This window comes from Fistularia commersonii, chromosome 9 (genome assembly GCF_037954325.1).
Source record: "Fistularia commersonii isolate RoL2024-O1a breed Wild chromosome 9, RoL_Fcom_v1.0, whole genome shotgun sequence".
In the NCBI taxonomy this organism is placed as follows: Eukaryota; Metazoa; Chordata; class Actinopteri; order Syngnathiformes; family Fistulariidae; genus Fistularia; species Fistularia commersonii.
The window spans coordinates 11,503,007-11,574,935 of NC_141292.1; the positions used below are offsets into that span (position 1 = coordinate 11,503,007).

Here is a 71,929-nt window from a genome sequence, read left to right on the forward strand (position 1 = left end):
AAAGGGAAAAAAACCTGTACACATGACAATAAATACTTTGAGTCTAGACTAATCTTGAATCCTGACTTAAATAATGAAGCAATAACAAAACATTGGTAGATGCCAAAAAGAAAATAAAAAGAAAAAAATGCCTACAAAATATTTCCTAATAGGCAATTACAAATAAAAAGTTAAAAAAAAAACCTGAAATGCTAAATGATAAATACTCTAGTGTGTAATTTCTGTAAGACTTCTTTAACATTTTGACTTGTTAAATGATTCAATATTTATTGAATATAATATCCATATTTCACTTAAAAACCACTAGGGCTAGTGGTTCCAGAGGAGATTGAAAGAGAATCAATTTCTGAAAAAATTAACAAAAAACATAGACGTAAAGTGCATCTGTTTCTATAGTTGAAACTTTTAGAAATAAAACTGAAAATGCTGTCATCTGTCTGATCTCATAGTCTTGTGTGTTTGTAAACGCAGCAGCAGGCACAATTATTTAGGCAATAATTTAAGCACAATTTTTTCAAATGGAATGTTTCCTCACATGTATCAATAGTAGCAAATGCAATCAGATTCTCAAACTGCTATCAATGGGTCCTAAAAAATATTGTAACTAAACCCCCTCGGTAATCTCACACCTGCCATGCGGATTGTCATCTCCACAGATTGATTGGAAATTCCCTGTCAGTCACGGCAATGGAAATGCAACAATCTCACGTCTAAAAAAATAAATAAATACAAATATTGGAAAATATATAAATCAGTCACACACACACCTGCAGGATGAATGCAGCTATAGTGAATCAGTCTTGCCTGTCATTAATCCACAAGACTGTGAATTTACAGTTGCATATTTCAATTATGGAACATTTTAGGGCACGGTACAAGTTGCAAAAACCACTGGACCGGACTTTAGCTGATTATTAAAACACAGATGCACATTCACCAATGGAAAAACACAATTCACTCCCCCGACTCGCCACACACAACGATGGCGATGTTAATATATCGTATCACATTGTGTCTGTCTTGTAAATGGGATAAACTGGACAGCGAGCTGGTGAATTATTAATTACTTCAAGTGATTAAAACTTTTCTTCGTTGGGCTAAAACACTTTACTGCAGGAATCTTGACTTACTGTTAATAAACATCACAAGGCCGGTTCAACGTTCCTGTTATATTATTGGTTGGGAGATTCGAGGTAGGTGAGTCTGTTATAAAATACTTATACATAATACCCCACATGAACAAATGCCAACCTGTATTCAAGAACTTTTTTAAAGGGATGTTATTCTATATAACATTAATATACAGTTTAAAAAAAATGTCCTAATGATAAGGAATAAGAAATTAAAATTAATAAGGAAGCCCGCCAACTGTTTTAATATTTGACACAATCTCCGCAGACTGTGTCCAGTCGATAACATCCACGGTCTATTTCAGTACATCTTAAGACAGATACTAATAGTTGGCTTGGAATAATTAAAAATCATTCTGATCAGTCTTCAAGAAGAAATATTCAAAGACGTAAAAAGATTTGGACAGGAGAAGATAATCTTTGTTTGATTTGCATGTGTGGGGAGCAGGGATAATACAGCGAGTGTGACAAGTGCTTGTTATGGTTTTCAATGGATTTTCTAAAGAAGGTGCTGCTGATTTCAACAAAATATTGTAGCGTTTTAGTCAGGGAAACAACGGCGTGACAGTCAAACGTCTGTTTAATGAAAAATAGCTGTTGGCCACAGCCAGGCCACACAAGCCTGCAATACAACTAACAGTTCCTGCTAAATTCCAGGAAAAAAAAAAAAAAAAAGAATTCCTTGCACCCCCAACCATCTCCATGAAAATTCCCAGCAACCCCCAACAGAAATCACACAGAAAACAAGCATCAATATGAACCCCAACATTTGTGACTCGCTACAATATGAAAATGCTGTGTGTTGTGGGCGGATGGAAGGATCTGGTTAAGTTCAGTTTGTGGAGTATAACTTCTAGCGTTAGGATCTGGGCCGGGGCCCCCATAATGAGAGGAATTAAATGAAATGTCCGATCAATTTTAACTGTGTGTGTGTGGGGGGGGGGGGGGGGGGGGGTGAATGTGTTGGAACACAGTATCTATTAATGGATCAACAAGACCATGTCACCCATGGGACAGAGAGAATAGTGCTGGGCCTGTGCAGGTGTAAACACAACGGTATCTCAGTATCTGAGTATCCTCAGCCTTTGCAGTGGTGTCAAACTTCAGTTAACCATTACACCCCCCCACCCCCCCCCCACCCCCGCTAAGTGTGTTAGACAGGAACAGATTGCCCTGCAGCTCATCCACCTGCAACACTAAAAGGCCTCTGTGATCCGCTGATGGCTGAAACCCCGCTGCACAAATCAGGGATGCACTTAGAAAACTCCAATCAATTATATTTACAATTGCTTTGCAGGCGACTAAATATAATCCCGGATATCATGCCAAGTGCTTTGATTTGCGTGCCTGCGATGGATGAAAATACTCTGCGTGAAACAGTATCAAGCTGTGAAATAGTTTTTTTGGCATTAGGTCTTGTTTTGCTCTTTTGACTGAACACATCTGGGAAAATATCTCCATTAGAGGGCATGTACCTCCTTTCATACAGCTGCACTTGACAGGAAATTACCTTTAGATTTGTGGTATTGTGTTTTTCTATCTTTTATTGACAACTTCAAGAGGAGCCTAGGACAAATTAAAGGCTGGAGACACCGGTTGTAAATGACCATATACATTATTGACTAACAGCACATTTACTCACGGGCCTACTTATGTCAGAGTTGTCCGTGTTGTTTTCCTTTTATTTGCGACCGCCAATTCTTATCTCATGGTTTGGAAACCTGATACCATGGTTTTATACGTGGCACCAAATCCATGTATTAGTGATGGCTTTTCTTAGTTGGAGTGTTTTCCTGTGTTTTCAACTGTGGAGAAAAATCACTTTTTGAATGGAGGCACAAAACTCCTTCACAGAAAGAGAAGCCGAACTGATACGTAGCCAAATATATTATATTATTAGATTATAATATGTGGAAGGTGCCCTGCAAAAGCAGTTACCAACCATTCACCGGATGTCAAGGTAGCATATGAATACAGTATTATCGGAATAAACTCAAGTGGGCAAAGTGGCTAATAAAGAAGAGATCGGTGAGCTGTTCAACTGCAGGACCAGCATGTTTGTAATGGAAGTAGGACAGGGTGCACTGCAGTAGCATAAAGTAATAAGATCTCTATTGCACATTAAAGTCTGGGGTGTTTTACGGAGGGTAATAAAGCCACTGGCTAATCACATTTGCCAGGAGCTCACTATCGTTGAACAAATGATTACATAAAATCATGGAGGTTTGCCTTCGTTAACAGCCTACATGTTTTCTCTTGGTGAGAAAAGAGGAAATGAACAGTATATTTGGAATAGATTCTAACTTTATGTTCCCTCAAACAACATAGATGTGTGTGCCAACGGACTTTGAAACAGATATATTCAACCCGAAAATGTGATTATGGCATTGTCGGAATAACAACAAGCGTTAAATATAGCAGTTACCATCATTTAAGTTTCATTTCATTAATTGTCTTTTTTTTTTTTTTTTTTTTGATACCACGAGTTTTTAGAGCACAGTGACCCAACACCGCTCTTAAGAGCCTTTAAAAATCCAATGATCGTCCTGTTTCTACTTCAGCCCGGATAACTAGCAGCTTAACTCCCCATCCCTCTCCATCCTCCCTGGAAAAGCAGGCTGGCTAAATTCTCCTCCCGTGTTCCGATGAAGCACTTGTCAACTCATTAGCTGTCAAGTTACCGTGCAACCGCTCACAAGATCTCTGACGTAAATTCACCCGAGTCGGTCTATTGTTCAGTCGGCACGGCGGTGACAAGATCGCGCATATGGGCGCAGTTTATGATTCATTTGGTGCATGAGAATTCAGGGCAATTAATTAATTCATTACCCGCAGCATCCTGCTGAAAAGAAAATAGAGGCTCTTGGGGAGGAAAGATGAAATAGGCTTCTGGCTTCAGACTAACAAACACAAGCAAAAGATTTAATCAGACGGTTAATTCAGCGATCCTAAACAATTTTCCTTACCAGGTGTACCTATTACATAAGCTTGTGTTATTTAAGGACGTACCTACCCCGCGCGCTAAATCTGAAATACAAAGTCGGATATTACTGGCTCGATAAAACATTAACCGGTTTAAGTTGGTTTATAAATGCGGGAGTGAAAGGCATATTAAACATAATTGCATTTACTACTTACATTCATTACGCCTCATACGCTCGCCAGCCGCTTCATTGGGAACATGTATAAAATTAAATGTGACCCATTAAAACTGCTCTGACATAAATCCCGCTTTTGAAAAAAAAAAAAAATAGTCATACTCGGTTTTTGACTGTCACTTTCTTAAAGGCGCCGACCGACTGAGCTAAATTTTGAAACAACTCTGTCCTCAGATGCCATTTCAAACCGGTCACCAAGATCTCGAACATAAAGTTAACGAAAATATAACATTGTTTTTTATTTTCATTCAATTTGACTCCAAGGACGTCGGAATGCAGATTATAGTGTGGCGGGATTTTAGAGCCTGATACGTTTATTTATTATTACAACCTTTCACACATCAGACATCAATATGCTGCACAGGTACTGCTCTCCTAAGCAAATAATCTTTATTCAAGTCTACGTAATATTTTTTTCTCCAGAAACTTATTGTGTTCCCTCGCTCAATGGGCTACCATTAGCGGGGAGCTCTGCAGGGAAAAATATATGTATATGTGACGGCCCCTTGTTCAAATCACCCACAGTATTATATAGTCTGTAAAGAGAAAGTTCTCCTATCTGTGGATGTCAGCAGGCAGATACGTGATCTGGCCGCTGATACGGGCCCATCTCTGACCCGTCGCCTGTCTTTCTCTGTTTACAGCCCCACGTTATGCACTAATAATGAGGTTGTTTGTAGTTTTTTTGTTTTGTTTTGTTTTTTTTTTCCAGGGAAAACCATTTAGTCTTCAAATTAACGATCGCCGTCATCCTGCATGAAGATCTTTTGCACACATAGGGGGGCCATCCCTGGCATCCCAGCGTGCCACTCGGGAAATGAAGAACAATCAAACGTGGGGGGGGGGGGGGGAATCCTAAAATTGTCAGTGATAGAATTATAGATTTGGTTAAATGCTTTCAGAAACGGGCTTTATCTGGCTTTTCCTAGCTTTTCCAACCGGGGGAGGGGGAGGGGAAGCAGAAGATTCACTGGAAAACAATCTCGTAGCCCTTCCATTCACACATATATTTCGTTTTCTTCCTTGTCATTGCTCCTTTGGTTCCTGCTTGCTCTTCCTCTGCCATTGAAACATCCCTAACATGGACACACACACACACACAAACATTTCTCAGAAATGTTCACCCCACGGTTATGCAGCAGTACACTTTTTTTTGTTTTTTTAGGGCAAAACCGAGAAAACAAGCAGTTGGTCCCACGCTTATTAAGATGCTTGCATAAAATCGGTGGTAATCCTCACAGGAACTACTTAATTTGTTTTATTTTCAGTGTTCATTTTCATGTCAGCCGCTGTCATGAGAATACTTTTTTTTTCCAGTTCTAATTGAATCCTGTGAATCCTTGCGACTTGAAATCAACCCGAGCCTGTCTCAGTACATGGGCACCACGACACAATGGAAAATATCCCATTCGCACATTCATTAGGGAACCAAGGCCAGTTTAAGGTGGAAAAAAGCTAAAATTAAGAGTTCAACATTCCACCCAGCAAGGTGCATGACATTAAATCCCAAACGGGACCATGTATTTATGGTTTCTGAAAAAAGTGGATGACCTTTGAATGTAAATCAACCTAAATGTTGCATTGAAGCCCACGGTAAACTTTGTCTACATGCTAAGTTAAGTTAAGTGAAAATAATCTTCTTATATCCACCCCTTGGTAACAGAGAGACTCATCTCTAAATATAATTGAAAAACAAGTCGCGCTGTTTTGGAAAAGACAGTTTGACAGCTTAAATGACAAGTGGCTACGATAGATCAGGCAGAAGACAGATTGAGTTACAGAGGCATAATTGAGGACATAGACATGTCAGAGATTGCTGATGAGTTAGAGCCTTTTTTCGGAACCAGGTTCTTATGGACAAGACTTGTCATTCGTGGCGTTTTGCTCGGCAATGCGGCTGATCACGCAACGCAGCCAGACAAACAATCAGAAGCGTGATTTAAAGTGGTGCACCTATTATGAGCTACATGAAATGCCATAAATCCATTAACGGGGGTTTGACTTCCATGTCAGCGTGTGACAGATGACATGTTACTGCCTTAAATTAATAAAAAAGAAATCAGAACTGACAATACCTTGGGCATAAAATGTCACTTTAGTTGGTTTGTACATGTTGTTCATAGCAAAAGTCATATTTTGAGGTGGCCACCATAAAAATCTGAATCATTAAAATTTAGTCCCATAAAGCAGGATTTGATCAGTTAGCCACAACAACTTTGTAATGCCATTTACTTGGGGTTAACAAAATAATTCACAGGATTATAACTGAATCACTTGAGCTGTTAGTATAAGACCTTGGGTTTAGCCTGATTCCGTGCGTGTGTGTGTGTGTGTGTGTATCTTTGGGCTTCTGCGTTGTTCCGTTGTCCACGAGTGCTGCAGGGTGGCTACCTGCTTCTCCTCCTTGTGTGTATATATTTACCATAACATTAAGACAGATTAAAGAGGCAGCACTGAATTTAAACTACTGAATAAATCATGTCTATAACATAAACATTAAATCAATGACTAAACAATCATAACATTTGTGATTTACCCACTGCTATTCCTACACGAATGTTAATTCACGGTTTATCGGTTGTCAAAAATTCAGCAGAAAATTGCGTCACCTCACAAATAAGTCCAAATTATAGGTTTACTGGTTTGTGTTGCAACTGAACAACAAAAAAGTCACAAAGTTTCTTTTGAAATATTAAAGAGGGCGGTTTCTGGCTTTGTGGCCCTTGACCTTCAAGGGATAGATTCCTTTAGACATATAAAAAGAAGCACAATTCTATAGCATTCTATAGTCTTTGGGCAGAATAGTAATTTATAGTATTGTATACTTTACTTTGCACTGCTATGCTTCTTTTGAATCAAACAAAGAAATACATCGAGAACATAAGAACTGCAAATTTACTCAAATGATATTTCACAATAAATCTTCTAATGAATGTGTTAATGAGAGATTGATTCTGGCAGTCAAAATTTTCATGTATTTAGTTTCTCTAATTTCCTGGATATATTGCAAATCCGATCATTACGTTTTTGTTCATTTAAAATGATATCCATTTGGTCTTTTCCCGGTTATTTGTTCATCTGTATTCATTTCATGTATTACATTGTTTGTTGACTGGAATATTCTTTATTGTTTTCTGTTTAGCAACTCAGCCTTGTATCATTGTGGTTATTTTGTTCATTTCTGTTAATTGTGTATTGTTCGGGCTATTTTATTTATTTACATAACATTGTATGGTTTCTCTGTCCGTCCATCCGTCTATTTATTTGACCAACAGACCGACCGACCAATATAAGTAAGAGGCTGGAATTATTCTAGCGTCAGCGCTTTTATCTCCACACAAAACCACATTAAGCCACCAGAGGGCCCAAAGAGCACCGTGTGGCTCGGAGGCCTCGGACTGAACTGATCGCACGATAGGATGAGCGGAAAACTAAGTAAAGCTAATATGTTTACTCTAATAAAACCAATTCAACTTTAATAAGTCCCCTTCACATTAATGGAATAGTTCTTTTTTAGCAAGCGCTGCCATCCATATCCGCAATAGCCACACGATGTATTAGCATTACCGATTTCTGTTTCGATGAGGAAACGATGGCGGACATGGAGGAGTTTAGTATTTTAGTATAGAAACACCAACAAACAACAACAATCTTGAACATCCCGGATCACCCGTGTATTTACGGTTTAACCCCGCCTTCCCAGCCACACCCTTTAGTGTCCACCGCACAGCCCCCCCCGCGGAAGTGCTGCATTGCCAGATGCAGGGCCAACAACTCCCTATCAAACCGTTGTATTTCAATTCACTGACCCGCAAAAGAACGCAAGAGGCTGCCAGGAATTTGGCACTCGCTGTTCAACCGCAGCCCCCATGGCAACGTCAGACGCATCAGTCGTCAACTCTATGGGAGCTATGGGCGTGGGCTAGGCGAGGAGGGTTATGTTAGCTAGGGCACGCTTGGCCCCATCAAAAGCCAAAACCCGCTCCAGAGCCAGACAACCACATTCTTAGCCAATCGGGATTGCAAAGCCCGGTAAAGAGGCAGAAGGAGGTGGGCAGCGTGAGGGAGGAACCACGCCCAAGAACTCCTGCAATGCTTTGACCGATGCCGGGCGAGGGAAATCAGTCACCTGCACTTTCGACTGCTACAGAACTGCGCCCTGCGGCGAAATGCGGTGCCCCAAGAAATCAATCGCCGACAGACCAAACTGGGACTTAGCCGGGTTGGCAATGAGGCCATGCTCATCCAGACAATGGAAACCTGAATTAGTTGCTCTAGGTACACATGGAAAAAAACAGATGCCATTCCTACGTCCCCGAGGGGTGGACACTTCAGCCACCACGGCTACATCCGTGTCTCCTGGCGCTGTCCACTACCGCACTCTGGACGACCAACAACCTGGTTGTCAAAAAGATGAGGTCGGCCTCCTCAGCCACCAGCAGCCAAACACTGGGAGTTTGCCAGGATTGCTCGTACAGGGGCCGAGAGCTGACGCAGAAAAACGCGTTGAAAAAAGGAACCCGCCATTGTTAGACCCTAGCAGTGAGAACATGGTTTCCATAAGACCCGAGGCAGACCCGTCTCCCAGACTGGACATGGAAAGCAGCCTGTTCGCCGGCTCTATGGCGGACCGACTGTACCTCCTGAGCAGGAAATTCCTTCTGACCAAGAAGTACCTGGTATCCTCTGGCAAAATTCCACACAGGTGGAAAACTGACGTGTCTGAGGTGGAGTCGCACATTTCTCTGAGTCGGACATCCTCAAGTTAAGGTCACCAACGTGGTGTTTTGACAAGGAAACAATGGTGGAGAGGTGGAGTAGTTTAGTATTTTAATGTAAAAACACCAACAAAAAACAACCTTGAACATCCGGGCCCTTATTCCCGTGGGTTGAGAGGCCACACCCTTTAGTGTCCACCATATTGTCATAGTACAATTCATTTATAAAGAAGTCTTAATTTATGCTAAACATTGAACTTACCCGACCACCACATACGCACATAGTGAAATAAATAAATAAACTTACATCTGCTAACGTGTGAGCCTTGCCTGTGCTTTTTCTTCATTTCTTCCCTAGATGGATATTGAATATCCTTTTGATGCGAAATTTGACAAAGTGATTCACAGCGCTATTGATCTTAGCTGTGGAGTTCAACGCGGTCGGATTCATCACTTTACACTGTCGTATGTTTATAAAGTTTCTTTATAAATAAAAAGTCCGACTCATCACTCCATCTTACCCCTGAGTGGCGCCCCCTGTGGCGAGGAGGCTTATTGCATTTGAACAGTCTGCTCGAAGAAACTTGAGTGCCAAAAAAATGGACTTGAGAAAAATTTGAAATACATGAATTTGATGTCGTAAGATGTCACGCAGTCATTGTATGTGCCGGTAATGTTGATCAAGTTAACTTTGTCATCATCTAGATTTCCCATGTTGCAGGAGACAACTAACATCTTCAAACCAGCATGAAATCAACATCACTTGTCTAGAGATGAATTCCTCGTACGCCAGAGAAGACGTGGTCAGACATTCATTTATACAAAAGAACTCCACTTATTATTTCTTGTACTTCCAGCAACAGAAACACTCTCCCACCGCCTTCCAACCACGACCGGCCCGTCAGACCCTTCACATCTCAGCTGGAGCCACAAAACCAATCATCATTCTCGAGTCCGGCCGCTCAGGCTGTCTGATCAATGATACCACTAATAATAACTGCCACGATGTCACCTCTGTCTCATCAACCCGGCTGACAAAGCCAGGGGCGGCTCTCTGCCGATTGCCTCCAAAGATTAGGACTCCATTAGACAGGCTATTTACCCACATCTCCTCCCCTTAGGCTTCCCATCATTTTGTTTGCCCACCGAAAGATCCAACGGAGGACGGAATAACCTTTTTTTTTTTAAATTGAGAAATAACTGCTTCATGTATATTTCTCCTCAGGGCGTCCAATAAAAGTGGACCCGGGGGTTTTGCTTTGAGACGTTGCCACAGTGAGAATCAACTTGAATGTTTAACTTTGGGACTTAAGCTGAGGACACTGCATTTAGCTTTTCTTTCTGCTTCCACGGTTCTCAATACAAAACATCATGGATTCAATGACTCGGTTAAAAGGCTTTTATTCTGTGGGAAAAAAAAAACAAAAAAAAAAAACACGTTTATGTGTGAATTATATAAACATATGCATACCTATATTATCTTGTGTGAAAGTATTTTCAATGAAAACCTAGTGTTTTTACTCTCCACACCAGGCCATGTCAGTGGACACAGGGAACACACCCCATTGATCACCCGCCCTGGCAGTCCTCACTTAAACCAATCATTAAAAAAGAAGACTCATTTCACCCCTGCTCTCCACTGCCATTACCACTTCTACATTAATGATGAACCTCTCTGGAAAAAGGAGGTAAAAAAAGGAGGACTCTTTATGAGGCAGTAGGTAGAAACATACAAACTCTGAAATACACAGTAATCTCTGGCAATGTAAGTAAACTTTTAGGGAACGTTAAACACATTCTTACACAGGGTCCCCTATCAGGAGCACAAACCTAGATTCAATTGTATAGACAGAGGGATTTACAGATGAATACAATGTATTACACGTGAAAAAAATCCATGCTGATTTAAATAAGATCATATTATAATATTGATGATAGTATTCTCCTTTTACTCAAAAGTCTCAAAAAGGGGGTGGAAGATTGAATTTTTAAGAGCAATCTGTCCATACATGGCAGTACTAGAATGAATCTCGCTGCAGGCAGGGTGCTATTGGACCTGCTCCTCTCAAGGAGATTTCCCTGGCAAGCGAATGGTCCCGATAGACAGAATGGAAAAGGAAAATGTCATATTTCCTCCACCACTCTTTAATTCATGAGTCCTCTGCCTTATCAGACCTCTGGAGCCCTGACCTGTATTACTTTCCCCCGCAAATGTTCATTGTGTGTGGGTGTCCTGCCACTGAAGACATCTGTTTTTTTTCCCCCTTCCCAAGACTGCCGGGGCAACGGTTCCTTCAGTTCCCAAAGAGACTGATAGCACGTAACACATGGCAAATAAAGTGGATGGGTCAGGAAAGGGTTTTCAGAATTTGGAATTGTTTTTTCTGAACTTGATTAGCATTTTAGGGTGTTCCATTTTTTTGTCCTGGGCCAAGTGCGTGCAGTGGGATTATGTGATCCATTTAACAGAAGCCCAATGTGCCTAAAAATAATGCAAAAAAATAATTATTTAGCTTGTGTTTATATCTAGCTGGGGCAGCTTGACATTAGATGGAAAACATAAGAAGTAACAACAGCATACTTACTGGGTAATTATAATGTATTTCAAAAATTGCACCAACCACCCCAATAAAAGAAATATAAATTGGAAGAAACAAGATATAAGAAAAGGATAAGAATAAAGCAATTAAAACCAGTTGTGTGTTTATCTGACAGATAAAAAGCACTACCAATGCCAGTTGCATTGAAGAAAAGGTTCATAATAATTAAATCCCCACATTATGTGATGTAAACAAACTATTTGTTTTACATATTTACTCGTACAATGTGCACTGGATATGTACACACAGGTACAGTGAGGAACATGTGAATTTTTGGGTGCAAACGGTGAGCTCAACTCGCAAATCAATTGACAAATAATTTCCCTTGGCCGGCTCATTGCTTTAAATACCTTTATTTTCACAACTGCTGTGAGTTCCTAAATTCCATTTAAAATAATAACTCAGGTAAAACAACAACATGAAGCATTCATTGAAAAATTCTCATATAATGTTTCATCCTGTGATACCATGATACTTTCCAATAAGACCCGTGATGCGAACCAGACTGTGTAATCAGGACTTAATAATAACCCTATGTGATTGTCTCTTAATGTCTCTTAATGGCACTGTGATTAAATTGCATTAAATGAACGCTACACAGTGTGGTTATAATTACGAAAAGGAGTGAAGATTTGGGCGTGGATCCCTGTCTAATCCCAACTGTGATGGAATTGATTAGAAATAAAGAGCAAAGATGACACCTTCCTAGAAAAGGTGCCCCTGGATGATGGATGATAGGCAGCAACGATCACTCTATCACTGTCTTGTGAATTTCTGCATTCAAAACATATCAAATGGAAATTGCATAATGTGTCTTTTAGTAAATTGATATCAGGGATAGCGAAGCGTGGGGTTAAAGTTGTCGAAACTGACGGCAACATGCTGGAGGATCAGTCCGGACTGTCAACGCGCCTTCCTATTGCTGACAGAAGCTTGTAAGGTGTACGGTGAGTGTCCATCCATCAGAGAAAACCGAGGAATATTTAAAACTGGGGGAAACAGAACTGACAGTAGAGCATCAATTCGTCTCGCCCTTCATTATTGTCTTCCCCAGTTTGCATTGATTGGCTACAGAAAATTAATGTAAGCAGGGAGGAAAGAGTTTGGGTTAAAAGGTTTGTAAATGCTTTCAGTGTGCAGGTATGTGTGTGTTGGGGGAAAAGGGAAGGAGGACCATCGTTGTGGATCAAGAATATTGGACCTGACACCACAAGTTTAATTCTTTCTGTCTTTAGGGTTGTCATGATTAGGTACTATGGACCATATCAAACTTGACCATGTGTTCTTGTTTTTTTTTTTGTTTTTTTTTTTGCATGCAAACAGCTATTGGAATTATCTTCTCGCTGACCGCACTGTGACTGACAGCAAGAAAATTGCCTGTGTCAAAGGAAAAAAAAATTAGCAAGCAAAAAAAAAAAAAAAACATAGAAAGGCGTAGTATGTCATTTCATGGGTCAGTTTCCCAGGCACAGATAAACTGTGGCTTGATTTTATTTCATAACACAATTTCCATAATATTGACATTTTGTCCAAGACCAGGCTGCATCACCGGATAGTAAACTGGACCTACTGGGTATTTCATGGCTTTGGCTATAACCAAAGTTTAGGGCTTATATATGACTGTGAGGGCGCACATCAATGGGTTCCTAAAGCTGCTGCAATATATTTCTTTGCACCTTTTTGCACCAAAACAATGTCAGCAGCACTTTTCTTTTAACAAGTCGTGCATTTCTCAATCAGAGGTTAAGCAGCAGTTTTCATCACGAGGGTCCGCAGATTCAATGCGCCAAGTTCTCTGCAAAACAGACAACACCTATCGGTGGCTTCCGATGAATGCTACATGTCAAAATGCATCGAAATTGACACTAACATGTCTTCATATTTATGGATTTTCTCAATTGGTCTTTGCAGTGCCACCTGGAGACCGTTCTGTTTATCTCCCCGGCTACCCTAGCTGATATTAATCAGAATTTCATTGGAAAGATATGTGGTGTATAAGCTCTGGTTTTTACTCCGCTCACCGCGTTAATTGCCACCGAGCAGCACCGAGCTAATGCTGCTTTATATGTGTCATCCGCAGCATCTGACCCTTAATAAAGTCTTATTGTAGAGAGTTAATGGGCTTTGCCAAATGCTGATCTAGCGTTGCTGTCTCTATTTAACATTATGGTAATAATGGTATGGGTAATAGGTATGGGTACGGTATGGAAAATCCATTTTGACTCACTGGCAAATGTGTGTTTGTGATTATATGTGAGAATATATGAAAGACAGACACCCAAGATTAGGGGTTTAAAGAAATTGCAACAGGTAGTAAATGTAGAACAAATGGGTGACCAACAGACTGCAAAGGGCTGTCCAGATAATGGAAAACGAAATGTTAGACGAGGAAAGCGAAACGTCTAACCAGAATACGCCATCAGCCGTTGATCAAGGTTGACCACGGGTTTGGTTCTCATCCAGTTGATTCTGGTCACAAACGGGCCAAACGGGCCACATGCATCGGCACATGATGCAAGATAGACTCTTAAATGGCCTCTTTCCTCCCCTTGCAGCCACTACAGAGTAATGACGGCCTTGTCTGAGATAAAGGCCAACCCATTGGTCTGATTTGTGGCCAGTGCCGCAATTTCAATACATGTCTTTGGCTTGATAGATGAGGCCCCTGTTTGATAAAGGGCCAATTTGCCAGGGGGCCAATAGTGGTGAAATTGCAGCAGTTGCCTTTATTTGGCCCTCTTCTCAATTCCCAGCAAAATAAGACTGAAGGGGGAGAACCAATTTATGCAAAGTAGGCACAGTAAACACAGAGCTAGTAGTGGCAAGGACTGCGACTCTCTTTGATCACGAGCCTGCATCCTGTTTCTTTAAACAGCAACAGCTAAATTTTAACATATGAATGTCAGAAAACAAAATAAAAATAGCCCTGGGTGAAGACAAGACAGCTCCGTGACAGACATGGAATATCAAACGTCGCAATCGATACGCTGGATTCAACTGCAGCGAATATGAGACAAACAACACTTTCTTCACTGACCTGACAATCCTCACAGAGCCTTATTGTCGATGACAAGAGGTAGAAGGGTTAATCTAAAAATCAATAGTCAGAGAGAATTTTGGCGGCGTCAGTTCTAACCATGCAAATGTATTCACACCCAACGCTAAACTACCTGGATCAAGCTCGGGGACTTTAAATCGCTAGCACGCAAGCAACATCCTCCGGAGGAATGTACGGTGAACAGACTGCATATGTATCTTTTCCATTTCAAAAGGTCAAGCACAAGGAATTGCCAAAAAGCCTCTGGGAGGCTGGGTATATTTCCAGGGCGGCTCCAATGTAATTAAGACAAACCACACCTTACCTAGCAGGACCAAGCTACAGAGCAGCATGGCAGGACATATAAATATTATGTGTCTTGCCTGGCTGCCAGGCATTAGATAAAATAAATCGAAATGAAATCCACTTGAAAGAGTTTTAGAGATGTCACCACTGCGATTATGCATCACTAAATGTACAAATATCAGCCAGGGATCTTCCTCTTGAGAACACAGAGGTCAGCTGAAGAGGCTCTGACTGTTCATGACATGAATCTATGTCAGCGGGGTTTGCGAACGTACGCGGAGAAAAAAAAAATTGTAAGGAATTATAGATGTTCATACAGCCCTTGGAAAAAGAGGGAAGCAAAATACCGTAATTTCCGGACGATAAGCCACGACTTTTTTCACGTAAACAAAGCTGCGGCTAATATATGGACCTTTTTTGGGGGGGGGGGGGGGCTAACTTCACGGCGCTAAAACATTTATCCTCGTCACATCGGACCGATGAAATGACCGGGAAACTCTGAGTCTGTTCAACTCCAACACCGAAGAAGACGACTTTGACGGTTTTAGTGCGCAGGAGGAAGACCGAGATAGCGATCGGCTAGCCGGTGCGGCTTATATTGAGGTGCGCTCAATAGTCCGGAAATTGCGGTGCATTAATCTATTGATTCTTCCATGATTTGAACCAACCACACAAGGCTATGGATACCTTTGAAGAAAAAAAAACATTTTAAATAAAGTATGCATATATACAGAGCTGCGGAACGAGTGTTAAATGTCAAAACTGAGCAAACTGTACACAAATAAAAACAAGAAAATGAATGATTCTCAACACATTCATACAAGCCTTAATGATATGGTGAGAGCAAAATCGATAGTCTGAGTGATAAATGACAGTGGCATAGATGATCAGAAACTGGGACTCATGGGCCAGATCAATAATAGAAGACATTTGAACCCTATTTATTTATAAATATAGATATATGCGTTTATGAAACAAAAAAAAGTATATATAAATATATATATACATATTTATATATAATATATATAAACACAAGGGAAGAAAAGAGGAAACTGTGTTCTATCCAAAAACAATTTGACTCCAGACAGTTAAATGCCACTAGTTAAATGGCACTTCCAAAAACAAAATCCACTTCCTGTTCAACTTCTCTTGTACACCCGGCATCTCTTTTTCGACTCGATACTGTACGGAGCAGTCGATTTTGTTTTCCTCCTATAATCTTGTTAATTAATGTTGTTTTCCTACCACATGAATGCTCTCATTCATGGCCACCAACTGAGAGGACAACCAGGACAGCTATTCCTGGTCTCTAGCCGGGAGGGTGGTGATGGGGGGGTATTATGCTTATATTTTATTACAGTGTTCAGAACAAAAACAAGGTAGGTAATTAGCTTGACCAAAGTAGAAAACACCAAGTATTGATATCCCTATATTCATACATTTAGAGTACGCATACAGTGTATTTTGTTTATACTGGTATAATGATGTTCATAATGTGTCACGAAAATCTGGGATATTTTCTCAAAACCCCTTTATCAAAGGTTTTTCCAGTAATGTGGATGTGTTTAGTATGGAAATAAAGGGATTTAAGTCTTGAGGAGAGGATAATGCACTTTAAAAAAAGATAAAAATATAAACAAGCTCCAAGGAATGTGCGCCTGACTGAAGGCTGAGAAACCATCAACCCATATTTAACAATTAGGCACCAATAAGAGAAGTAATAAGTGATTGTGTGTTTGCTGGGGTTGGCAGTTCTGCTCTGTGAAAACACTAGATTTATTTACCAACTATTTATTCATTATTTTGACCTGCCCACTAATTTCCGGGCAGAACAGGGAACTCCAAGGATGTTTGTGAGGGGGATGAGTGAATTTAAATCAAAGCAGGATGTAATCAGCCATGCAGGGTGTTGAGCTGTCCCTAGGGGATTTAGTGCTCCATTATTTAAAGCAGGGCATATCAATGTGAAAATAAAGCTCACACTGAAAAGAGATGCGCATCAATCAAGCACTAAACTATCAACATTTACCAGATTCTTGATTTCACAACCCATCTCACCATCTTTGTGTAATTATAGTCATTGTTCCGTTGAAAATAAGCGTATACTATTTGTTTTTGTTCTCGTTGACATCCTTTAACATTGTAATTGTACAGTTAACATATAAAACCATCCTCAAATTCATATTGAGTACTCAATGCTCCTCCATCCATTAATACCATGCTGTTCCGTGAGACCGCTGTTCTGAATATTTATTGTCTATTATTGGATAATGAGCCATCAAGCCCTGACCTTTTGCAAATCCATCAAAACTTAGCCCAAACTGAAAGTCTGACTCCTTGAAGTTTGGAATGAAGTCCCTTGTGGTTTCTGTCACAATAATGGACCTTAGAGCGATGCTAATCTTGCACACTTAGTATAGAGGAATCAAAAACGGTGCCATCAAGTTGTCCTTTTTTGGCTTTTGTCCCACAGGATTGTATGGTGGGGAACTGCACGCTCAGCAGCATTGTCTAGATAGAAAACACAGACAAATAGCTCGACTATCAAGCAATTCAAAACCAATAAATTGCTGGATGTAATCTTGAGCACATCCATGTGTTAAAGAAGTAGCTTTCCCTTGAAAAGGTGGGACACACTGCCCTCTAGTGAACGGCGACATCCACCCTGCAGCCGCACTGGACACCTTCAGAAATAACAGCCAAGGACTTTGAAGTTTTCTTCCTTCACTTCCTTCAACTTTCCCATTTCCCATGTAAGTGAAATCGATTTTGCCTTATGTAAAACAGCAAAAAATGACAAATTAGTCATTTTGATGTTGTTGAGGAAATACAGGTTTTTTTTTTGGAAAGATGACAGCACTTGCTTGGACAAGTAAAAGAGGGTCAAGCTGCAACATACCACATCTTTAAGTCTCTAAAATGTATATGAGAATTCAGTGCTAGTAGCAATGCTGTCATGTGGCAATGCTGGACAATGAAATGTGTATTTTGCATTAACTGTTGGATTTACTCTTACGTGACTCATTTCCCCAAATTTAGAGACCAAAATAATATTTCCTAAGTGGGTTTTACTTTGTTTGACTGAAGCAGTGGAAAGGACTACTTCAACAACCATCCTCCACAGTACGGATACATTAAAATGTTATGTGCGGAGTTCTACATCACCCTCGGTGAACTTTGCAGTGATGAAATTTGTTGCTTTCTGTTCATGAAAGCGAATCAAGACATCTGCTGAATCTGAATTTAAGTCGTCTTTACACCCAACCAAAGGGAGGACTTTCTTTCACAGAGAGGAAAAAAAAGCAGCAAAATGTGGATCATCTCAAGCAATCAATTAAACCCCAAAACAGATTAAATATGTCAACATTAAAAAAGCAAATAAAAGACTGCAGATAAACATTAATCACATGTATTTAAAGGTCATTTGTTTTTGATGACCCAGGGTTCAATATAGATACACGGTATTTTTAAAATAGACACATTACCACAAAAAAAAAAAAAAAATCAAAGTTTAAATCTATGTGACTATAAATAAATTAAATGAATCAACAAACATAAATAAATGTCCACTGTGCCTGCAAGAGGCCATACCCACCACACACAGACGATCATTTTGTAATTTTATATTTTCTGATTGCTGTGCAGGAAAACTTGCGGCACATCTCGGGCATGGAGACAGAGTGACTTGTTTCTATAACTAACTTTGAGAAAAATTACAATCTAAATGTCACAGCAATAAAACAAACTCCATACACAACAGAATTCGAAACAACTAATGGAAATGAGCACAAAGGCTGTGAATTTGATTAATAGTGCTGGTTTCTGTTTCCTATCTCCTAATTTCCTGAATACTGAGGCGTATAAAGTTAAATCACTGTTGCAACCAGAGAGGTGAGTTCCAGTTTGCAATAAATCACTTTCACACTTTCACACTTGCCTGCTTTTTTGTTGTCGTTTTCTTTTTTTTTTCTTTTTGTCTTTCGCCATTTTTTCTCCAGCTTTAGAAAAATGAGTGAGCCCTCAGTACAAAAGTGCAGGCTGTACACAACAAACAAAAACTTAAAAAAAAAAAAAAAAAAAAACTTGTTGATGCTGCAAATACAGGCTTTGCTTTACAATATGACAATGATAAATCCACGTTGCTTTTTGTGTTATTTTGTTTTTGTCAGTCTCCCCCCCTGATAATAATATGGGAGATTGACAACTGGTTTGAGCTGCACCCACAAGAGTCCAACCTTTAACACCCAAAGAGCCATTTGGATCCGGTTTCCACGGAAACGAAAACACTGGGAGCCGCAATTACTTTCAGACGTCTAGAATAAAAGTACCACCGTATATATTTTGCTTTTTCTTACATTTACACTTTGTAAAAACAACTATATTTATGCCTACCTGGGGTTGGAAGTCTCGACAAATTGACGGCGTTTCGGCAGGTATTTCCGGCTTCCGCGAGTGTGACGTTTATTTTACGCGTGGAAAAATAATAATTTTATTTTAATATTTCAAGATCACAATAATCTTCGAATTTACAATTAATTTAAAAAAAAAAACAGGAACCAATACAAATAAAATACACTTCAATTAAATCCTTTTAGTAAATTAAATTTATTTCCCAAGCCACAGTGTAAGGATGAAAGAGCTCCCTGCAATGAACGCACACGCAATTAAAAGGACTGGGAAAGGTGAGGTTTTGCAGATGATCTGCCTTTTCTGGGGCATGAGACAGTCCTGGAAACTCCATCCTCCCACGTTTTCCACCTGCCTTGCTTCGGGCGACATTTTTTATGTGTATCCCCAACAACGCTCATTCCTTTTTTGTGGTAATTGTTAAAATTTAACCGCGGGACCGCATTACGTGACGTCAAGGAATGCACTACTCTGTACTTTTCCACTGACATCCTGTGTAATCGATCACGCGAACCCCCGGCTTTGTCCGGGGTGCGAGACTGACAACGCACTCCAAGAGTGTGTGGAAGTAAACCAGACCTTCGGGTCACAGGTATAAAATGAGCCTGACCCTTCGGCTCGGGGCAAGAACTTCTTTGTCTACACTTTCGAGCGGACGCGTCTCAGCGAGTGTTTAGAGAAGCTGAACGATCCTCATGGGGTGACATTCATTCTGGCCCGGGATATCTCATAAGTGAATTTTCCTGACTTTGATTTAACCATTCTTGCTTGATTAGTCCCTGGCTGTTGTGACGTTTTTCCCTGAATGATAATCTGAACACACCGGGACAATAAAGTCCGGTCCCGAAGCAGGAGACACAAAAATGGACACAATGGTGGCTAGTGAGCTCCATAGTCTGTGCTGCTTTCCACTTTTATCTTGTATGAACCTGGGTTTTTAATACCATTAAGTCCACTGAGTCTCTTGGTTCAAATACAAGGTACACCTCTTTTCCAGATATTGATCTGCTGACTTCAGAGTGAGTTTCAAGGTTTTTATCCAAAACGATGCCATGTTGAGACCAATAATAGTAGCTTCTTAAGCCTTCCCAGGATTCTAGTGGGGCATGTAGCTGTCTAAGGGACAACAGTGGCATCATCACTTCTATCATCAGTATTATCATCAAAAGGTTTGGAGTTTCTGACCAGATTGGAACCTGACAACTCAAAGCATTTGTCCACTAAAAATGTTGCCACAATGCGGCTCTGAATTAACTGTAGTTAACTGCATTCAGCTGAGATCCCTTGGGTTGCATGGCAACAACAGAAGGTGTTAGAATACCTTGTTACAAAGGCATGGATGCAGGATGGAACGTGGAAGAAGTTGGATGCGATCGAAGTCCGATGGTGGGAACAAATCTATAGGCATTTGTAAGATCGAGCTATACGATGGGGGATTCAGATTTTATCGAATGGGTTTCTGAATTTATTCCCAACCAAGTGTTCCAGGCAGCCAAAGAATACCTGAAGTCCTTGGTAGTGGGCAGTAATGTCAGTGTGGTTGTTTCCCTGGAGGTAACTGGTCAAGCTTTTGACTAAACTGAGAGGAAGATCTTATTCTCTATGTACAGAAGTCCTAAAACCTCTAAACTCATTGGTACTCTGGGACTTCTTCAGCATAAAGATAGTGATCATTCTGCTCCAATCAGCTGGGATGGATCTTATCAGGCCAATCCCATAAATCCACACAAGAGCTTCAGGAGCCTGAGGCAGTTCTTTTATACCCAGTAGTACCTGGGGAATCTCTCCAAACATTTCTCAGCCTTCCTTATGGATGAGATGGCAAAAGATATACAGTTTGTTGAAGGCGCTGCCTCCTCTGGAGGGAAGACAGTAGGCTTATTTGGGAATGGGACCTTTCGGACATTTGACTTTGGTTTGGAGAGACGGTTTTCCGGTCAGGAGTGAACTGTTGGTATTGATGTGAAAGCCGCTATTCCACTTTCTCACGAGCTGCACTGATGAAATCAGTAGCACGGTGGTTCCCAACCTAGCCATGATTCCTCTTTGTCTGGTTTGCAACACTAGTAAAGCTAGCATCAGGTTGCTCCCACCACATTTCGCCTTCCCTTGGTGGAAGTAAAGTTGAAAGTAAGCTGTGACCTTGGATTTCACACAGCCACATTCTCTCAGGATCCGTTGGTCGTTAGTTGTTGCCATGCCAATCGATACCATGTTGTGAACCCTAAATTGTCCGGCTTCATTTCCACCTCACCATGTACACTGCCTTTTCTCTCGCATTTGTACTGAAAGCCCGCAGGCAGAAAACAAACAAGTCAGAAAAAGATGTGAGGTGAAGGAAGAGCATGATAAAACAGCAACGAAAGATCCCAGAGGAGATTATGAAGAAGAAGTCTCAATAATTATATGGGTGTCGGTTACTAGGCGAATCATTTTCTCAACGTTTCGAGGATAAACTCCTACTGCCGTCTGTTTTCCATATTGTATTGAGCATTGGAACTTGGCATAGTGTCAAGATCAAGCCTAAATTCCTAATGAGCTGTGAAAATAAATAACAACGGGTGGCCAAGAGCGCCGGCCCGAAAACTATAAAGAAATCAGTAAAATGATTGTTGGTACGCAACAGGCACAACTCGAATTAAATGAATATAAATGAACAAACAAGCACCGCACACATTTGTTTACCGGACAAGCTATAGTAATAATAATTTAATGTGATGCTCTACAAATGTGGAGATAAGAGAAGGATGCGAATGAAATAAAAATCACACATTCATTCATCTCTTCTGGCCATCCTGTAGTGAAGGATGCAGTGCGGCCAGAGGCTGCCAATTAACCTGCTGCATGTTTTTGCACTGTGAGAGAAAACCGGGGTACCCGGAGGAAACCGACGCAGACACGGGGATTACGTGCAAACTCCACACTGAAACGTTGGCTGTCAGGATCGAAACAGGAACCGTCATGCTATGAGGTGTCAGTGCGAACCACACCGCCGCCCAAACAAAAAAAAAAATGTGTATGGCAACTAGCGGGTTTTTGGATGTTCTTAAACGACAGAGCAGGCCTGCCAAAAAAACAGTAATGTGTTCAAATTTACTTGCTCTGCTCAGAACATAGGCTTCCACATACGGAATAATTTGCAGGCCTTGGACACTCTTCCCGGGGAACCCAGATAAAAAGACATTACAATAATCTAATCGTGATGTCACAAGTGCATGGATTAAGACAGGTCTGATCCAAGCAATGTTTCTAAGAAGCAAAAAAGGCAGGTCTGGTCACGTCTTTGATATGATGTTCCAAGGAAAACGTTCTGTCAAAGAAATCACGGAGGTTGCTATAGTCAAAGAGCCGCATGCGATCGTTGACACAGCCTTGTTGGTCCATTGATCATCATTTCTCGCTTTGCTGACTTCAAGAGCAATTGGAGGATAACAAACTCTTAATAGCAGCCAGACAGGCAAGTTTATCAGTATCCAATCCATCTATGTTTAATGGTATGAACAGCTGCAGATCATCTGCATAGCAATGACATTTGATTTGATTTGGAAAATTATACCTCACAGCACACAGCTCGGTGTATATATTGTTAAACAGAATACTGTTAGATGTTTCAGACGGATATGAGTAAAACCACTGGAGAGCCCAGCCTGAGATGCCATAAAAGTTCTGCAGTTTGTCCAGCATCATATGATGATGAACAGTATCAAAAGCGGCACTTATGTCAAACAATAACAAGACAGGATGTCTCTAATTCTACTGCCATAAAAAAACACATTCACCACCTTTGAAAATTGATATTTCAGTGGAATGAATGATTTGTTCCCACCATCGGACTGAAGTGACTAAAAGAGGTTATTTGTTGATGGATACTGAAGAAGCTGATTTGAGTCTGCTTTCTCAAAGACTTGGGTTTGACTGTAGTTTGTATGTCTGTAATTTCATGGCAAGTAGGCGTCCAATTAGGGTCTTCTTCAATAACGGTTTAACTGTTGCAGTTTTGAAACATTGGGAAAACTTCTGAAGAAATAGATAAATGCAAAATATTCATGACATACAGATCTAAGGTTGACCATAACTCTCTAACAACCCGAGCCGGCAGAGGATCTAGTTAACACGTTGTATCCCTGGCTGCCATGACAACCTCGGTAAAAGCTGCCAGAGAGATCAGTTCAAAATCATGAAATCCATGCTCCTTCACGTGCATGCCTTGCGAGAGAGCGCTCTGCCTCTTCGCTTCTCCTGACGTTTATTAAGCCCTCGCTCATCCAAGGCGTTTGGCTCTTTTAAGGTCCGTACAGGTTTTTGAAGGGGTCACTGAATCAAGATTTCCCAGTGAGGCAACTTACTGACAATCCGTAATTAAAAACAGCATAATGACAGAGATAAATAGATGAATATATAGATATATATAGATTAATATATATCAAGCATTATAGAGTATGTACAGGTCTGATGAATTGGTAGTTTTACAAGAGCTAAATATATAAAGAATGAGGCAGCAAGGCTGTTCTGTCGCATTTGCATTGCAGATGTCGTATTATGAATGTAGAAGACAGTTACAGGAAAGAGAAATGCTCATTTTGAAAGATGGACGGCGCCTCATTTAGAGCAAAACTTGATGTCAGTATGAACATCGGCATATTTTTGCTTGATTAGGAGAGTATGAGTGTGAGTGGGATCTTCGTGAGGAGGGACCTCTGTTACAACATGACGGTTAAAATATACACATGTCAATAAGAACCTGTCTTGTTCGCAAATCCTAGAAAAAAACATTTATATCTAATAGGAAAGCTATTTTAAGTTTAACAGACCACCAGCACAGAAATCCATTGTAAAGCCTTAAATTGTCGATTGAATATTTTAGTGCATTATATTTAGCCGATAAAATGATTACTAACGTGTGACCGGTTGCAAATTATCAGGATAGGTTCGAGGTGAGGTGGATTTAAAAGATCCTTTACAGGGACACAATCAAAGCCCGCAGTAGGTGTGTGTAGGCTGAAGGTACTTGGCTGAGGCAGTGTGATAAATTATCTAGTACAGTGTCTTCAAACACTATAAACTAAATCATTTTATAATGTCTTGTATATGTCTTTTAAGCATGTGTAAACCCCATTCAGACTGGCAGGATAAATGACCTATTAAATATAAACCATACCCTGCAAGGGTATGTAATCTTTCTATCTCATACAAGAACACCCACAGAATTGATTAGCTGTGGTGGATATGCAAACCAGCTGTGTGAGGGGAATCTAGGAGATAGTACATCAGATACAAATTGGAAGAGGGTAATTGAACTGCTGCACTCCTCATCCATATGCATTTAACCCAGGCCTTGCCAATTTAAGATACTCCATAGGCTAAAGTTTTCCACTAAGCTTCAGACACACAAAACTAATACAATTTTGTTTTAATAAGTCTCTCAGATAATTTAAGATGAATTCACAATTTTTTAATACCCCTTTTCATGCGGAGTATTTAGCGGCACACCAAAGGGAGGATATGACTTTTTTTTTTTCCAAGTGATCTTCTTTACCGAGTAACAACAAGAAACCAAGCAAACCTGTTTCCCCGTTTTATTTTCAAACTCAAAAGTGAGACGAGCCATTTTGCTATTTGACAAAGAATATGGATGGCACAGACATGCGCTAATATGTAAAGGAAAAGAGGATCAAAATCCTTGAAAAAGAGGTGTTTTGATGGTATTTGAAAAATAGCGAGGGCGTAAAGCTGGGTCAGAATAGTGTCAACGGATGGAGCATGAGAAGCTACCATTCCAACTGAAGTCAGCAATTCATTGGATATTATATCAAATCAAAATGCTTGCACGCTGAACATTTCTTCAAGTTCAATAATATATCAGTCCCCCATCAAAACAGGACATGCATTCTCTAAAAGGGGTGTTAGATTCAGAGTCTGGAAACTCTACAGTAGCTCATCACACTTCGGGACAGCAAACTGAGCAGACTCAAAGAGCGCTCGGCGTTACATACACTGCACGAAACACAGGCGGTGATTTTTAAGTCGGTTTAAGTGCAGACGGCATATCATTAAAATGCGCGCCAGTCTTGGCCGCACTGACCACTTTACAAGTTAATCGCAGGTTTTCACGTTTCTATCACAAATACTAGATTTATTTATATGCACCAAATCACAATAAGCGAGTCTAAACCTAACATTCCCCCAAATGAGCAAACACCTGCTGACTGTAGCGAGGAAAAACTGCCATTGACGGCCGGAGAGCTCAGACAAATCCCAGCTCAAGGAGGGCGGCCTTCTGCCTTGACAAGTTGGGGTAGAAAAAAGTGAAAGAGAGAGAAGAACAGAGAAAAAGAAAGTAAGAGTGTGGTAAAGACAGAGGGTCTATGTGTTTGGGAGGAATAGGCACAAGCAGCAGAAATCACACTATAACAGCAGCCCCAACAGCTACATGGAAATAGCAGAAATGATAGGATAATAGCTTTAATAATCATAAAAGAAATAACAAGGTTGGATGCCTGGCAAGACCGCTGCAGTAGATCAAGCCGTGCCCCATGAGAACCTGTGAAATGAAACAGCCAAGGGGCTTGGGAGAAGATATGAGGTCACAACTCATAACTACATCACAATGTGCCAAAAACTGTGAAAGACCATGAATATTTGAGAGCTAACAAAACACTTCCTTGAGCTTTTGCAGCAGTGCATTTACAGTACACGGAGGTCACCGATGAAAAACGTTAAACGTAAAATATATGTTACAATAAGAGGATCATAATAAGATCAATAAGAGGATAAAATCTAGCCACAGTGAAAGATATTGAGTTAACAATTACACCAATATTGATGTCTTTCAAGCAGATAATGGTCGAGCTCAGAGGTCTGGATAGCATCGGAAGAAATGATTGGGGAATCAATCTATCGTTGACGTATCTTCACTGTGAGGGAGCAATAAGGAGTTGACAGTGAAGATACTAGGGGGTAGTTGGGAGACGGGCATATCAAGGGAAAAACATGGAAGTAATTGACCCTTCGTTGGTGGGAGGAAATATGTGATGAGAGTGTGACTAGATATGAGAAAGATGTGGTTCATAAGAGAATAAAGATATTCAAAGATATTTCAAGATTTAAACAGGGAAAACTGTGCACTCAATGTGTCCAGTGGAATTCATGATAAAAGGTTATCACGAATGGGTTGTGAGATGAAAATCTGTTTTACAAACCTGAAAAGAACCGACAGGATGAAGGGAGTAGGGTGGCATAAAGACAGCGGTGCTACTTGCACTGAGAGGAGAAACAGGTGGAATGGGGAGCACCACATGGTATTACCGCAGACAACCAAAGGCAAACCCAAAGGTAAATTGCAGATTGAAAAAAAATCAATTCTATCACAGAAAGCAGTACATGACCTTTTGCAGGGTGAGATATTTTACTTGTCAAATACCTGGAAATACTGCAGCTACATCTAAAGGAACAAGATGCGGTGAGCACACAGCACGCGAGAACCGAAACGTTACACATCCAGGAGCAACTGGATACGGTGTCAGCGCAAAAAACACAAGCACCCCCACAGTAGCTGTCAGGAAGGTGATCTAGAAGAGGTGTGTATGTGTGTGTGTGTGTGTGTGTGTGTGTGTGTGGTTGGAGGGGGGGGAGCAAGCAGAAGGCACAGTTGATAGGCCACGCAATAAACAGGAAGTCTCTGGGTTTGTTGTAACATCCTCTCCATACAGATGTTTTCATGTCTTTCAGTCTGAGAAATGAGTTACAAGGCCTTAAAGAACACCAGGTAAGGGGGTAAATGATTTTGCACAGGCCTACCTCTTTTACTTCTCCTTCTTTTTCTTTCAGCCGCTCCAACAGCGAATCAGACGCCTCCATCTAACCCTCCCCTTCTCTATCCTCTTCTCTCATACCAACCAACCTCTTGTACTCTTTCGCTCCATCCATAAAACTCCTCTTGTGTCTTCATCTAGGATTCCTTCCCGGCCTTCCAACCTCAGTATCTTTCTTACCATATTTTCACTATCCCTATTATGTACGTGTTTATACCGTCTCAGCCTGACTTTATCTCCAAAACATCTGACATGTGGTGTCCCTCTGATGGACTCATTCCTGATCCTATCCGTCGTTCTCATTCCCAAATCCGACCTCTGCATCTTCATCTCTGGTGCTGGACGGCAGCGTCATGCAAACTTCAACCGTCACTGGATCTGTGACAAAATAAACTCTCTCACATTGATACACATTGTTTTACAAAATTTAAGGTGATCCTGCCGTCGGATTTCTTGGTATTCTTTTTCCTTCGGGCATCTGAGACAGTAAGTCATTTTCAATATTTCTTCCTCTTGTTACATTACAGATTGTTAAGAATCTACCTCATTGAACAAGTTCTCAGTAGGTACTTTGTTGAAAACAGGGGGGGATTGAGATGAAAGCAGCCGACTGTCTTTGTATTTCTTATCAAAAATACAGCAGAGGTATTAAAATACTTCCCTCTAGAAAGGCACCATTTTTGTGCATCGCCGGTAGCTTTGACTGCAGCCTTTCACCAAATCTCACAAACATCACCTGCTGTGATTTACATATCTCACCATCTCTGCGCTATATCTTTTAATGGCTGGTGAAAACTTTGACTCTGAGGCTGTCAAAAAACTGATTTGCCAGCATCCAGTTTAACTTTTCAAGGGTCTCACCTCCTTTGAGGACTAAACAAAAAGCCTTTAAGTCCTCTGCATTTTTTTCTGACTCTCTTCAAAACACATATAAAAGCCTTCTCTGTAAATATATTGAAGGACATTGACGAATAATCAAAACTGATCATTGCGTTCCATTCACGTCACAAAAGTTTGGATAAGTTATAAAGCCTTGAGACAAAAAAAAACTGTTCCTGATTAAAAATTTGCTTAGGCAGGTTTGTTTAGAGCGTCTCTAAATCGTTTTTTCAAGACGGACTTGACCGCTTGCTTAACCTTGTGAAGCCCGATGGGAGGCCTCACACTCCGCCCTCGTGATCCAATCCAAGCTGCTGCTTCGTCCTTTTCCATTTTTCTTTTCTTTCTTTCTTTTCTCTCTACAGTAAAACATCAATAGTTCTAGCGTGTGTGTTTACATCAATAGAGCACAAGGTTTATGTTAAAAAAGCATCCCCATGAGCATTTTGTACTTCAAAAAAACATTATTTACAGGTAAGTGTGATTACCGCTAACATTTTAGACAAAAAAAAAATAAAAGCAAAACCCACATAAAACAAGTGAATTACAAAACAACTAGGCTTCAAGTCAAAGTCAACATTATTGTTGATATGTTTCGTGCATAAAGAGGATTGAAATAATGTTCCCAAAGACCCACAGTGCAAAAGTACACATTTTTTAAACATAATCACAGACAACAGCAAGTTACGAGAAAGAAGCAAGTCTGAAAAAAGTTATTTTTAAAGTGCCAGCGGTAAAAAATAATGCAGGTAAAGTGATCACCACTTTCTTTTTAGTGTAACCCTTAGTCAGTTTGTGCATCTGTGTATGAGGGTGAGTCCATGACATAATTCTTTTGATAGTTTTTAGGGGTAACAAGGAGGGGCACCATTAATTGTCAGAAGGCGGTGCTGGATGGTGCAAACTTGGGTTTGTTAGAATATCATGATGTTACCTTGTCAAGCCTGCCAAGATTTTCACAATTAAAACACTGTGTTTTACATTAAATTGGTCCATTCTTTCAAAAAAAAAAAAAAAAGAACAAAACTATGACAATCTAGATGCACTCACACACACTATATCCGTGTACTTTGACTTCCAGGGTGTGTGTCCAGCATGAGAGAGGCCTCTGTCCGAAATGCTCTTGGATTTCTGCCACCGTTGCGCCGTCTTCTCTTGTCAGCTGAAACTCCGTGAGGAGCAGCCTGTGCCAAAAGCTTTCTGGATTGACTGAAGACCATCTGCTCTTTTACATCCCTCTCAAAGTTTTCTCCAGTAATTACCCGTGTACGACACAGAAAACTTGACCTCTCTTGTCACCAGTTTCACTTGTCCCATTTTTCGCCACATCCCGCCAAACTAGATCAATGAACATGTTGCTGGTGGCCTTGCAGATTTCACCCTGTGCGCCAGTCTCGTCTTGGACCTTCCGGCGGGTCGGCAGATGCCGGATGGAAAGAAATGTACCAAGGGGTACAAAGTGTCTTCATCAATTCATGAAAGTGCTTGAAGATGACAGCGTCCTTGCCAAGTTCATCCTCTGAGTTCCCTTCGGCTCACTGGTGAGGCGATTACGACGGTTTATCAAGCTATCTGTGGGATTTTCCATGTGCTGGACCAGGGGTGCCCACACTTTTTCGCCTTGTGAGCTACTTTTCAAATGTCCATGTGAAAATGATCTACCTCTAAAAATGCTGAATATATATTTATTTGTATATCTACTGAGTTTACTTGACACAATAAATATTTGTGGATCTTGTGTAACTGCATGAACCCTTATGGCACACGACAACAGAGTACTTTTTTTTGGTAAACACCTTATTCTGATGACTTGAATGGAGTCAGCAGCACAGTTGAAGTTAGCTGTGAGAAAAATCACTGCTGTCCTGACAGCTGGCATTTTTGTTCCTTCACCTTTCTCCTTCTCGGCTCACTTTTCGGAGGGAAGTCGTAGTTTTAATGAACGGTCTGAAAATGCCGCTCCACATTTCCTTTTTTTCGGTATAGCGATGGCAGACCGGCGGATGAGGCAAACGCACTTTGAGAATGACAAAGTACAAAAAAAAAAAAGTCCACCTCCCATTCCGCATGGAAGTGATACATTTTAGTCTTTTTACTTACCGCTCACTTTTATACCCATAAGTTCAGGAGACATAAATTGGAGGCTAACTCGCTAGCTTGCCAGAACACGCCGTTCTAGAAAAGACCAAAAAAGGTCAGATCGGACAGACCGACTGTCAGTCAAGTGACAAATTTCATAGTGAGGAGGATCGGCTGACGTCTACGTTTTAATGCCATGCGATCTACACACACTACCTTTGCGGTCGGCCGGTAGATCGCGATCGACGTATTGGGCACACCTGTGCTAGACCAACCCTGTGTGAACAACACGAGAGATGTATGTCTAGGCTACATGTCTTCGGCTAATCTCGACAAAGAACTCCATATATGGAACCCCCAGAAGTGTTCTGATGAGAATTTATGTACATCTACATGGGTTTGTGGGATCAGAAAAACGAAGGGAGAAGCAAAGGCGGGAAGACAGGAAAGAGGAGGAATCAGCTGCATTTAACTTAGCTTTTCCATGCTGATTTCATTTTACAACCAGTTGTATCTGCTTGCTCTGAGAGAAGTCCAGTCTGTATGAGAGGTTCAGTGAGTTCAGACTCACATTGAAGAAAAACACAACTTGCACATCCTGTGAACACAACTGTTTATATTTCAATGTGCCCTTTTTTTTCAACTTGCATACACTATTTACCTCAACAAAAAGCACCAAACTTCTACAATTACAGTTAGGACTCTGCTACCACATGGCCCGGAGACTGTAATCCATATTTCCAATGATCTATCTGAGAGGAAAATGAAAAATGGATGACAAACAGAGGAAAATATCCAGATATGTTCCAGCCTAAGCAAAAAATGTACAATCAAGGTAGTACTATATCCTAAACTCTTCAGCGTGGGTTTATTGTATGGCCTCTTTGTGTGGATTATATGGCTGTATTGCTGTTTGTACATTATCAAAAGGTCTGTTTATACATGCTGGCATTCTTTTTATCGGTTTACTGTCCGGTTGTTTCATCTTGGCAATTTTTTTTTTTTATCAAAATGAGGTATCGGGAAATTATGGATCTGTGACATCCTGAAATTACTGCAGTTGATGCTGTGTAGCCAGCTGGCGGTTTCTTAAAGGATGAATCCATGACAACGCGCCGGTCCACCTTTCGACGTATCCCGACGAAGTATTCCACTCCGGTGCACACTTCGCACTTCATTGGATTTGAGACATGAAGATGCAACGTGAATTAAAATAACTCAGATTATGATATAACTTTCCAATGAAAGTTCCTCTCTTGCATTCCTCCAATGTAAATCAAATTAAGCACTTGCTGCCTGATGACCCGGCAAGACCCATGCAGTCATAGTAACATTTACTTTAAAATAGTAAAATACTCTTGTCTGTTTCCATGTACGAATACACATTTATTTATATATTCAAAACTTTACATTTGTACCAAAATCTTATTTGGAAGCAACCATTGCGTTGACAACAAAGGAGATATTTTGTCAACATGCATGGCGTCTAGAATGCAATTCCTGCAGGTGAAATGTTATATGGCTATGTGAACACTAGAGGGCAGCATTCCCAATTTATGAATTTGTTAATTTCTTTACCTTGCAGCTATTTCTTTTTATACCTATAAATATACATGCACGAATATTAAAGTTACATATATAACTTTAATATATCCATCCATCTTCTGCCGGTCAATCGCATGGCCACATACAGAGACAAACAATTATTTACTCATTCGGGGCAATTTTCACAATTTTTTCCAATTTACCTGCTGGACCATGTGTTCGAAACAAATTACGGAAGGTTTGACAATGTTTTAGAAAAATATATCTTATAACCAAAAGAACTCATGCAACACCACAAGCTAGATTTGCAAATAAAGTATTTACATGTTTGAACAAATGGACAATTTCCATGTATTATTTATCATTTAGATACATTCGGTGGCATAGAGAGAAAATTAGCATTCTGCATCTCAACAAGGTGAACAGAATTGCCTAAGCCAGTTTCTTCAAGGCCTTAGGCATAAGGTGAGTTGGTTAAATTAGTTAAGTTAGTTAATTTCTTTTATTTATCAATGCCTCTAATGGTTAATAAGTTGAGCCCACCAGTTATTTTAGACATCCTCAACCTATCCTTTTGCACATCGGTGGTAAAAACCTCATATTTGTACCAATGGGACATCATATGAGATTTTAGGCACAGTGGAGCAAAAAAGTATTTAGACAGCTATCAATTATGCATGCTTTCCCACTTAAAAGATCAGAGAGAGACTACGAGGGACAGAATGCGAAAAAAAATCCAGAAAATCACATTATCTGATTTTTAAAGAATTTACTTACAAATTACTGTGGAAAATAAGTATTCGGTCACCTACAAACAAGCAAGATTTCTGGCTCTCACAGACCGAATTCCACTATGGCCAAGACCCAAGAGCTGTCAAAGGACACCAGAAACAAAATTGTAGACCTGCACCAGGCTGGGAGGACTGAATCTCCAATAGGTAAGCAGCTTGGTGTGAAGAAATCAACTGTGGGAGCAATTATTTGAAAATGGAAGACATACAAGACCACGGATAATCTCCCTCGATCTGGGGCTCCATGCAAAATCTCACCCCGTGGGGTCAAAATGATCACAAGAATGGTGAGAAAAAAATCCCAGAACCACACAGGGGGGACCCAGTGAATGACCTGCAGAGAGCTGGGACCAAAGTAACAAAGACTACCATCAGTAACACACTACGCCGCCAGGGACTCAAATCCTGCAGTGCCAGGCGTGTCCCCCTGTTTAAGCCGGTACATGTCCAGGCCAGTCTGAAGTCTGCTAGAGAGCATTTGGATGATTCAGAAGAGGATTGGGAGAATGTCCTATGATCCTATGATGAATGTCCTGTGATGAAACCAAAATAGAACTTTGTGGTAAAAAATTCAATTTGTCGTGTTTGGAGGGGAAAGAATGCTGAGTTGCATCCAAATAATGCTAAACTTACTGTGAAGCATAGCGGAGGAAACATCATGGTTTGGGGCTGTTTTTTTGCAAAGAGACCAGAACGACTGATCCGTGAAAGGAAAGAATGAACGGGGCCATGTATCGTGAGATTTTGAGTGAAAATCTCCTTCCATCAGTAAGGGCATTGAAGATGAAACGTGGCTGGGTCTTTCAGCATGACAATGATCCCAAACACAGCGCCCGGGCAATGAAGGAAGTCCGGGCATTTCAAAATCCCAGAGTGGCCGAGCCAGTCTCAAGATCTCAACCCCATAGAAAATCTTTGGAGGGAATTGAAAATCCTTGTTGCCCAGCGAGAGTCCCAAAACATCACTGCTCTAGAAGACATCTGCATGGAGGAATGGGCCAAAATACTAGCAATAGTGTGTGAGAACCTTGTGAAGACTTAAAGTGAACATTTGACCTCGGTCACTGCCAACGAAGGGTAGATTACAAAGTATTGAGATGAACTTTTGTTCTTGACCAAATACTTATATTCCATCATAATTTGTAAAAAAAAATTCTTTAAAAATCAGACAATGTAATTTGCTTTTTTTTCATTCTCTCTCATAGTTCAAGTGTACCTGCGGTGAAAATTACGGGCCTCTATCATCTTTTTAAGTGGGAGAACTTGGACAATTGGCTGCTGACTAAATACTTTTTTACTCTCGCCTGTTTCCTTGTCTGAAAATTCTATAGTCCTCCAAACATATAGCCTTTTTTTGTAAGATATATATGTGGCTTTCAAAGCGGCACAGGATTCCCCAAATTAGGGACAAAATAAACAGCCTTTCCCTTCAGCACATTTAAAATGTATCTGCAGATCCCAGTGGGTGCCCAGACACTGACCTGCTGTGCCTCATAAGTCGGCCAGTGAATCGTGGATTTCTTTGTCAACAAATCAATGAACTAAAACACCATAGGCCAGTCTTTTTTTTTTCTCAAAGTTTCTCTAGGTTAACTGACAGTCAGTCACTTGCTCAGGCTGCAGTCAAACTCGCAGTATTCCGATTAAAACAAAGTATGAACATCTGTGGGGTATCTTGAGATATAAAATACATAAAGCCATCGAAGGGTGATATATTGATAAATGTGAAGTAGTTAGATACCAAAATACTTTACAGGAAACCAAGTGATGAAATGTTAAGTCTTTAGGAAGTCTTAATATGGAAATGTAAAGTGGGAGATTTATCTTTCAGTCCAATTCAAAACAAAGTTACTTTGAGGCAATTTAAAGGAGCACATCTCTTTAATGGGAGAAGCTTCCCAAGAAGTCAAGAATGGTGACATCACATCTTTCACTCTTGTTGTGGCAAATAAGTCATGTAGGGGGAAAAAAACAGTTAGGTGAGGGTTGACCTCACCGATGGGCTGGTGAGGGATGCAGCAGTGGTTTTACGGGCAAAAAAACTGCATGCTGGTGTGGAGTCAGGAGGTGACTTTTGACTTAAGTTTCAATCAAAATGCAGTGAACCGTCAAGATGAATCTTCAGTGAAATCACACTGAGATGTGCTGCGCTGGAAAACAACTTCCCTCAAAAGTATGTGATGTTGTGACGGCAGTCCAAATTGTTTCTCTCAAACTTCTGAGAACGCAAATTCGGAAGGTGTTTAACATGTTTGTGTTAGAAACACTGCACAGCATGATCGGATGAAGGGCTCCTGTCCAGTCAAGGTGCAGAAAATGTCATTATGTGGTCCAAATCTTAGTGGCAACATGAGTGTGCATCTTTAACTTCCTGTTACGTGTGTGTTGAAGAAAGAAATGCAAGTGGTTATTCATTTATTCAGGCATTTATCTATATGCGGGTGCTAAAACCCCTCCTGACACTGGGTGAGAGGTGAGGTCCACCCTGGAACAGCTGCCTGTCAATCACAGGGCTGTACAACCATCCACTCTTACACGAACAATAATGAACATAACATTCAATTTATATTCTGCATATTTGTTGTAATGGTCTGAGGGAGAAAAGTGGAGAACTTGTGAGCACCACCAAAGACAATTATTAAAACAAGTTAACATGTTTGCAATGATTTTCTATATTGCCCATGTGTAAATAAATACTTGTTTATGCATGAAAACCGGCTTTTATCAGTTTTATGTGGTACATTTACACACAAAGTACCTTGACATGGCAGTATGGGACTGTTGCATTTCCATCAAGCATTTAAAAAAAGAAAAAGCTGCATAAACAAAGTAGTAATGAATGCAAAGTAAAAATGAACGCATGGAAATATTCGACAGCTGAATTTAATTTAGCTCCCTTTGTGGACTCTAAAAGTAGTGTTCTATCTGATCGGAGGAGTAAATAGTGCTGCAACAATAAAAACAGTTTTTTGTAGACTAATAATAATTAAATCCCTGTGAGGAAATTCATTCTCTGCGTCATGGATGAATCATGAGCAGTAGGCCTGCCGTCCATCAGCACCAGGGGAGCAGTTAGGGGTTCAGTGTCTTGCTCGATAAACACTTAAACACAGGAGGAGGAGCCGGGTAAAGAACCAAGAATGTTCGGTATCAAAGATGATTGCTCTACCTCCTGTGCCACGCCACCCCTGCGATATCAAATTATATCAAATATCAAATTGTAATGAAAGGCCTTCTGATGGATTTGCTCATAAAGTCAACTAATCCTAGCGGAGAATAATAAACCTTGCCGTGGACATTCTTGAACAATTTTGGTGAAACTATTTTGCATCACCACCATTCTACCAATTTCCATACAGGTCATGAAATGCAAACTTTAAATTCAATGCCACTTCCTTCCGAGGTAGTTTCAAAGGACATGCACTGAGGTATAAATTATTACAGAAAGACCAGAGACCAACATCATTTTCAAATACTCATAATTGCTTTATTGACTTAAGCACCAGCTTAATATCTTTAATATCCGAATAAAGAGATATCTTTGAATTTAAAGAGTATAAAATCATCTTTGCATCACAAAATCAGGCCTGAACACCCAAACCAAAGAGTTAACCACTTTGGAGGCGCAGAGGGGAAAAAAAAAACAGTTTGACATCATTCACTGTCCAGGAGCTGACAGACTTTTGTTCATGAACTGCTTCTTCACAAAGCACATCCACCACTGAAAGAGAAACAGAAATCTTTGTTAGACAAATATATACATACACATAATCACATACATTTAGTGAAAGAGAGAGAGTGCAGGAAATATGGAAGAGTGCATATATGATCAGTGGACCTTCACTGTGAATTTAACTAATGTCTGTACGCTGCTTGAGTAAACGGTGCTGTTTGAGAGGGGGACTCACCTTGCTGGGTTTGTCTGTTTGGGGGTCAAACACACGGTCGCATAGCCTTAAACCGGTCTCCTGTCGGATCTGCTGGAGGTACGCTCTCATGGTTTCTGGAAGGGGTTGAAGACAGTCTTGTTATAGCACCAAAACTTTCAGTCTGCTGTGAGCAGCAGGGAAGAATAATTTTTGTAAACCACAACAGCTATATTCCACATGGGCAATATGACAGGAGGCTTTTTAAATTGTGAAAAATTTAATCTCAGCAATACTGGAGTCTCAGTTTACTGAACTACTGAAAGGTATGAGTAGACTGATTTGTTCAAATTATAAGATGCACTGCTGAGGATACGTGACATATACAGGAGACAACAGGGAAGCGGAGCAATGACAGCAGAAAGGCACTGCGGGACAGGTTACTGAAAGGATAGCACCTGTATAGGACTAGGTCTGATTTTTCATGGGCTGACAAAGGTTGATGTCTGAAAGATTTAGTTTGATTTCCACTGTTTAACTGTAATCTGTATCCAGCATTTATGCATTGAACTAAACAACAATTGATTATATTGTTATAATCTGTTAAAGTAAGTTTATAATGAAGGCAACGCCATCGTTCAAAACACATTCCATTACAAAACAAACAAAAAAATGAATCCAAAGGATCTCAAGAACTGAGACAACTGGAGTTTTCAACCCAATATTATGTGTGTCACACAAGCATATGAAATAAATCTGCATTGTTGGGGCCACTCACAAACTTTCAGTTCTACATCTAGGACATTGGGCATAAACTACAAAAAGTATAATGTAGTCATGACTAAGTCCAAACAGGAAGTTCACAATTCTAGTCATTTCCAGGCCTTGTACTAAAAATAAACATAAGTGGTTTGTCCTCAGACAAATCTAAAGTCTGGGTCTGGTCAGAGTACAGGAATGATCTTGATAATGTCACACTGTAGTTTTTGAGCTTTGTAAGACCTTTTGAAGGCACCAAGATGGAGAATTACAACACTTTGCCACAAATATCAGGCATCTGTCTCTTTCTGTCATACGTCTGTGGAGAGTCCTGGCCTGAAGTAATTTACATGAAGTCATATCACCATCTTGCCGCATAGGGAAGTGAAATGCTACATTTTCATGTGCTTCTTCAAAGTAGTTGACCTGATTCTTTCCAAACATGGTCAAAACAGCATTTACATTATGAAAGTAGTTTACAGGCTTGGTGAATATGACCAGGTAACAGAGGCCCTCTGGCTGCCAGTGGAGTATGAAATCGATGACAGACTCTTGGAAAAAGTCGAAAACCATGCCCCGTCTTTACTGTATGTCCTAAGGAATTCATAAGGTGAGAGGGCATGTGCAGTCTTGCTTCCATAGCTACCTTGCAATTTCAGATTGCCTCAAAACACAAGGGGGTGGTCAGACAATCAATCAATCAATCAACAAATAAATAAATAAATAGATAAATAAATAAATAAGAATCAATATAGTGAAAATATAGCAGTTCTACAAGCCACATCCAACCTTTGGTTGGTCAGTTGAACACAGTGTCAGAAACTGTACAGTCACAGATAGAGATGTTAAAAAGCACATCATATGATTGATTTAATTAATTAAATTAATCACTGAAATTTGTGTCACCCAAAGCAGCCTCAGGGGGGCACAGGCTACTGTCTCTCTGAGCTAATCCGAGCCCGGATAAATGCAGAGGGTTGCATCAGGAAGGGCAACCGGCGGAAAACTTTTGCCAAAACCAAACATCCAAATCAAAACTAATAATCTCATACAGGGTCGGTCAAGGCCCGGGTTAACAACAACGCCATTGGTATCAATAACCTACAGGGTACCAATGGAAACTGGGCTACTGTGGGTCAAAGGAGGAGAGGAAGGAGTGTTCAAAAGCAGAGAGAGAAGAGGAAAGGCAAGACTCTGGGACTGAGAGTACGGACTTTGAATATTGGGACAACAACAAGAAAAGGTAGAGTTGCTTGACACGATGCAGAGAAGGAACATGGATATACTGTTTGTCCAGGAGACCAGGTGGAAAGGTAGTAATGCTAGAATTTTAGGAGCAGGCTTTATACCTGTGGAGGTATGGAAGTGTCTAGGAGGGGCAGCGGTAGAGTTTCTAACTAGATTATTCAACAGGATCTTAGAGAGTGAGAAGATGCCCGAACAATGGAGACGAAGTGTGATGACGCCCATTTTTAAGAATAAGGGGGATGTGCTGAATTGAGGCATCTATAGAAGAATAAAGTTGATGAACCATACAATTAAGTCAAGGGAAAGAGTAGTGGAAACTTTTGTGAACAGCAGTATGGCTTCATGCCAAGAAAGAGTACTACAGATGCAGTAATTGCGTTGAGAATGCTAATAGAGAACTACAGAGAAGGCCAGAGGGAGCTGCATTGTGTTTTTGTAGACCTAGAAAAAGCATCTGACAGGGTGCCAAGAGAGGAACTCTGGTATTGTATGAGGAAGTCTGGAGTTGCAGCGAAGTATGTTAGACCGTAGATTATGCTAGCTGTGAGACTGTGGTGCAGTGTACGGTTACCCCTACAGTACACCGTAGGGGTAACAGAGAAGTTCAAGGTGGAGGTGGGACTCCATCAGGGATCAGATCTGAGTCCCTTCTTGTTTGCAGTGATGAACAGGCTGACAGATGAGGTTAGACAGGAATCTCCATGGACCATGATGTTTGCAGATGACTGTGATTTGTAGTGAAAGCAGGTCAGAGAAGCCAGACTGAGATGATTCAGTCATGTACAGAGGAGGGATAGTAAATATATCGGTAGACGGATGCTGGAATTGGAGCTGCCAGGCAGGAGGTCTCGAGGAAGACCAAGGAGGAGATTTATGGACGTAGTGAGAGAGGATATGAAGGTAGTTGGTATTAGAGAGAAGGATACAGAGAATAGGTTTAGATGGAGATTGATTCACAGTGGCGAACCCTGAGGGGAAAAGCCAAAGGGAGAAGAAGAAGACTGAAATTTGTGTCACCCCAACATGATGAGTCATCACATTTTGCAAAATGTGTTATGCCAAGAGAATTCAGAGGAATATTGCTGCACAAATACTGAAATTATTTTTGACACACATTTAGAATTTTGCATGTTATGAAGGACCATTTGACAAAAAGGGGAACGGAACTTAAGCTGGAAATTGTATTTTACACTCCACTAGGTCTTTAAAAGCTGATATTCCCTGCTATTTGGGTCATGTATGACTTGAGGCAAGGAGTTGATGGAAATGCAATCAGAGCATGGAGGTATTTTCATCAACTCAGAGTTAAAAGCACCAAAACAGAATTTATGGCCGTTAGTTATTACCAGCTCAAATTAGTGTAAATCTGCTGTCACAGTTCACAAGAGTAGACTGTGGCTATTGCGCTTTTATTTGCAGTGTGTCAAAAAACCCCAAAACAATCCATGATGTTGCTGGCTCTCACCTTCTTCCTGCTTGTTTGCAGGTTTAGCATACATGGCATTGAGAGGGAAGCCTGGTTCTCCTGGAATGGGAAAATTGGTGATGCCCAGAGTGTACATCTCCTTCTCTCCCTGGCCCCTGGAACTGCACTGCAAGGAGCAATACATGCATTCTGACTGTGACATCACTGTAAAAAAATGGAAGCTCTAATCTTTGCAGGTACAAATTTACATGGACATTTTAAGAGTTGACTCCTCCTTTATGTAGGCTAAGAAATAATGTTACATCTGCAATGAAAAATACTTACTTAAAAATATGTGCTGCATTTTCAATGATAAACAGTAAGCTCTGCATGAAAACAATGTAAGATGGGTCTATGTAAACGGTGCTACAAAAAATTATGCAATTTACCTTTTGTAGCCTCTTTAGGCATTCAGAGATATACAGTGTGACGTAGATCAGCGTTCTGTCTGCTTCATTCTAAAAGAAACAAACAATACAAGATGAAGAATGTGGATTCCATCGAGTAATCAATGGGAGGTACAACGATAGCCATTTTTTCTTAAACAAAAGACAAGCCACATAGTTCAAATCATGCACAACTATTCAGGGAAATGAGAAGCAAGCTGGGGCAAGTGCAAGAATGAAGCACACAGCATCAGAAGAAAGGAAACACATACTGAGTGCCACTGACATATGTGCTTATTTAATTCATGTTAAAAATTCAATTATAAATAGTGTGCTTTCATTTTGACATTTTTTTATATGGGAAGTGGTCAACTTTCTACATAGAGAACATTATACTTGTTTGGGAAAATAAAGAAATTGTGTTTTGGTAAAAGAAAGACATTGTTTGTGACACAATGCTGATAGAAAAGATATGTAAGAGGAGGTAACAAACATTACCCCCAAACTTCATTTCTGAGGCAACTTATTTTTGATCTATTGAGTTTCAGAACCACAGTCCTATGGCCACATTTTCAAGACCTAGTTTTTAATATATTAATCATTGGCTATGAGCCAAATCTAGGTTGAGAATTACTTCATATCAATTTTAGCCACATTAGCTGAATAAAAGTTTCCTTGCAGCAAAGTAGAAAATATCATGTACTTCTCTCTGAATTACTTACCTTGATTTCATAGTTCTTAAAGAAAACATTGGCCTTGAAGTAGTAGATAGCCTCATCAATAATATCGGATTCACCTCCTGCAAGGCAAGATGAGCATTGCTAAACATAAAGCAATTCAATTCAAATGGTGCGCAATACAATTGTACAGTCAACCAATGTTTTTAAAGGATCCCTCTTTATTGCTCTGCTTCCCTCATATACAGTGTCAACATCTAGCGTTTGTGCTACGTCCACTTATCTTTTTTTTTTTACACCGTGAGCTCAAGAAAGTTTAAAACTTAACACATTTGCATACTATGAAAACATTGGAAACTGCGTCAAAGGGAGGCCATCAGGACCAAATATGGAAGCAATCCGATATGCGCATCAGGAAATTGATTACAAATTACGAGTTTCACCAGTACTGCATGCAAGTGAATATATGACTGAAACCTTCATTTAAAACGGAGAGAACAACGATTTATTTATATATACTGTGTAATTGTACACACATTTCCCACTTGTTTGTAAACCTTACCGTCGCCACTTGCTGGTCCTTTAAATTGAGTTTTCAAAGGGAGCAGAGCCATGTTCCCCACCAATCTGGTTTTGGGGATCATCAGACTTGAATGATACGCCTGAGGGAGATTATGACAATCACAAGATAAAATAAACTGAAGTTGTCGACACGTATTTCACCAAATGCCGGCAGCTTTTATTACAGCGCAATAGCATCCTCTGCTACGTGAACTTCCCTTCTCCAAAAACGGTATACGGTGCTCACATTACACATTTTGAATTCTAGAAAAATAGCATTACATGCTAATTTCCACTGTGACATTTGATTATCTCCAAATTGCTAACCTTGCTAGCAAATTAGGCTAGCGAGTCTGGGGCGCTAACACGAAATGCGAGGCCTTTATGCCACCCCGTTCATTTCCCGTGCAATTCTTTACCATTAAATGAACCATAATAACGCTCATATCGCTTAAAAATAGCACAGAGCCCACTCACCGGCATGTTGAGTGACAAAGATCAATACAAGTCAGCAACAGAAAAATCCAAGCAGAAGAGAACGCAGCTTCCGCCTTCCTTCCCCACACCCTTAAATTTTACCGGAAGTATGTACATGTAAAACTACCCGTTGACCACCAGAGGGCGATAAAGGCATGCATTCTATTCACAACATGAGACAAGCGGTTTATGTAATATTTTATTAAAAACATAGCACTATAAATTATTTTGCAACTGTACACGCATACTTCGTCATGACAAAATACAATTTAAATGAGTGGAAATCAAATTTCCTGAGTCATCAAATACCCAACATGCAGTAAAACATTCATAACCTTCAATAATCACTCCTCCACACATCATTGTCTTTGCAGTCACAACTACTCTGTATTAGGATAGCCCACAATTCTTTTTTTGCTGTTGATATTTTGAAGTTTGAGACATCACTTCGAAATTTTGAAAATCCTGGAGGGGTTCTTCAGCTGTCACCTTTGTCTTGGAAAATCTCATCATAATTTAGGTTAGCAGGCTCTTCTTCATTTTCCTGCAGAGAAGAAAACAAATGTTCTGTAAGTTTTCAACACAAGAGTTAATAGTGTATTTCATTATGCCTGGGTATGTTTTTTTTCCCCTACCCTCGGTTCCTTGAATTCCAGGTCCTCTCCATACTGTATACTGAAGTCAATGTGTTGCAGTACGATGTTAATACCTTCCTCATCTGTGCGGTCAAAAGGCAGGAATCTAACCATGCTGTAGTCATCAATCTGACCACACAAAAAAATTTCAAATAAACACATAAATAAATAAATAAATATAATCTTCCTCAGTACATTTCAAATCCAAAACCATTTAAAGTATCTAATCAAATATTTCACTGACCAGACTACAGATGGCTTTGGTTAGCTTCTTAAACTTTGCACTTCTCATGGAGTCAGAGTTATCACCCATCATTGAGTAGATATCTGGGTCAAGGTACCTTGTGAAAAACAAAATTTCATGATGGTCATGATGAATTAAAAAAAAAAAAAAGAAATCAGTCTGTTAAAAAAGAGATATTGAATAAGGCAAATACAATTAATAGTGCTTAATCTTTCAAACGCTACACAATTCATTAAATTAATATCAGCACATTTACATTACCGATTCTAGCACAGCCTTTCTAAGAAGATACATTAGGGGCAGAACAAACAAGTGATAAAGTTTACTTTTCAATTTCTCTCTTGGCTTTAGGACTAAGGAGGTCCATTTTTGTCATGATATTTATTTGAGGAATCTCTAATGTCACCATAGCACTTAGGGCAGCCATGACTCCTGAGATGAACTGCAGTTGGGGAAAAAAGAAAGATACTTGAAAACAGACTTCATTTAGGCAGTATATACGATTATAACCATTGTACTTGAAAGGGAGGAGACTGTTACCTTGAAAGACTCAACCATGAACTGGGAGTCCACCAGAAAAACCCCACACACCCGAAATTCCCACTGCTGGAGCTGTTCCACAAGCTGCCTCATTACAGGGAGGTGTGTATACAGTTCAATCTGACCTGCACAAAGAGGCACTTATCACAGCTATGTAATGTAAGATACCACATTAGCACTCACATTTCATCTTTAGCCTGTGGCTCTGCCTGTCTACATGTCAAGGACTATCTTCCCCTTGAGTTCACATAGCTGTGGATTGGCAGATCAGCACCTTGAATGTTTCTGTCACCCCGGTGTGGGAGAAAGGATTGCTATGGTCCATACTGGAACACAGTATAACAAACAATTCCAACTTCAGCTCACAATGTTTACCTGGGCAGTCAAAAAGGATGTAATCATCCTCTACATGACCCAGGCTTTCCTCGAGCCAGTCGAAGCTGTTGGCAAAGTACTCCATACAGAAGACCAGGCCGCCGTTCGGTCCAAACCTTAGAGAGGGGTCCTCCATCACATCATCTACTTGAATGAGCTCACGGATGTCTGAGGACAAAATATATCTGTGTGATTTCCAACAAACAACTGCAATTAAGGACAAAATACATACCTCAACATCATCCAGGTAGCACTTGATGTCTTCATTAATTAATTTTCGTTACTTGCCCGAAAAAAGCAAAGTATCTTTTTTCGAGCAAGTAGAAGCGTAAACTACGGTTGAGTTGTTATCTAGCTAACATACTGTATGAGTGAGTTAACTTCACAACTATCATAAATAATGCCCACAATAGTATTTGACATTTATCAGGTTACGGTTTGTGTCTTTTAGTGTCAGGAAGGGCATCTGGTGTTAAACATATGCCAAAATGGAATGTGAATTAAACCTGTGACTTTCAAAGAATGCACGCGTGTAAGAGGGATGCTGATGGAACCGTGAGGCTACAAGGGGTCGGAGATAAATAAAGAAGGGGATCTTAAGCACTTATTGTCAACAATCCAGAGCTATAAAGAAGTGGAGATATTCGTTTAGACTAGCGGGAACTGGAGGAGAAAAGTGTGGAATATGTGGTAAAAGAGTATCAGCTAGAATTAAAGGACAGGTGTACAAGACAATGGTGAGACCGTGGTGAGTGGCATTAAGAAAAAGACATGAGACAAAGCTGGAGGTATCAGAGATGATGTTGAGGTTCTCTTTGGGAGTGTTGAGGATTGTTAGCATCAGGGATGAGTCCATCAGAGGGATGGCACATGTTAGATGGACTGAGACAGATGTGTACAGAGGAGGGATAGTGAATATATTGGTAGAAGGATGCTTTGGTTGGAACAGCCAAGCAGGAGGACAAGAGGAAGGCAAGGAGAAGGTTTAAGGATGTTGTTACTGAGGACATGAAAGTAGTAGGTGAGAGAGGAGGATTTAGAGAACAGGGAATGGATGAAGGAGGTTGGTTCGCTGAGGCGACCCCTGAAGGGAGCAACCGAAAGCAAAACATTTACCAGGCAAAGACATCAAGTAATGTTACTTAAGATTACCTGCTACGACAGGGTAGTCAAAGTGCTCAGCTGCTGGGTCCAGATTGACCACCTGAACTGAGCGGTTGGACGCCCCTAAATGTTGGCACATGGTTGAGCAGTATGTACTCTGAAACAGAAAATAACATAAAGCCCTCAGTGATAGACAAATCCATAATGCGTTTATTTGACTCGGCAATTTCAAGTTGCGTTAGCAACTTAGCCCGCTAGCATAACACGGCATTCCAGCGTGTTAAACGGAAAAGCTTAAGGACTTACCTTTCCGCTACCGGCAGGGCCCATCACTAACTGAGCGTATCGAGGCATGTTGCCTTGGTGTAAATATTTTGCTGTTTATATTATGGGCGTGATATAATAACAAGCCTCTGTAATGCCTAAAACTGGACTGGCTAAAGCGAGCAGCATGTAACCTTCTTCGTGTAGTTTGACGCTAGCCTTCACCGTGTGAATCTCTCCACTGCCGCCTACCGGCCACACTATGAACTGCCCGCTACCCTGCTCCAGGCGGGTCTTTGCCATGGGTCAAAGGTCATTTGTTTTGGTTGGACTGAGAAAACGTTGGAATATTATAATCACATTTATGTAAAAAATTTTTTCTCACTATCATAATTTATTTTGTCAACGTATCCCTGTTTGTGCCTTGGTATTGCACTTTATTCACAACATCCCTTTTTTGTCTATTATCTAGTTTTATGCTATTATCTATTTGAATCTATATTAATTCAACTGTGCACATACTTTGTCTACTTTAAAGGTGTGTGCCTCTTTTTCATGCATGCCTTAAATTTCGTTATACTTGCATAATGACAATGAAAACTCTTCTTCAGCGACTTGAAACTTTTTTTTTTTGATTCATGTTTATGTTCGACAACATTCACTATCGAACAGAAAAAAAACAAAGTTAAAGGAGTTTTTTCTTATTAAAATATATGTACAACCTCACTTCATATTCTTGCACTATCTGCACTACGTAATAATACTTCCTCTGTATTACGTTGTCAACTATCGTTGCAATTTCTCTATCACTTCTTTCTAATTTTAAGATTGTATTCGAGCGAGATCGTCATTGTTTTTTAATGTTTTGGTAGAGAAAAAAATTATAAACATGCAGAATCCAACAACGATGAGTTCATCGGTACAGAGAAATGACGATCTTTTTCCTAAAACCGATCGATTCCCACGCACACTCCACTCCAGTGGGTGGTGGTAACGGAGACCGCCGTCGGCCGTCCGCGATGTAAACAGGAAGAGGAAAAAGAAACGCGGGGGCGGAATCGAAAGACTGTGACAACTGCGGTGCGAAATACATTTCGAGCAAACGAATCCTCGGAGGTGTTGCGATCGAAGGGGGAGGATCGAGGAGCGGCGAAACAGGGACGTGCTAGCACCCCTCCCTCGGCAGCCACCGCGAGAATCACCCCGCCTTTCGGATGTGTCGAGGTTGACAAGTCAATCCACCGGGAGCTTGAAGTGACAAGACATGCTGGTTCTGCGCAGCTGTGAGTGTTGCTTCTTAGCTCCAGAGACTTTAAACCGACACGTTATGACGGCCATTTGTGTGTTTACTCACCGATGCTGAAACTCAAACGTTGTCGTTTGACGGGACGTCATTTAAGGACCCGGATGTTTCCCAGGCCGGGAAATCTTAATAAGCGCGTTAGCTAAAGAAGCACCTGGTCTAATTTAATCCCAATGTTTTGACAGGTCGAAGGAAGTTAGCAACACTTAAATTGAACCAAAAATAGATAAATCTAAATAGAAACCGGCTTTTGGGAGTTTAAGAATTACCGTGTGTCGCAGCATATTATTCATTTAATCGATTTAACGCGTCGCGTATGTATTATAGCATTATTTAGCCTGGCGAGCATTGCCTTGGAATCTATTTTGTAGTTGTTACAAATAATCCACGAAGAGGCCGTAAGAGGTAGCTGTTTTTCAAAACCATTTTTTTTTTAACAAGACGAGACTCTCGTTTTGATTTCAAACATCTAGTTTTGCTGAAATATATAATTTAAAAAAGTACAGTTAGGTGATGCAAATTTCTCCATCACTTCATGGTATTCCAGAATCTAGAAATATGTAAGGGATTGAATTTAATAAAAAAATATGTATATATATCCAAACTGTCACTGGAACAGTTCACAGTTCAATGTGAAGTGGCCAGGGGTGAAAATGAGCACGTCCAAACCTTGAGTTTGGGATCCTCAGCCGAATAAGGGTGGAGTGCCCTCTCTAAGTTGGGGTTGATATCCTGCCAAGAGCGGAGGAGTTCATGGTCTCTCGGTCCTGCTCAGGAGTGAGGGGAAAAATTGAGCGGGAGATTGACTTTTGGTGCAGCGTCATTAATGAAGTGAACTCTGCATTGGTCTGTCGTGATGAAGAAGGTCCTACTGGATGATCTTCATCCCCAGCCTCGCAAGATCAAGGATACAAGTGTCCAAAATGAGTCTCCTCCACAGGGTGTGGGGGCTGTCCCATAGAGATAGGGTGGGAAGCTTGGCCATCTGGGAAAGATGCCGGGTGGAGACGCTGCTCCCTCGAAACCATAGGAGTCAGATCAGGTGACATCAGACATCTAGTCAGGATGCTTCCTTTAAACACATCCCTGGTGAGACTTGGTCTGGTGAGAGGAGGCCCCTGGGAAGACCTAGGAGTTGCTGGAGGGACTATGTCTCTCTTCTGGCCTGGGAACACCTCAGGACTCCTCTGGATGACGTACACGAAGTGGCCAGAGAGAACAAAGTCTGTCCTTCACTGTTTAGGCTGCTGTCCCTGCGATCCTGTCCCAGATATGTGATAGGTGATGGATGGATTTTAACAGTTGCTGGGAACAAAGCTGTGTGTAGCACTGTTGTCTTCATATTGCCATAGGAGTACTTCTGCTGAGATTTGGCTTCCAGAGCTTTGTGATATCCCAAATCCTGATCATCTGCCCTTCTCTTTAAAATCTGTATGGGCAGGTGTGGTATTTTACCGCCCTTTGTCATAATCCCGTGGGAACAATTGGAGAAACAATTTCAGGCGGGATAGTGTACTTTTTACTTGCTTTTGAAATCAGATGACGTAGTACAAATAAAATGAAAGTGGCTGTAGGAAGACTGCTGTCAATTAAATACTTTCTTTGGCATGTTAACTTTTGTTTTTCTTCTAGTGTTTTAGGATGTGAGTTTGGGTGATGGAAGACAATCAGTGTGGGGACTTGGACTACCTAATCCAAGATGAAGACACCCTTATTGAGGGAATCAGCAATCAGGTCTTATTTGTTGTGGTTGTCAGCATTGCCTTCCTCGCAGGCCTCCTGACTCTACTCTGTAGGTAAGAAGCAAATATATTTCATGTTTTATATTTGCTTTAAAAGTGCTTGTCCATCACTCATTTTACACTGAATAGGAATAAAGAGAGATAGATCCACCCAAAGAGACATTACTTGGAACAGTCAGCCTAGAGATAATTTGCTCTGTATGTTTACCTGTTTGTTCAGGGAAAAAAATAAGATAGAAATAAATACAGCTATGGATGCAAGTGTCTGATATCTTCAGTGCACTTCCATGAAGTAGATTCATATTTTGTCTTGTGTGCTCAAGGTGCGAAAATTGGGGCATAGGGGGTATATATATTCCCATGGTGTGAAAATTAGTGTGTGTGTGTGTGTGTGTGTGTGTGTGTGTGTGTGTGTGTGTGTGTGTGTGTGTGTGTGTGTGTGTGTGTGTGTGTGTGTGTGTGTGCATATGTGTGTGTGTGGGGGGGGGGGGGGGGGCATACAAGTGGAACTCATTGTCCTTCCTCTTCAGTTTGGTTTTTCTTTTTGTGCGTTGCTTGTTGTGGGGTTTATAGCCATAAAGTGTGTTTTATAGCCACAAATTAACTGTGGCCTGTACCACAGTACAGTTATTTCAAGCAACATCGAAATTGTTCACGTCAACCCTGAACATATTTTAAGACCTCATCCAAAAGAATACTTCACAAACAGATGCTCCCCAGCATACTATTCTCCAATCTCAGGTCCGTTGCTATCCCAAGGTAATGTATAATGGCTACTGGTAGAAGATTTAATTAAAGCCTGCAGCAAAAGCAGGGTAAAGATATTTTATATATATATACTCAGTAAAATTGGTGTGTATAGCTTGATTTATATACCCCGTGAACATTAAGGATTCTTTTAGTCACATGCAGATTTTCTCATGTGCGAGGAGAGTTAATACTAGTGGTTATGATGACTGTTTCCCACCAGACCTCTGCACACTTCACATCACACCATATATAAACATTGCAGGACATCTCATTACAAATTTGAATTTATTTGGAATTCCCGCAAAAACTCCCAACTCTTTTCTTTTTCTACAGTAAGAAATCTATGGGCTGGTAATTTTTTTAGCATGTTTTATGAAAACAGTTTTCCCTCATTGAATACATGATTTGTTTTTCATGGTTGTTTGGCTGATTATTGTTCACTTCATGTATGATTGCAAGGTTACCATTTTAACCAGCGAATTCAATTATCTCATCAAGTAGTATTTCCCTAACTCCATGTGGACCTGTTGACACCACTAGGCAAAGACATGCTCTGAATAATAGTGTGACTCAGTCTGAGGATGGCAATGTTTGCAAAACATCATCTACTTTGAATTAAATGCTGGCAGAGAATTTATTTTTCTTCCCTGCCCCTAAGCTACAAGATGTGACAGAAAAGCTTGCGTCTTTGTCAGTGTTCCATTGCTCTGTGGGGTCAGCACAACCACTTTACACAGCAACCTTGTTTTTTTCAATCTGAACATTGCCTACAGCATTCCTGAAATTTTCCGGTTTCAAGGCTTGTAAAATGCAGAGTAATGTGTGGCTGTGAATTTCCCCACTGTGAGACTAATACAGGAATATCTTACCTCGACATTAAAATGAATAGATTGGGATTTAGCTCTAAGCCCTCTAGATTTCTAGAACAAACCCCACTCTGGGGAAAGTTTTTCATGTGTGAACCCCGTGGGTTACATTTGACTGTGACATGCATCTTTCATCTCAAGAATATTTGTGAAAATACCCGTCTCCCATGTCTGATCCTGTAGGCAAGATGAGCAGAACATACATCCTGAGAACCAGGAGCACGTTAGAGCTGTCCGACAGCAGCTGCAGACCGAGCAGGTAACTCAGCATGCATCTGAAAATATTGAAAAAACAAATATCTGTTCCCACACAATCTGGAAAATGATCAATCAATTTTCCAGTTATTGGGAAAAAAAAATCAAAAAAATAGTCAAATATCTTGGTAAAGCTCAATTTGTCCTGGAAAGTAATATCTCCTCCCTTCACTTCTTTACTTCTTTATCTTGCGAGTGAACACGAAGGGGTCAAAAGTTATGCGCATGCATGTTTGTTGTCATGCTGTATTCAGTGGGAAAAATAAACGCGGTGCTTCTCCGTTTCTCTGTGTTTCTCCCAGCGCTACATGTGACGCTACCAGCCAATCCAATTTGCATGTCCCATCTGAGCAGTGCTTCTTTTTTACTTTGTTGCTGAATTTAGAGACTTCTGACCCCCCAGGAAGTTCTTTCTTTCCAATGAAGTGTTTGGAGACAAAATTAGCAACTTTCAGATTAAGAGTGTTGGTATTAGCTTTTGAATGATGAATTTGTTGATGTTTAAGAATGAAAGAGATTATTGAAGTTACAACCATAGAGTGCACTTCTTTTAAATCTGGGGGGGCAGGAATAAACAGGAATGACCGTCTTTGTCTTTTGAGCAGTGTTCTTATTATAATCATCCATTGGATAACACATGTTTCTTAGCAGAACTTTTTGGGCATGGATTTTACTGTTTAATAAACCTTAAAATAAATAAATAAATAAATAAAAATATTGCATTGCAATGACAATCTATATCGATACGGCAAATAACTTTTTGCAAGAGTAACTGGTTTAATCTTTCAAGATGGTGAGTATATTGTTAGTTTATGTACCAATATTGGATTGGTGCCTTCTATACGTGATTTTTATATTTCTTATTTATATAATTTCATGTCTTGACAGGACGAAAATCCTCAGCCAGAAGTCAGACAGCAGTATTACACAGACATGTCATGCCCTGTCTGTTTACAGCTGGCTGTCCTGCCAGTTGAAACAAACTGTGGTCATCTTTTCTGTGGTGAGAATGTTTTACAGGTTCATAAGTGTGCACAAAGAAGAATATGACTGTTGGTCCACAAACCAGTTAGGGTTAGTACAGATACTTTAGGCAAGTACAGATTCTTGTAGCCAATGTTTGGACCCAAATTTCTTTAAAAATTTTACATTTCTATATTCTACATGTACATATTCTAAAACGTCTAGTCCGTTTTTATTTTGCAATGTAACTTAATTTCCCTGTATAGGTTCCTGTATCATAGCCTACTGGAGATATGGAACTTGGTTGGGTGCGATTAACTGCCCCATTTGCAGACAAATGGTGAGACCTTTAATATATTTATTTCTTGTTGTTGATGCTCTTTTTTTCTATACCATTTTTTTCCTTTTAGTTCTTATCTAAAATAAAGATAACATCGTTCCTTTTTTTCCTGGTCCAGGTGACATTGCTCTTCCCTCTTTTTCCTGAGTATGCCTCTGCTCAGAGGGTCCAGGATGGTGAGGCTGAACCCCAACTTATATTAAGGGACATTAATGATTACAACCGGAGGTTCTCCGGCCAGCCAAGATCTGTACGTATCTTACCACATGGTTGTGGTTTGTTTTTGGAGACTTCCGCAATTTTTCTTTATTTTATTTTCTCAAGTCAGGGTAGACCAAACTTTTTACAGAGAGGCCATATTGAAGTGACCTGAAGATATATAGAGGCTCACATGGATCACTAGATTTTAAAAGAACTCAAATCCATGACAAAATTAGAACAAGGGGTAGTGGCAGTGGAGACATTGTTGTTGTCCTGTTTCACATTTTATTGAAGTAAAAGTAATTTGGAGTGCTGTCACTTTTTTGAGTACACCGAAACTAAGAGAATTGTATTTGATACGCTGGCTATACCTCAACAATTAATCACACAGCAGTGCCTTCAGTATCCAACCCAAAACGTGTGATGTCTCAATTTATATGAATGACCTTTTTTTTCAACAGACTCTCCTAATGTTGGTTTTCTTCTCTCTAATTCCTCTCAGTTCATGGATCGGCTGCGAGACGTTCCCACCCTGCTCCGTCACGCCTTCAGGGAGATGTTTTCCATGGGTGGCCTCTTTTGGATGTTCAGGATTCGAATTCTTCTCTGTGTAGTCGGTGCACTCACCTACCTGGCCTCACCACTCGACATCCTCCCTGAGGCACTCTTTGGACTTCTGGGATTCATGGACGACTTCTTTGTAATCCTCCTTCTGTTTGTGTATATCTCAATTATGTACCGAGAGGTGGTAACACAGAGACTGAACAGCTAGGTGTTGTGCCTCAGACAGCAGACTTATTTGATAAGCTCTGAATAAATCAAAGGACAATTTCATAAGTTGAATCAGAATGATGCCAACAATGGGGAAAAAAATTGCATGGACAGATGTACAGATTATATAGAACATCTAACGTGCTGCTGCAAGTCACCCACTCAGACCAAATGTCTTGAGACGTACTCAGATGGTGTTGCAACTATATCAGTACACGGCCAGAATTGCTTCATGTTGTAATTTAGTTGATATGATTTACCATCATCCGTCTACCATATAACTGGACCTTATTTACGCCTGTATTAATTGTAATGTCTTGGTTACAGGCTTTCAAAATGGGCTACTTACACCTTTGGGGGTCAGAAATTAAAGCAGCAGCTCACTGTAGTTACACAGCCTGTCTGGAATGTAAACCCTGTTTAGCACATGTTCTGTGAAAATTTGTCAATTTTAACAGCATTTCAAATTTCGGATTTAAAAGCCTGTATGTTTACATCAGCTATAGACACAGAACCCTTGACATGCATTTCATCTCTGGGTGTTACTTCAAAGTGTATTAATAGATTTTTGACGAAACTGCTGAAGTGTCAGTCAACAGAGAGCCCATATTTTGTTTCTACAAAATTCAAGGGCTTGGACCCAGTTTGTGTTTAACAGCAAATAAAAAAAACACACAACCAAACAGGTTTGCAGATGAAGATCGTGGCCACAGGGTTAGTGATGAGTTTAGAGTTTGAAAGCGAAATTGAAAGAAGTTGAGATTCAATTCAGAAATGCAGTTTAAGCAAGGCACTATTTCTGTTGTGCCAATTTGTTGTCCTTTTGAATAAGTGAGCTACTTCAGCACCCTGACATTCAATGTGGAGTTTTATTCTGGGTTTGGAAAAGTGTTGGAACAGCCAAACAAAACATCATATCTGATTCAGAATGGAATCAGAGCTGAGTGCAAGTCTGGTTGGGTCAATGTAACCATAGTCTGGTACTGTGGTGAGAAGGTCATGCTCATCAGATCATCGATTCTTCAAGCTGTACGTATTCTATATGGTGTACTTAAAATTTGCAGTAAAATGTTTTGTTGTAAGGGGTTCAATTGATTCTTTGTAAATAATTTGGAGATGTATTTACTTTTAAAGGGACTGTTTTACCGACAAATTGAAAGGGTTAGGGTTCTTGTCCTTAAGCATCAGTTGAATAATTGATAGCCATCAGGTGGTTTCATCCAAGCCAAAACAGTGCAAGGTTAGTGTTTGGTATCCTTGTATCTCAATACATAAAACACAACAATATAGTTACTGTCCAGGTGCTAAAAAATAATTACATACAATGAAGACTCACAGCCAATTATAAAGTGGCCCAGGGTTAAAGGGAAGATTCTAGTTTCTGGTGTGAATCTTTTTTTTTTTTTTTATTTGTCATATTCTGAACCAAATTTTTACAAATTTGTTCTATCCTGGAAACCAGATGAATCCACAGGGCTGAGAATGGACAACATGATGACCCCAATGTGAAGCTATGTGTAATAATGAAAGTAAAACCAAAAAAAAAAAAATACCCCAGCTGGTTTTACCCCTTGCTGTTGACCTCTTTTTTTTTTTTTTTGTACACTGCGGTGTGCAAGCTCTTGAATTTCTAGCGATTAATAGAACCAAAATAAGCTGATTGGGAGTTGATCCTACTGACGCACGAGGTGTGGCCGGGTCCAGAGGTTTTCTGCAGATTCGAGTCACAGTAATGAATCCGGCATATCCCAACAAGCTGTTTCAACTGCTTTCAAAATAAACGAGACGTTTGCCCCTAACCTAAGCCCAGCTTGAACGAGAGGTCAGGGGCTGAGGACTATCATGCACTGCATTTACCAAAACCATAATCTGCGACTTTATTTCACCAGGCTTTTTTGATAAACAAAATCTTATTTGTTTTGCATGCAATTGTCAGTCAATCTGGCAATTCAACATTCATTTAGCAAAATCTTAAAGGTGATGTTGGACACAAGATATATTTGGTTGTACATGACAGTAATCAGGGCTGAATCATTGCACTCCTTGTGCTTTTAATTCTGTAACTTTCTGCATCTATTATTATTTGTGTCATTTTGGTAGAGCTTTTGTTTTACTAATCATGTCTGAAGTGCACTAAATTTAACTTTATTTTTATGTGGCTTTTAAAAGGCTAACCAGTCTAATGACATCGCTCATGACTCAAGAGTTTTTAAGTCAATAAATTATTTTCAATTACTGTTATACAAGCAGGGACTCTCAGCTCGATGCGAAATATAAATAGACAAAGTATGCACATAAATAATAAAAACAGATAACAGTAGGTGGTAGCAGCATGAAAATGGATGGGAGCAACAACAAACAAACAAAAAAAGTCTCAAAGTCCTGAGTTCAATCTACAATCTGTTTAAACTATCTATGTCTGAGTAAACCGTTTTGGGGGGTTTCTGGTGTGTGTGTTTAGGTCGGTTTGATTGGTCCTATATTATCTTTTTCTTGCTGTTGGTTTCCTGTACAGAGAGGGGTTATTCAGAGGATCATTGAAACACCTGACAGTGTTTTCACTTATACAATATGTAGGTGAAAACAATATATGAATATAACATTTCCTTTAAAAAGGGACAAAAAGCTGTCCATCTTTTCCTTATCTGGTATGCCATTCATTGAAATATGCATTGAAACAACTGGCATTTCACTTTGCTGCATGAGTTCTCATACTGTTAAAAAATGTTCTTTAAAAACAGGAAGTCAGCATGTTATGTACCCGACCAGGTATCACAGAACACAGGAAAATGGTGTAATGATTGTGCTGATGTGTAAATTCGGGGCCCTTGTTCAGCTGAACCGTTAGATCATGGAGCAAACAGTACTTCCAGTCTGTCACTGATCATTGGTATCATGCAATAAGAGGTTATTATCTGGTTCGGCTGGATGTGTGCCAGTAACAGCTTCAGCTACTGGCTCCCTGGGTGCAGGGATGCAAAGGGTGACGTCCACCTGACCTGACAGAAGTTTTGTTGGTGTATCTACAAGCATAAGACATCAGTAGGATGGGGACAATAGTAATATATTATTCATACAAAGACACTAAGAAATGATTGATGGTTTTTAGCACAACTTGCCAGTACATTCCTCCAGTGCAGCTACATGTCATTCTAATGACACATTGATATTTAATTCATTTCAAGGTATCTTCAGTTGTGTTCTACTAACACAATCCAGGATAGTTGTCCACAGTTGGGCTGAAGGAAGGCATTATGAATACATTTGTGATTGTTAGAACAGATAACCTTACAGGGCTCAATGCTAAAGAGATATGTTGCCCGGAACTCCAAACAATATACTTTGCTCTTTCTTCTAATAACCTATATTTTATATTTGCACCTAAATAATCTAAGTCATTTGGGTGCAAATCAAGAGATAATGGCAACTGAGATATGTACCTTCTCTTGGCTAGAATCTGACTGAATTGAAGATATTTTGTTTGATTGTGCTAACAGCAATGTCTCTTTCCAAAGCCTACTTTTTCAAGATAAGCCATAGACTTTATTTGCAGTACTTTCATGTAGTCAGGTGAAGTTGGTTGTTAGTTGAGAAACAATTATTCCTCATAAAACTGCTAACATGCAAGTGTAAGTATTGTTCCGAGTAACCGGGCCATCATTTCTATAAAGAGACGTCTCTGCTTGAAGGCAAGCGTTGCCCAATGGCAGGTATGTGGGGTGCAATCTGTCCCAATGGGCAAATTTGTCCAAACTCCCTTGTGCTTAATCTCCAGCTTAAACAGTTTGGCCTTTTTCCTTTCACCAGGCTTCATGAACAAAGAGAGAGAGGCATATTTATAAAGCTGTAACTTTGCTGAGATGTCAAGGCTCTTAAGATTGATTAATGGACAAATATTTTTGTTTGAACATTTTCAAGCACAATGTCTTCTTTTCCTTTTGGCTTTTCCCTTCAGGGGTCGCCAGGTTGAATCAAAATCATCCATCCAACCCTCTTCTCTGTATCTTCTTGTGATACAGAGAAGTGATTTATTCGTATAAAACAAACAAATGAAATTAGCATTTAAAACGATGCAATTCACTTGAGAAAATAACATTTGGGTGGTATGGTTATGACAAGAATGGTAAGCTGGTCTCATACCTCAGGGTCTGTCCAAAAGTGTGCTGAGGCCAGACAAAAGAAAAAGCTGCCTTGTCCCTGAGCTGTCAGCTGAGGTCGAGGTCATCCCATAGCTACATCGCAGGCAGCGACAGCAAAATCATCCCAAATGCTCTTTCTGCAGTTGTGGGCTCTGTATTATTTCATACAGTGGGGTGTCAGTAAGCCAACATTTTTTTATTGTGATTTCAAAATATTTTAAATTATTCCAGTCATAGTTTTCATAATTTTGCAGAACCTTTTGTGGCAAAGGAGATTTACTAAATAATATTTGATAATACCATCAATGACATTTAAGGGCAAACAATTAATGGGGAAATAATAGGACTGTGGCTCAAAATAAATAAGAAAGGGTCAACATGGAATGGGACAATAAAAAACAACAATGGAAAACAGGCTCACCTGCCACTGTACATCTGCATAACTTCAGTGGTATGATATAATGTATATATAAAATGCCACCTCATCCAACGGCTTTTTGATATTTTGTGTATCTCGTTGGGTAGGGCAAATATTTATACATTGGACATCTTTTTGGCAGCTTTGATTGTAGCTTGAAATTATATTTGCATAATTGAAAGGCATTGGTTCTTTAATGAAAACAACCATCAGTCTATGTGTATTTTAAGTTTCTGGTAAAATTTTGAGTTCGGGGTAAAGTTTCTGGTAAGTAATTAATTCAAACCAAAAATAAAAATGTATAAATTATGTTGAAGGATTAGACAGAACGAGTTCATCCTGGGCGTATTCACTTTGTGTGCTTGATTTGCCAGATGTTCTTCACTCTTTCGTGATCCCAGAAAGGGGCATCAAGAAGATCTCCAGCTTTGACTCCAATCACCATGTTAAAAAAGATTCACTAAAGATGGTGGTTTATTGGTCTCCTTTTGGTCCTCTTCTACACAACCAGCTCCATATAGGGAACTGCATAGTAGCAACATTTCAGGTCCACACACATCCTCCTGTTTCATTTTTATTCTTCTCAACAATGCAACACTCAAAAGAGCTGAAAGCATATTTTGCTCTGTTGATGGGAGCGAAGAAAATGTTCATCATTTTTGCATCCCAGTGGCAGCAGTAAATTGAAGATATTGTGCCTGACAATGAGACCTAGACACCCACAAAATCTTATTTCCCTCCTAATAAATGTCTTAATCTATCCTTAATGCTATTTAATCATAACATCGTTTGAAATAAAACAGCAACTTTATTATTTTTTTGTTATCCAAAATTGTATATAAGCATGCTTTGGTGGTGACAATACAAAATATTTAGTTTTTTTCAACTGGTCCATTTACAGGATACTGCCAAGTCAAATCATGTATGAAGGCCGTAGAAAAGGCACCTCGGTCCCTCTATAATGTTTTCTCTCCCCTTCCAGCCCATATTTCAATTTCCTCTTGAAGGAAATAAAGTTTCTCTGATCATAAATCTGATAGAGTTGAAGTGTCATCTGAGGCCCTCTTACTCAAGAAAGCTATCACCTCATTATCATATCTGTATTTTATTATAAAACACAGAACGAAGGGAAATTACACAAACATCAAAAACTGAATGTAAGTGAATGATAACGGTTTGTTCAACTTTATTTGTATAGTTGCTTTGGCTCGAATTTAGATCTGTCCTGCTGGTCCGAAAAGGCCTTGTTTCTAAGCCTTCACTGAATAGTGGGTTCTTAATTCAAAAAAGGAAAAACTTTGATACTGCAGTTAATTAGAGTGGTGCAGTTGCTCTTATTGGTGACCCTTCTAAGGAGCTTCAAAAATCCAAGCCCTCTCTGAGTCTGCTCAGTTTACTCCAAGCTGAATCATAGTGTTGACATTTAACAGCATTATATAACAGCACATTCAAGATTCACAACGGTTTCTAAAGAGAAAGATGTGAAAATTTAGATACTGGCTTGTGCAATGCATTATCATTCAGGTGATTATACTGAGAACAGACTGTCTCATCATTTTGGTTCATACCTGTCTGATTCAGATTAGGTTATGCCACAGGTATGCCTACAGGTGGAGGTTATCTACGGTAGACATATACTGGCTTGAGATGATCTGCATTCTTTGCATGGTTGGCGCTCTCTCATGCCACTCAACATCCCATGACATACATGAGGAGACTAAATAGTTACAGATTTACTGGCAAGAGTGGCTTTAGCTACTCACATTTGGTTCAGCAAGAATGGACTGATCTGGGGTTTATTTGATGAGTTTGATTATCACTCACTGATTGTTCAGCAATCCCGGGTCATTAAGCTGGATTTATTTTGAGGTCTGTTGGGGTTTGGAGTCTGATTCAGGGAAAAATCAACAGCACATAGTGGGGTGAGATGGGAAACTGATGATTTCCAACATAATGCATTAAGACTTTTGAGTTCTTTCAGATTGCTCAGAGAGACATATCCACTCAGATGGCACCAACCATTAATGAGCCTGCAAATAGTTATTTGATTTGTGTGATAATCATTATGCATATTAATGTAGTTCAATTTCACATTACTTACGCTATTTCTTGACTACCAGATCATTGCTTTCACGCTTCAAAAAAAAAATAAAAAAAATTGCTGCATCAAAATGTACCAGCGTAAACCAGTACAGCGCTCCATACTCATAATGTAGAAATCGTCCATTGGGATCCACCATATAAAATGAATAGATTAAGAAAAGAAAATGAACAAACAAACAAAAAACACAGTTGCTATTTATTGGGATACCTGTATTTCATATTGTTAATAATGTGGTATTTTTATGCATGTACTGTTTGTGTGTGCACTGCAGATTGAGTAATGCAAATGTTATATTTGTTGTTCATCAAGTGTGTTTTTTGTCCCAGTAAAAGCTCGTGCTCATCAGTAATAGCTAGATTCAGATATGGACTTCTTGTTTACAGTAGAGCTCTATAGATTCCAACTTTAGGTGACAGAAAAGTAAAGTTCAAACTCAGTAAAGTACACTGATTTATTGCACATGATTCAGTCAATTTTCAGTTATTTATATCTATCTATGTTTCCAAAAGCAAAGCTACAGTTGTGTTTATTTCAGCTCAGCTGAAGCCACAACTGTGCTTGTCCTGATGAGTTTAAAAGATGAATGGGGATTTTATTTTTTTCTTTCCGAAGAGTCCTCCAAAAATGGCACAGCATGCAAACCACTTAGGGAAGGTTGCAGGAGAAGTCATGTGTGGAGGAATAGGGTGTTCTTCAGTTCAACCACAGCAGACCTGGATATTTTACGGCCAGTGGGCCGCATTTGGCCCGTTTTGCTTTTTTATCCGTCCAGCCAAACTACTTTCTTTTGATATCTTAATAAGTATTTTCAATTGATATTGAATTTAGAAACTCCTTTTTTTATGGATTTATTTTTTTCTATGGTTGATTACATACAAAATAGTGTCAATGCGTGTATGTGATCATTAATAATTTTAAAGTTGAAATAAAATGGCACAAAAAAAAAAATTGAAATTGAAATTTTCATTTTGTTCAAGTCACATGATACCTAGCTGGCCCGTGCTTAAAAAATAAATGAGAAATGTGGCCCGCCAGCCAAAATAATTGCCCAGCCCTGAACTACAGTAAGTTTTTGGACTATGGGGACAAGTTGTGCAACCCAAAGAAAACCCACATGAAAAACTATACTTGAATCAAACCAGCTGTGAGGTGAGAGTGCAAACGACTGAACCACAAGCCTGCATGTGTCAGAAAAACATAAAGGAAAGAAAAAAAAATCAATAGAGATAATCTTTTGGGCTTTACTGTATATGGAAGAATATAGGCTATGTTCCTCGCTCCTTATGAGTTTTTATTTGCACCCGAACCCACAAGATGGAAATGGCTGCTACCAAGTGCCAGCTGAAACTCTATCCAGGCCATTTGTTTCTTGTAGGTCTATTTGCTGATCAGGCATCTGCAGTAAAAGCATCTATGGTCACTCTTCATACAGGAGAGGAGGGGTTGACAGATGAACAACAGTAAAACGTTTGTTTGACAGCACCACGTCTGCAAAATATATGACGATTGCTCCCTTTTCGGATTGTGGCATATGCCATGGGATGTCATTCAAGTTTATTCTAAGTTGCTGAACGACCTCGCCACGTTTGTTTTCAATCACCAGTTCATGTCCAAAGGCAAGCAGCATGCATTGCAGCAAATGCCTCATTCCAAACGAGAACTGGTAGGGTAAGTCTTTCCACCCTGGTGTTAAATACTGTGGCTGCTTCACACACACACTGCATAGCCGCGATGAAGATGCCTTCTCAACACATTCGAAATATGACAGTGATTTATGATTTACTGCAATCACTGCTGCGCACAGCTGAAGAGCCAAAGTTTTTTTTTTTAATAAAACTGGACAGGGAAAAATTAGTTGTATGTTTTTGTTTTTTCAAAAATGATTTTGCAACTGATATATCACTCACGTGTGTCCCCTCGCAGATGTGGACTTTTCCAGACTTCGGTCTTTGCAGTTTCTCATCGGAGCTCACACAATCGCCATATGTGGATTCGACGTTTGTCCTACGATTTCAAAATTAACCCCACTCCATAACCTGTTGCTGTCCACGCAAGGCAGTCGTGATCAATTTGGGTTTTTTAAAAGTGGGTATTTCTCTTTAAGCGCCTCGCAAACCCCGCCCTCCCGAACCTCCTCTGCGGACGCCAGCCGACAGACTGTGAGCCGCCCAGAGAGCAAGAGATCTCGGGAGTGTGTGAGACGACTGCTGATCTCAAGCGCAGTTCATCACAGAAAAGCGAATTACGTGAGGTAATGATGAGTACAACCGAGTCCCTGGATCGGATGGAGCTTTGCGGAAGCCTTTTGACATGGGTATGTTATCAAATACCACCTTTTGGCCTTTTTTTTGGTAAATGAAAGAGGGCTGTCTGGCGTCGCTGCTAGCTAACACTGTAGCTAATGCTAGCCCGGGGAGGTAACGGTAGGTGGCTAAAGGAAAATGACACGGGCTCACATTGGTTACGTATGCAGGCCAGCTGTTTGCTGTTTAGCTGCTGATGTGTTGTATGCTAACAGGCGCTTGGACGGGCGAGACTGTAATTTCGGCCCTCGCTTCGGTTACTTAGCTAGCTGTCAAATCATAAACACCGGCCGGATTGTCATAAATACGTGTTTCCTCCCTTGTGACTGACAGCATACTCTTTTTTTCAGTGTTTCTCATCTTAAATGTGGAATACGCGGTAACATTAGTCCCCCGCTTTTCGATCGCTTCGGGATACAGAGATCCACACAAATGGCTAAAAGCATCCGATAATTGTATCATGTTCGATTTGGCTCTTGTTGACATTGTAGAAGTGTGAGCTAGCTAGTGGTGAAAGGTGAGATGTGGATGAAACCAGCCGGATCAACACGTCGTCTTCGTCGAGGTTTCACTGCGTTCTACTGGTCAACAGTTGATACCGTCCACTTGTTTTGGCTGATGTTATTTCTGCTTTTGCGTAGATGGATGATGCCGGGGGGGTCGGGGTATGTGCTGCATTGACTATGACACATTCAATGTTTGTGTCATCATTGCCCAATACGAGAGACCACTGGCGAGGGGCTCAGAATTTATCTCTGAATTGCAAAGGGGAAAATCTGCAGATGATTTGAACGTCTCTTGCACGTGATAATACCCCAGTTTGTCGTGCATAACTTTCTCTGATGTCCATAGATGGAAATTGCCAGAGTGCTAGTAGTTTTACTACAAATATGTAGAACAGGCAAGTTGTCCTGCTGGGGCATAGTCATGTGTATCATTACATGCAATGTAGTCATTGACCCGTGAAAGGCAGCATGGACACTGATAATATAAAACAAGTTTGCATTGTTGCTCACAAACAAACATTCCCTGCAAACCTGTTAGTTATAAAGTCCCAGGATGTGACTTCTCCTGAGATAAAGTTTGGAGACATGCCTTTCTGCTTGACTGTGTAATTGATTTGGTATATAAGATCTCTGCTGCCACTGATAATGAAGATGAGGGCTTTCAGATAAAGCAATCATTGTATCTCACTAGATTTTTTTAGGACACTCTTCATGTTGTGATGAATATAAATGTTGTAACAATCAAACAGCATAATTTTGCCATTCACGATGTCAATATTTTGATCCATTGGTGTCATCCCTGAAGTGGTCCATACATATTGTATATCATAAACAATATTGGTGCATCCATACAAATCATACAAATGTTAGGTCAAACAATGATGCCCACTGGTTAGAACCCTGTGCTTATTCACTTTGACTGGTTTCTCCATAGCCTTCCTTTTTCGGTTTAGATTAACAAACAATATAGTTTGTGTAACATTCTGTTTGGTGGAGTTTCCTGGTGTCAGACTACTTTTATAGAATGACCTGATGCTGTTAAATGCTTGGGAAACTAGAAATGAAACTTCTAGGCAGCAGTGTCAGCCATGCATAGTCTCCCTTAATTGTATTTTATATTGTACATGTCTTTGAATATACAAATGTTAAGTATCTGACATTCAGTATGGACAGCAAAGTCAGAATTTCATCGAATAGGGAGACATGTTTCCTCACAGAATCGATGAAGAGGATAAAACAGGAAACACAAAGGTCTGTACAAAAGATAATATTTTTTCTATTTGTTTTAAGTAGTTATTAGCAGCACAACAACTTTAAATATTAGATTTTCTTGCAATAATGAAAAGAGAAAAGGAACTACTATTCTAGAAAATGCCAAAGTAGTTGCTGATTTGGTTAGTGTATTTGCTTTCAGCTTTAGCCTAATCTAATATAAAGCATCACTTCCCTGACATGTTGGAAACATGTTTATCCTAAAGCATAATAAATAATTTAACTCCCATCAGTTCCTGAAAAAGGTCACTTAGAGTAGTTGTAGCTACTGTGAACCAGTGATATTAATATTCCACGCAGCTTAATTCATCTCACCTGCATGGGTCCGACAACATCAGATGACCATGTGTTTCATCTGAAGGCCCTCAAGAGTTAGATAGGAGTTTTTTTTTTGTTTTTTTTTTTTGTGTCATGCTGGTTGTGGGCCATTAACAAGCTATAGCTACTGACTGCTATAGAGAAGAGAGACGCAGGGATACAGTGGAGCCTTACTATTGGCTGCGGTTTATAAATGTATCAACCACTGTTAATGGAAACAAACAACCTTTTTGTTTATTTATGTCTTTCCTATCTCTTAATCTGTCCTTCCATATCAAAACATTGCCAGTGGCCTAATGATATGCCACATTTGTTGAATTAAAATTGATCATGTAAATTCAATCAATGCCTCATTTCAATTTTTATTAAAAATGGGTGAAAACAATGTGTGTTCAGTACAGCAGAAGAGACAGGGCTGTTCCTCACAACATGTTTATTTACTTCGCTTTTGTTTTTGTTTGTGCTACTAGCGCTTCTTTGGGCAACAGCTTCATGATACTTGACTGAGTAACACAAGTGTTTGGCAAGATGTTGCCAACCTTAGACTCACAGCTATCCATTGCCTCCCGCTTTGTTTTAAAAGAGCTGAGTGCACCTCAGCTCAGAGGTGCCTTTTTGATGGACAGATACTTCATCCTTACTTTTCTGTATGCTTAAAGTTTTAGACGGATTTGTATTGACTGGGTATTCCTTTTTGCATTTAACATAACCAGTTGCTGTCCAGTTGGTAATATAACCATCCCTTGGCAGCAACAGCCTCTCCTGTGCCCCTGAATGTAGCCCTATAGTGAAAACTCTGTTATATCATTGTATAGTTTTATCTGCCAACATTATCAGTAAAGAGGGACTGGGCCTGTTTCAATTAAACTTTTTTTTTTTTATAAACAGAAAGGGCATAGTGGGTTACAACAGAGAGGAAAAAACAGTTTATCTGATGAAAGATGATTTTAAGATAATTGGATGTAATGAGAAAGTTTAATTTTGGTCGGTTTAAGGTAATTATCATAGTCCACTAGCTCTTTCAGGTGAGTGGTGTGAATGATATGGAATATCTTCACAGATCTTGCATTAGTTTATAGCTGCTTTAACATGATTCTATTTTATCATTTGAATTTAAACCATGTTATGAATGAATGAATGAATGAATTTTATTTAAGGACAGACAGTACAGTGCCATTAAACATTTCAGCATAAAATGCGATATGAGAAGATGGATGTACCAGACAGGCTTAGCAGAGTTGCTATATTGCACCCGGCTGTCCGTGGGTGGAGTAAATGTACTCCAGTGGGGAATAAAAACAATTAGTAAGTAGCTAAAACAGGTTGAAGACAGGTTAAAACAGGTTAAAACCGGAAAACAAGTTAAAACATGTTAAAACCAGTTAAAACCGCTTGCTTGTGGTTAGGGCCGTGATCAGAGGTTCATATCATTCTTTTTTTTTTTTTTTTTTATTATGTGCAAAAGCAAGGCGGAAGCATCAAGGAGGCTGGCGGGGCAGGTCGCTAGACAGTTTGGCTCGAGACGGAGACGGTTCTGGCTTAGTGTTGGCATATTTGTTTTCTTAGCAGGAGCTGTTTGGTGGCTTCAATGAAGCTCCGAAGACTCAAACTTTTAACTCCTAGGGGCAGATTGTTCCAGAGTTTTGGGCCGACGAAAGAGAGCGAGTTCTGACCGAAAGATGTTTTTATGTTTTATGACACTTGCTTTTTTGATGAACTGTAAAAAGAATGAATATTTTATCCTAATGTCATTTTTTCCTTTCCCTTTTTGGTGTCTGTTGGGGCATTGTAGTGCAGCGGTAAAGAAAACACGAGTGATGATTGTGTAGTCTCGTGTCCTATGCACTTGTCGTACCTGTGTCACAAAAATGGAAAGTGGAGACTGACTTGTTGCAGAGGCATAAATGTAAACATCTCCTATCCTCTCTTCACATTTCCCGCATTCCTGCACTAAATTTTCATTCTTCTGGTACAGACTTTTGGCAGGTTCACTCACTTTGGTCTGGGCAACAGACTTCAGCCTGGAATAAATGCATAACTTGTAAAAAAAAAAAAAAAGGCTTAAAAGGGAATGTTTAAAGGACCGGTCTGAATATTTGTTCTGGTAGGCGAAGAGGTATGTGACTATACAACATACAGTATATTAAAATTGAAGTTATGATGTTTCTGTGCTTAAAGTTACAGTGCTGTCAGTTTAAAGGTATCCTAACTTCTTACCCATAAACTATATAGATTCAAAGTTCTCTCAATGTATTTAAAGACATTCACCTTATTTTACTCTGACGTAAAATTATAAGTGTATTTTTTTTTTTTAATTATCGGTAAATAGTTCTCCTTTCTGAGGAATTTGAAGTCTATAAATAAGATGTATTTAAATGCAACTGGCTTGGGCATTATAAGTTTGAATGAGTTGAATGCTTGAATGCAGCAAGTCCATCTTTTTGCCCGTCATAAGTTCTGTCGAAATAAATGCCGTGTGAATAAAGTAGTATTATTGTAGTATCTTTAACGTGTTTGGCAAGTCTTACACTGTACTTATTTTTTATGTATATCTAGAAAGTACTGCCAGCACTTACTTTTGATATGTGTGTTTTGTTTCTGTTTAGATACAGACATTTGGCGTGGAGGCCCCATGCAAGACTGTAGAGGATTTAACAAGTGGCGTTGTCATGGCCCAGACGCTACAGAAAATGTAAGCCTCCATCACTTAAGATGTCAAGCAAAATAACAAGTTGATTTGCTTCCTTGTCATTTCATACTGTTGGTGGAGTACTTTGACATGACTGAAAAAAAAAGTATATAATCAGTCCAGAAAGAAAAAGCACTCAGTGTTATTGTGATGCAAAAGTAAACATGTTAGAATTTTTAAAATTGTACTTGGATTACCACGGAAAGACAAACTTGTCTCTCTTTTCCCTCTATAAACTGTTTTCAAATATGTTTTTATTAAATACTACAATTCTCTGCCAACAATACACGCACTGTTGTCTCTCTTTGTTTTCTAGAGATGCTGAGTATTTCAATGATGCTTGGATTAGTAGAATAAAGCCAGATGTGGGAGACAACTGGAGGTTAAAGGTAGTGACCAACTACTTTTTTTAGTGTCGTCAATTCATGATACAAAATTTCTTTTGTCCATCAACTAGATGACTCATCATAAATGCTCATGTTTGTGAAAATTTCATAATTAGAAATAGTTGTGAAAAACATCTGCCATGGTATATGTAACTAATTTCTTCGTCATATTTGAAATTATAGCTTTAGTTAATTTGACTTGGCCTGTTGAGTATTGTTTCTATTTTAAGTTAAGGATCACTGATGTTGATCGAACATGTTTTCCACTGTATTTTCTGAAATCATCTTTTTATTTCAGATCAGCAATCTGAAGAAGATTCTGAAAGGAATCCTGGACTATAACCAGGAGGTATCAAGAATCTGTTGTTTTGATTGTGATATAATTATTTTTTTATTTTTCCTGTTTATAAATGATTAGTTCAATGAACTTTGAAGTGTCTTACGTTCGATCTTCCTCCAGACTTATTGCTACTCATCACGGGCATGTTCTAATGCCGGTGTTAGCATTCAGTGTTGCCTCTGAGTCGCAATTTGTAACATAAAGTGTATGAATTGAACAAAATACTAGCTTTATTTTTGTAGACAAATGTTATCAAATTTTCCTTTGAGGCTGAAACTTGCAGGAAGGGTTATTACCATAATACATGTTATTACAACTGTAAACCAATATTTGTGTTGTAATGTGCGATACTATTGCTTTAGGGGCCTTGTTTCATTCCTAACCCAAACAAACTAATAAGGTCACTTGCCATGTGTACATGCAGGGCATGCAGCTAACGTGATTAAAAGCCTGATCAGAAAAGAAATGCTTCATGGAAACATGCCAATCAGACTATCCAGACCTGGTCCTTCGGATCAATATTTCCTTTCAGTCGAGACTAATGGGTTATGACACTTGATAAGTCAATCAGTATGCGAGGCCCATACTGCACATGTCAGTTACGTCAACCATCCATCAGCTTTACAGCAGCTTGTGGAGAACATGGCAGGCACTACACAAAAGTGTTCTGTAGCTGAATACAAAATGTTGTCTGAAAATAATAAAATAATTCAGAATTGTTGAAAAACTGGACTACATAGAGACCAAAAACTCCCAGCTGTTTGTTTGTTTTGGAAGTCACTTCTGCTCCTGTTTTCAGGTTGTCAGCCAATGCCGCGCATGTCTAAACGATTTAATCTGCTCAAACGCGTGATGTAGGGAAGCGCCTGTCAAAATCTTATCAACTTTTCTAGATTCCTTGTAAACATTAAAGTTCTGATTCCAATTGTAACCAGGCTGAAGAACTGTCGCGCATCGAAACACGACTTCTCTTAGCATCTTGTCAGCTCCCCTCAAAGCAAAAGTTTCTAAATTCTAAACCCAGCTGCACATTTAATTTTAAAGACATAGGGTGTGGTGTTTGGTTTTTAATCTGGCAAACTCGTTTGTTCCTCCTTAGATTCTAGGCCAACATATAAACGATTTCACATTACCCGATGTGAACCTTATCGGGGAACACTCTGACGCCTCAGAACTTGGGAGGATTCTGCAGCTTATCTTGGGCTGTGCAGTCAACTGTGAGCAAAAACAAGGTACTGGTATGCATAAAATACCATGTCTGTGCTGTGTTATGTTTTACAATACCATGTATCAACCATCTCAAACTTTTCCCCATTTGTGTTGTAGAATATATCAAAACCATTATGATGATGGAGGAATCTGTGCAGCATGTTGTCATGACAGCGATCCAAGAGGTAGGTGGTTACACTGTTCAGGGTTGAACATTAATTAAATATGGAGATATGCATTGATACAGCAGAACGGGCTTAATTAGTAGAAGAATAGCAAAACAAAATTCATGGCTGTTTAATTTTATTGCTGAAATGTGTTTTTAATAGTTTGGCAAACTAGTGCAAGTGTCACACACACACAAACCTTTCATCTCTTCATGTACTTTCTCGTTTTTCTTTAGTTGATGAGTAAGGAAACACCAGTGACGGGAGGAAATGACTCATACGTGGATCTAGACAGACAGGTATGAAGACGTCACAGAATCCACCCACTATGTATTTAAAATCTGTGTGGGATCTTTTGACTGGGACCGGGTACACACCAACTTAGGGTTTTTCAACCTTTATTGTGGTATGGCACGATTTCTTGGATGAACAAAATCACACACCATACCCCCAAACAAATATGTTACAAAATCATACTCAAGAGCATAGTTCATAGTTAAGCTGCCATCCAGAGGACTGGAAGGGAAAATCCCTTATGGTACACTGGAGTGCCAGGGTACAGTGGTTGAAAATCCCTACACTGACAGGCTGATGGAGGACTACTGGAGTTGAGAAAATAAAAAAAAGCTATATCACAAATTTGTTTGGGCCCCTACATTAAGTCAACAGTATTTAAAGATGTTACACAATCATGTTTAACAATAACATGTTAATTTTACACATCTACATTGATATCTAGCAATATGCAATGCAAGCTCTATCTTAGAACACTGTTTTCAGCAGTTAATATCAAGTGAAAATTGTCACAGTTTTTGCATTGACGTCTTGGAGAAGAATTCCTTCTGGCCACAGTCTCATTAAAACTACAGAATGGCAGTGACATTTGATCAACAGAACTGAATAAAAGTTACTGACAGTCCTACAATAGCCATGCAATGGAAGAACATTCTGAATTCATGTTACATTTTTCAACCTGCCTTATCTATAAGAAATTTGAAGTCTGTCACTACTGTATAGAAATTTGTTTGCATGTCAATGCTCCAATGCAAGGAATCTTCATAACTCGTGATCCTCATGTAGAACATGTATGCACAAGCGATTTCATGGAATTGTGGTGGGATGCTAGTATTTGTACATATAAATAATATTTTAAATATATATTAGTTTGATTAAAAACAGCAATGTTTTTCGGTCAAGCGCCACCACAATACCAATTCACACTGATAAGGAAATTGCCATTACAGATTCTAAATTGCTGTGTATATCATTATCTTGTTTTTTTTTGGGTAGTCATCCATTCATAGTTGATATGAATGAATTTGCTTCTGCTTTAAGAAATATTCAGCTGTTGCTCAAATATAACCAGGGCTGATGTGCAAGCTTATGCTCAGCTAATGTTCTTTATCCTTTATTAGCCATTCCTTTTCACAGTTGGTCACTGAAGGGTTTGCTGTAAATATTTTGCCATTTGAAATAACTTTTTTTTTTTCTGAAATTCTCTTCTTTGACAATATATTGTATCCCTTTTATTGATGATTTTGCAATGAAAGAAAGTTTGTGGATGTGGAAGTGTAGGAAAAGGAATGTAATTTTTGCAATGTACCAGGCACTGTTGTCTGCTTTTTTCCTGAATACTCAAATGAAAGAAATCTGGTACTCAGCACACCTCTTTTTTAAAATCATTCACCCTCGAGATTATATAGCGCAGACCAATGCAATCTGGCTTCTGCTGATTTTTATTGGTCTGTCACAGAAAATCTGGGCTTAGGTATATTGTCTTTAAATATGAACCAATAAATGTTCCATGCTGCACTGCCCTGCAACAAGGGAAGTATCTCCTTGCTCTCAGCAGTACAAACTTGAACGTCATAATGGAAGAAAATCTTTCACCTTGAAAATCCACCCCACCCCACTCTGCTCTGCACAAATGTGCAACCTCTTGTCAACCTCTTGGGGGCAGTCTAGTTGTCTCAGAAAAATGACTCTTTTATCACAGAACTGAATCTTCCCCGCTGTTCCAAGCTGCATGCACATGTTTATTCACCTCTTTTCCACACTCTCCATTGCTGGAATGCTGAACTGAAGTACTCAGTAACCCCCCAACCTTCTTTATCGGTACTCCCCTTAACCCCACTCTGTGTGTCTCTCTTTCACACACGTACTCTGTCTTGCTTCAGCCAACCCTCAGTCCTCCCACAATGTCATCTGCAAACATCATATTCCTTGGAGATTCTTGTCTAACCTTATTTGTCAAATTATCTTATCATCTGAGCGACTAAAAAGGTGCTCAGAGCTGATCCTTGTAAAAATAGAACTCTAAATGTCTTCCATGACTTGGGTCTCAAGTAAGCGATACTATCTGTAATAATGTCATTAATGGCTAAGGTAAGTACTGCATGAGATATTGTATCTTACCTTATATACATTAGATGACAATCACTTTATACCTTTGTTTGTTTGTATATGTATCTGTATGTCTGAGCCTCCTGTGGCCACAGGGAGAGACTAGAGGGCAGGTTTATTTAAGGAAATGTTCTTACGATGAGCTGCACCCAAAATGAAACTAAAGTTAGTTTGCAATGGAACAGGTGTTGGTTGTGTTGCTGTATAAGGTTTTCCATACTCTCAAAGTATTACTTGAACCTCACAGAGTGAAATACACAATAACCTCACTGATTTGGATTATAGACCTAACTGGTTGGGAATATATTGTAGCAAAAGTTAAATCAGTGATAGAATCTTATTTGTATTTCTACCCCAACATCCATTATCATTACCAACACAAACAACAATACAGAATGTTATCTCATTCAGACCTTGCTGCTGGAGAGGGGGTTCTTGTTTAAGCAGTAGTCAGACTTCTTTTTTTTTTCTTTTTTTTTTACAGTAAGATGTGGTCTAGATTCATAATTACTTTTTTGTAGTGGGTGAGTGCAATGTACTTACTTACTAATTTTCTTTTTGAATCTTGTTTCCACCCAGCTAAAGGAGACTGTCGAGGAGCTGAATGACGCTTTGGCAACGAAGGAGGAGATTGCACAAAGGTGTCGTGAGCTTGACATGCAGGTTAGTTTATGCACTCAGAATCTCCTATTTAATACCAGTGATTACCATGTTTGTCCATTAAAGGCCTGTTGATGATGTTAAGTCGGCTGAATCAAAGTAAATGTAAAGTGTTGGTGTAATACTCATTTAAAATCAAGTATCAACCTTTCCCTCCATTCAGTCAACTTGAATGATATTGTCTGCTTGGAGTAATACATTATACACAAATATGAAAACCATTAAATGTGAAATATATCATTATAAAAATTAATCGAAGTGATTATTTAAGAGGTTAGAGGGTAAGTAATAAGGTAGATAAATAAGCCCTTTTTACCATGGGTTGACCTATGTATATAGAGATGGGGAGAAAAAAAAACAACTTATCCTTAATGATGTTTAAAGACTCAGTTTTCTCCACTGTTTTGCTGCACTTTTTTGAACATTTGTGTCATAGTTCATATTTGAAGACTGTATAAGCGCCTGCCATTTTAGGGACTTGTGTGGCTTAGACTTGTTTCCTCTGGTTTCCTTACTCTTTCAATACTGTTTGCCTTGCTTTAAAGGCCCTCCATGTCCAAGAGGAGCGTGATAGACTGAGGTTAGAGTTTAATGAGCTAGAAGAGAGGGTAATTTCAATCTTTCTTCCCTTCTGTTTTCCATCCATGATGTCTTGTGTGTCAATCGTCATGGAATTTTTTCAGTCTGCTTGCTTCAGATTCCCCTTTTTATAACTTGCGTGTGCATGTATATGTACACATTTGTGCACAAGTGTTTGTGCAC

At 39.7% G+C, this 71,929-nt stretch overlaps 4 protein-coding genes across 9 annotated transcripts in view; 2 read left to right on the top strand and 2 right to left on the bottom strand.

The window, feature by feature from the left end:
• Positions 1-35,922: 35,922 nt before the first annotated feature.
• On the bottom strand, positions 35,923-42,008 carry arpc3 (actin related protein 2/3 complex, subunit 3). Its single transcript, XM_086152490.1, has 7 exons — positions 41,901-42,008; positions 41,425-41,524; positions 40,908-40,984; positions 40,189-40,257; positions 39,800-39,926; positions 36,370-36,464; positions 35,923-36,182 (listed from the first exon to the last, which is right to left on the bottom strand). Exons 1-7 carry the CDS (start codon positions 41,904-41,906, stop codon positions 36,120-36,122), a joined length of 537 nt encoding a protein of 178 aa, XP_086008616.1. The 5' UTR covers positions 41,907-42,008; the 3' UTR covers positions 35,923-36,119.
• Positions 42,009-42,093: 85 nt separating this feature from the next.
• On the bottom strand, positions 42,094-45,341 carry gpn3 (GPN-loop GTPase 3). Its single transcript, XM_086153096.1, has 8 exons — positions 45,105-45,341; positions 44,847-44,955; positions 43,695-43,862; positions 43,320-43,444; positions 43,106-43,221; positions 42,780-42,876; positions 42,536-42,664; positions 42,094-42,444 (listed from the first exon to the last, which is right to left on the bottom strand). Exons 1-8 carry the CDS (start codon positions 45,150-45,152, stop codon positions 42,379-42,381), a joined length of 858 nt encoding a protein of 285 aa, XP_086009222.1. The 5' UTR covers positions 45,153-45,341; the 3' UTR covers positions 42,094-42,378.
• A 753-nt stretch (positions 45,342-46,094) lies between these two features.
• Positions 46,095-53,335, top strand: rnf170 (ring finger protein 170). Its single transcript, XM_086152492.1, has 7 exons — positions 46,095-46,345; positions 47,998-48,161; positions 49,907-49,982; positions 50,867-50,981; positions 51,208-51,281; positions 51,400-51,531; positions 51,985-53,335. The coding sequence occupies exons 2-7, from the start codon at positions 48,022-48,024 to the stop codon at positions 52,252-52,254; spliced, it is 807 nt and encodes a 268-aa protein (XP_086008618.1). The 5' UTR covers positions 46,095-46,345; positions 47,998-48,021; the 3' UTR covers positions 52,255-53,335.
• A 7,744-nt stretch (positions 53,336-61,079) lies between these two features.
• hook3 (hook microtubule-tethering protein 3) overlaps positions 61,080-71,929 on the top strand; it is a 23,446-nt gene continuing 12,596 nt past the window's right edge. For 3 of the 6 annotated variants that reach the window (XM_086152497.1, XM_086152496.1, XM_086152498.1), the window contains exons 1-8: positions 61,080-61,228; positions 65,920-66,005; positions 66,319-66,391; positions 66,687-66,737; positions 67,828-67,960; positions 68,055-68,122; positions 68,341-68,403; positions 71,087-71,170. In XM_086152497.1, the coding sequence (XP_086008623.1) occupies positions 61,169-61,228; positions 65,920-66,005; positions 66,319-66,391; positions 66,687-66,737; positions 67,828-67,960; positions 68,055-68,122; positions 68,341-68,403; positions 71,087-71,170 (618 nt within the window). In that variant the 5' untranslated portion in view covers positions 61,080-61,168. Of the gene's footprint in view, positions 61,229-65,919; positions 66,006-66,318; positions 66,392-66,686; positions 66,738-67,827; positions 67,961-68,054; positions 68,123-68,340; positions 68,404-71,086; positions 71,171-71,712; positions 71,776-71,929 lie in introns of all 6 variants that reach the window. The other 3 variants (XM_086152493.1, XM_086152495.1, XM_086152494.1) reach the window with 2 other exon arrangements.

Excerpts from the sequence above, each read along its gene's own strand:
- rnf170 (XM_086152492.1), top strand. The coding sequence starts at position 48,022 with ATGGAAGACAATCAGTGTGGGGACTTGGACTACCTAATCCAAGATGAA. Across the intron at positions 48,162-49,906 it reads CTCCTGACTCTACTCTGTAG|GCAAGATGAGCAGAACATAC; the intron begins GTAAGAAGCAAA and ends CTGATCCTGTAG. Across the intron at positions 51,282-51,399 it reads GCCCCATTTGCAGACAAATG|GTGACATTGCTCTTCCCTCT; the intron begins GTGAGACCTTTA and ends TTCCTGGTCCAG.
- arpc3 (XM_086152490.1), bottom strand. Across the intron at positions 40,985-41,424 it reads AGGACCAGCAAGTGGCGACG|GAGGTGAATCCGATATTATT; the intron begins GTAAGGTTTACA and ends CTTGCCTTGCAG. Across the intron at positions 36,183-36,369 it reads AAACAGACAAACCCAGCAAG|TGGTGGATGTGCTTTGTGAA; the intron begins GTGAGTCCCCCT and ends TTTCTCTTTCAG.
- gpn3 (XM_086153096.1), bottom strand. The coding sequence starts at position 45,152 with ATGCCTCGATACGCTCAGTTAGTGATGGGCCCTGCCGGTAGCGGAAAG. Across the intron at positions 44,956-45,104 it reads GCCCTGCCGGTAGCGGAAAG|AGTACATACTGCTCAACCAT; the intron begins GTAAGTCCTTAA and ends TTTCTGTTTCAG. Across the intron at positions 43,222-43,319 it reads TCATGGTTGAGTCTTTCAAG|TTCATCTCAGGAGTCATGGC; the intron begins GTAACAGTCTCC and ends CCCCAACTGCAG.